Source organism: Neovison vison, chromosome 3 (genome assembly GCF_020171115.1).
Source record: "Neovison vison isolate M4711 chromosome 3, ASM_NN_V1, whole genome shotgun sequence".
NCBI lineage: Eukaryota > Metazoa > Chordata > Mammalia > Carnivora > Mustelidae > Neogale > Neogale vison.
The window spans coordinates 63,515,285-63,587,373 of NC_058093.1; the positions used below are offsets into that span (position 1 = coordinate 63,515,285).

General features: G+C 36.0%; 2 pseudogenes; both read right to left on the reverse strand.

The window, feature by feature from the left end:
* Positions 1-9,943: 9,943 nt before the first annotated feature.
* On the reverse strand, positions 9,944-11,600 carry LOC122903510 (annotated as a pseudogene).
* Positions 11,601-30,171: 18,571 nt separating this feature from the next.
* Positions 30,172-30,634, reverse strand: LOC122903512 (annotated as a pseudogene).
* Between the last annotated feature and the right edge of the window lie 41,455 nt (positions 30,635-72,089).

Below are 72,089 nucleotides of genomic sequence, written 5' to 3' on the forward strand. Positions count from 1 at the left end.
GCAAATAAAGAAAAAAAGAAACAAACAAAATACCAGCTCTTAAATACAGAGAAAAAAAAAACTGGTGGTTACCAGAGGGGAGGTGGGTGGAGTAATGGGTAAAATAGACAAAAGAAATTAATAGTAAACTTTTTTCTTTAAAGATTTATTTATTTATTTGACAGAGAGAGCAAGAACACAAGCAGGGGGAGTGGGAAAGGGAGAAGCAGGCTCCCACTGAGCAGGAAGCCCGATGTGGGGCTCAATCCCAGGACCCTGGGATCCTGACCTGAGCCAAAGGCAGACGCTTAACAACTGAGCCACCCAGGTATCCCACTATCATACACTTATTTTGATGAGCACTGTAAAATGTACAGAATTATTGAATCATTATATGATACACCTGAAACTAAAATAATTCTATAAAATGAAACATAATTTGCATATTTTTAACAGTAAATTTCAATGTTCATAATTCGTCAGTACTCTTGGCTCATCTCTACAGTGATGATTTTAACTCTGTATAAACCCTCTTTCATTTTGAGGACAGATTTTTCAGAGTCAAAAATAAATCCAACACAGTTTCTAGTCTCTTCCAGTCTTCCCAGGAATGCAGCTGCCATCTATCCAACTAGTTAGTCAAGCCAGAAAATTACAAGTCATCTGTCATACCTTTTCCTTGAACCTCACACCTGTTCTGTCATTATTAGTGGAAGTTGCTGATTCACTCTTAAACAGCTTTTAAAAGCATTTAAATCCATACATAAAGCCACCTGTATGATGTCACTACCCCATTCTAGCCACTCAGCTCTCCTCAGTATGAATTCAATGGCCTCCCACTGGTCTGTCCACTGGTCTTTTATTCTAAGCAGTCTTTGAAGAAAAATTCTTTCACTATATAGAACTGATTACATCAGGCCATTTCTCCTAAAGACAAAAGCCAAAATCTTTATTAAGACTCACATGGGAACACACACACACACACACACACACACACACACACAGTCTGACATGTCTTATCCCTCTTCTCCTTTCACTTCAAGCACTCACTGAATGCAGCCCAGCCACACCTCTTCCTTCTTTTCCTAAAACAGGCCAAGCTCCCTCCCTTAATCATCAGTCAGATACCAACAAAAGCTTTGTTGATCACCTGGAGTGAATGATTATAGCAACTGCAACATTAATAATTTAACATTTCTATGTCTGATTATTCAATCATTGTTTGTCATTTCCTTGAACAAAAGCTAAATGCAGACAGAACCTTTCATGACTATCACAGGTACCTAACACAAGATATATGACACATAGTTCTAGCTCCATTAATAATTTGTTGAATGAATTAATGAATGATAAAATGATCTGGCAACCTTAAAAAAAAAACAATTTTAGTTTCTACTGAATCTTCTTAAAATTTCTAAAGCTTTAGTATCTTACTAAGGCATGTTGTTAAAAATCATTTCCTGGGGCACCTGGGTGGCTCAGTGAGTTGAGCCTCTGCCTTCGGCTCCGGTCATGGTCTCAGGGTTCTGGGAGCGAGCCCCATGTTGGGCTCTGCTCAGTGGAGAGCCTGCTTCCCCCCTCTCTCTCTGCCTGCCTCTCTGCCTATTTGTGAGCTCTCTCTGTCAAATAAATAAAATCTTAAAAAAAAAAATCATTTCCCTACTTTTTTTTTCCACTTTCAATAATTCTTACACCTCCTGGCCATCTCCCATTTCTTGTCTTTCCTGTACTCTCTCCCTAGAGAAATCTTGTGCTCCAGCCAAAGCAAATCTTACCACCCTCTCTTCTTCAGCTTTCCTTTTAGTCACTATTAGAATAAGAATGGGGCTCTTTGGTTAGGAGATACTCTTTACAGAAATAAGTGAGGTAAAGGGAAATAATAATGGCTAGCATCTGCAGAGGGCTTTGCAATATGTCAGGCACTGGTTTCAGCACTTTCTGTAGACTGGCTTATTTAAACTACAAAAATCCCAGTAGATAAGGGCTAAATCAACTCTCATTTTAATGAGAAAAATGTGAGGCACAAAGAAGTGAGTAATTTGTCAAGATCAGAAGGATGAGAATGGTTGGGACCCTGTCTGAACCTAGAAAGTCTGAGTCTACTGTCTATGATCGTCATCATTAATCAGTATGCTATTGTCTCCCTAAAGCAACAAAATAATTCTCAGTGGTGGTGAGACTGGAAAAAGTGGGGAAAATGCACGCACTGACATTTTTTTTGTGTGTTTGTCACGCACTCCTTCCTGCACCCAGTTTCTAGCACAAACCCTAGAAAATAGCCAATAAAAACATCAGTAGAATAAATTAGTGAATAAAAGAATTGATGAACGAAACAGTCCATTAGGGGGTAAGACTTAAGGTGCTGAAAAAACAGTGATCATTAGGCAGCATGCGTTAAAGAGAATAATATTTAGATAGATTGCAGGGAACAGCTTTGAAAAGACACTAGTAACTAGATACATCATAATTTACATGTGAAGTGTTGGGGCTTGGACTAGAGTATAATCATTAAGCTGGTCAGATAGATATCTTTCACAAAATTTTCAAATGTGAAGTTCTTTTTCACATCTCTGACTTTCATTTCCATATCTATAGAAGGACAGATAAAGCAAATAGTAGGAAAAGGGAGGCAATTTACATCTATGAATTGTTGAAATATCTCATAAAAACAGATTAAAATAATTACATAATTACTCTCCAAAAAAGGCCAGCTTCTGACTTTACAGAACTTATTTCCCATTTAATGTCCCATAAAAATTACATAGATCTCTTTCATTGTAGTTTTAGTGATAAGGAAAAAAGTTAAACTGTTTCGAAAAGGGCTTTTTTCTTTTTTCATCTCTATTATTGTCTCTTCCCTAAACCACATCAGATTTAGACTCAAGTTCATAAATGCTACTGTAGTAGACAGAATGACATCCTCCCCCGCCCCCTCCACTAAAGACGTCCATGTCCCAATTCTCAACACCTGTCAGTATGTTACCTTACCTGGCAAAAGGGACTTTGTTGATGTGATTAATTTAACGATCTTGTGTTGGGGAGACTACCTCTCTATCTGAGTGGATCCAATGTAATTACATGTGTCCTTAAAAGAAAGAGATGAGGGGTGCCTGGGTGGCTCAGTGGGTTAAAGCCTCTGCCTTCGGCTCAGGTCATGATCCCAGGGTCCTGGAATCAAGCCCCACATCGGGCTCTCTGCTCAGAGGCAGACTGCTTCCTCCTCTCTCTCTGCCTGCTTCTCTGCCTGCTTGTGATCTGTCAAATAAATAAATAAAATCTTAAAAAAAAAAAAGAAGGAGATGAGGTGTCAGAATCAGAGATAGTTTCGAAGACGGAAGAAAGGGCCACGAACCCTGGAATGCAGGAGGACTCCAGATGCCAGAAAAGACAAGGAAACAGATTTTTCTCTAGAGTTGCCAAAAAGAATGCAGCCCCCCCCTCCCGCCCGCCACCAAACACACACACCTTGAGTTTAGGACTTCTGACCTCCATATGATAAGATTGTGAATTAGTGTTGTTTTAAGCCACTATGTTTGTGATGTTTGCTACAACAGCAAAAGAAATTTAATACCCCTATGGTATGACCATAACTTTGTTTCATTTTAAGGTTGGCAAAGGAAAAAAGAACTAGTATTGATTCACCTAAAAGAGTCAATTATTTTGCTATTGCTGAGGACAGAGAATTAAAGCAATTCTTGGAATATTCTAAAGAAATCTAGTTTTGCTTTATTTTGTTTTCTGAGATGCTTTAAGTGGCTTCAATATATCTTAGTTTTTCAAAACTGAATTACCCCTGGAGGAGTAAGAGATTGATAATGGGAGAAGGACAAAGAGGCAATGTAAATGTAAATATACCTGTAGACATTGATTTAGGTATGTGCTTAATTCATGAAGTACCAAATATTTTATGCTGTTGTTTTATTAGAGCGAAAAAAAAAACAATAGCTCCTGAGAGTTAATGTTATAAATCCAAGCATGTAACTGATATACAAACTTCACTACCTAACAGGCATTCTGAAATTATATTGTTTAAATCAAACTTTTCTAGCAAATTAGGGGCAATATTTACATTTTCCCCTGTGTTAATTACTCCCTTTTATCCAGCCCTAAACTGTAATTCACATTTCAAATCGTATGCTTCCTACTAGAATAGTCTTCTATTAATTTACCCATAACCTAAAATTTAATTTCAGTTTCGTATCTAACTAATAGGTGCTTATCCTTTTCATTTTTTGTACATCTAATCTGATGTGGAGAACAAAGACAAAAGAAAAAAAAATTAAATTTCCTTGCATTCTATAGCCCATTGACAAGTCCATGAGACAGGGAGAGTGACCTTCCTCTAGGAACTCAACTGCCCTGATGTTAATAATTTGCTAAGGGCAGGGTGTCTGGAAGGCTCATTCAGCTAAGTGTCTGCCTTTGGCTCAGGCATGACCTTGGGGGCCTGAGGTCAGCCTGGAGTTGGGCTCCCTCCTCAGGTGGGGAGTCTGTTCTCCCTCTCCCTCTGCCCTTTACCCCGCTTCATGTTCTCTCTCTCTCTTTTAAATAAATCAATAAAATCTTTTCTTTTTTTTTTTTTAAGATTTTATTTATTTATTTGACAGACAGAGATCACAAGCAGGCAGAGAGGCAGGCAGAGAGGAGGCTCCCTGTGCAGGGTTGGATCCCGGGACCCTGGGATCATGACTTGAGCGGCTGAGAGGCTTTAACCCACTGAGCCACCCAGGTGCCCCTAAATAAATCAATAAAATCTTAAAAACAACAATAACAACAACTTTGCTAAGGGCAAAAGGTAACCTTAGCTTAACATTAGCCTGACCTCTAGGATCCTGAGGCTCCTTTAAGATACAAAAATTCCTTTGGAAACTTCCTTTATTTCTACCCCCCAAGTTATATGTTGGCAATCATCCTCCAAACATATGGACCACTGATATACATTTAAAGAGTCTCATGACTGAGATTTTACTAGACAGTAGTAAATGAAGTTTTCCCAACAACAGCTAGCCCTTTAAGGTCCTAGAAATCTTGCTTCCAAACTCTTTAGAGACTTACACTATCCCTAAAGCCCTCCCCTTGGAAGTATATAATCAGCTACTCCTCACAACGTCAGTGCAGCTTTTTCTGCCCACAGGTCTTGTCCACATACTTTAATAAAACCACCCTTTTGAAACCAAAGACATTTCAAGAATTCTTTCTTAACCATTTGCTCTGAACCCCAACATTTTCACATCAAAATCCAGCTTTCTACTGGTCAGAACGTTTCCAAGTCTGGTTAAATATATATTTAAATAATAGTGGAAAGGATTCATATCTTGGTATAATTTTATTTTACTTTATTATTTTATTTTTTGGTACATTTTTATATTCAAATACAGCAGACTGGTTTTTTTCCTTTAAAAAGACCTATATTCTTCATATATTATTACTGAATCTATGTAGATAAACCAGGAATAATTCCAAACTATCTTCTGACTATGTGTGTTAAATGTTGTGAGATTAGCAAATCCGAATCCTCAAATTTAAGAAAAAAAAAAACTTTTTATGTGCCAGACATTCCTCTTACCTCTGTTACAATTACCCGGGGAGAATTCTCATATTCCGAAGTTTTGCTTTCTTTGTAGCTGCAGAGTGCAAGCTGACAGGCAGTGATCTCACTAGATGATGCCAAGAGAATCTGTATTTCTGCCTAATTTCATGAAAGCAAAGTTCTGATGATTGTCCCAAGCCACAGGCTTACGCAAGACTTCTAGATTCTAGAATCTAAAAGGAGCAATTTAAAATGTTGTAAACAAATGAGGTTTTTCCTCAGTAATGTATTGGCCTGACACAATATTTTCAAAGAAAGCATCTCTGTGCCTGAATTATATTCTTCTTACATAAGGATGAACATTTGAACTCCAAGAAAACAAAATAATTGATACCTGTTCTTCCTTTAATGCCCTTGTTCTTGCCTTAATCATCACATTGCAGTTGAACTTCATCATATCAAACAGTTCACTAAGTGTTGCTACCATTGATCCTTGTAATTCATTCCACAGTCTTCTGCAATTTCACCTTGTCTCATTAAGTTCAGTTCCAGCCTCTTTCATGATCAGACTATAATTGGTTAGTCTTCCATTAACTTCATTATAGACAATTATTTAAGAAATTCTCTTAAAGAGTTGTCAAATGGAGAGGAATTCAACAGATTTTAGAGTTACTCTGCCTTTGGGTATACTCTAGGCAGATAACATTCCAGAAACAATGTGGACTCTCAAGTAGCCTCAGGCATGCATTATAATTTCTGTGGTTCCTATAGTCAGGAGGTCTGAGTGAGTCTGATTATTCACTCTCTCCATCTTTGGGAACTCACCCAATTAAAGTCAAACAAGGACCCAGTAAGTATTAAAACAGGCTCAGATTTCTTAGCAGTAAAGCTGGATTGAAGAACATAGCAGGGTATTTCTACCTTTATTTTGAGCCTTGAAATTTATTTTGAGCCTCAAGTCTCTGATCTGTTCGTCACATTATATAGGCAGACAGCTGGGCCTAAAAGAAGCCCTGCTTCTTCAGTTTATTTCATGGAATTTATAGCAGCAAGCATTTGCTGTGCTTGGACACAACTCACTCCAAAAGGACAAGAGGGAGTGGGTCCATGCTGCCTAAATTATAAAGCTTGGGTCCTAACCTGATGATTATGTGATTCAGGGAATGGTGCACTCTTAATTGGAATGCTCCCTTCTTCTACCATTACAGAGAACTCAGTGCTGTAGCAAGGTGGGAAGGGAGGGTGGGATGGAGTATTGCTTCCTTGGAAATGGAGTGTAAGTGCCTTCAGAGAAATATGAACATGTAACAATAGCTTCCTGAACCCAGGAAAAACACTGTCATGTGCTGGGAATATGACACAGTGATTCCAAGTATTGCTGTGGAGCTCTTTAGAACTTGGACTCAGCAGACATGACTTTCAATCTCAAACTACCACCTTACAATTAGAGCATTGCTCAAATATCTTAAGTGTCTAAATCTCAGTTTCTCCATCTGGAAAAGGGCAGGGATATCACTACTTACTTCACAGGATTGATGTGGCTATTAGGTGAGAAATTACACTTGATAAAATAAAACACTATTTTAAAAAACCTGTAGAAAGTCCCCACCAAAATGATAGCATAATAGTAATAGTAGTAATTATTTTATTATATATCTTTACTATCATTCTCAAATGGATATGCTCTTTGTTTTGAAGTGAAATTATTTATATATTCATATATAGATCTATGATACCTATCAACGTCAGCAAACACAGCCCATAGGCCAAATTCATCTGCAAATCTTTTTTTTTTTCCTTATAAACAAATCTGTATTGGAACATAGCCATTATTACTCCTTTAGATGTTGTTTATGGCTGCTTTTGAGCAACAATGGGCAGAGTTGGTTAGCTGGGACAGACACCAGACACAATTTGGCTCACAAAACCCAAGGTACTTACATTTGGGCCCTATAGAAAAAAAATTGCGCAATTACTCCTACCTCTGTGTTAGAATACGTGAAACATTAAAATGGGCCCAAGCAGGATGGTAAGAAGCTCTTATGGCAATTCAAAATTAGATGGAGTACTGACACACTTTGAAAGAGGTATTGGTTAAAAATGTTAAATTGCCTATTATTTGTTGTCATGGAAGAGTCAAACTTTGGAAAATTTGCTGGGATGACTTTGAAATAATGCTGTGTTTGACCCCTTCAAGCAGATATAAATAGGCATGTTTTTGTTTTATATTATTGTTTCTTAATAAAACATTTTTAAGCAAATTGGTTTTACATCTTTACTAATTTTCTTTCCTCACTCCAGATTGTCATTCTTTTTCTAATAGCTTAAGATAAATACTAATTCCTTTATTTTTCATCTTTCTTCATGAATAATGGAGTATTGTGAAGGTCAAATTTTTTTTAATCCTGCTTTTTCTCAATCCCCTAGGCTTTGTTATAATGTTATAATTCCTTTTCATTGTTATTTAGTTTATAATTTTATTTTTGTTCCCTTTCATTCAAGAGTTGGGTGTGCTTCTTAATTCCTAAATAATCATGAAACATTTAAAATTTATTTCTAGTTTTATTTTGAGAATGTGATCTACAAACGCATTACTTTTTAGATTTAAGAAATTCATTTTAGTCAAGTGTGTGATTAATTTTTATAAATGTTCTATAGGTATACACTAAAGATTATTCTGTATTTGGTGAATTTAAGTTCTTCCCTCCTCCAAATACAGCCATAGTTATATAATCAAATATATTTATTTTATTAGTCATATGTTCTATGTCTTCATCTGTTTTTTGTCTATTATCTCAATCCAGTTCTAAAATGGTTATATTGAAATATATTGCACTGAAAGGAAAGAAAAGCACAGTATGACCTCATTCTTGCATATGTAAAATTTTCCTTAGATGTGTTGTGAACTTTTTTATTTCCAAGTGTTATTGCCATCCTGACTTCCATCACTGTCTTGTTATTTTCAGCAGATCAGGGTTTCTATCACTTCAAATCTTCCTATTTTTAAAGCCAATATATGAAAGAGCTGTCGTGTGCTGATTGGCCTTGTAAATATCTGGCAAATTCCTTAGATCCAAGAACATTTCTCTTGCATGGATGTTTTTCAGTACAGCAACTAAAAAACACAAAACAACAGGCCTTTGACTGGAGGTCAAAGGGACTAGCCTTATGCTCCTGCTTAATCTGAGTCTTGCCTAAAATGGTGTATTTTCATTTCCAAGATATTAGTCTACCGCAGGACACTAGGTGGAGCTAAAATCTCACTTAATGCTTCTCATAATGCACACTGATCTGATTTCTCCCAAATCAACTCTGATTCAGGTTGTTTTCTACTGTGCCATTTTCACGATCCTCATATACAGACTTCAGTGAAGAGTGGCATTTTTGTCTTCACAATAGAAGTGGAATACTTCTTAAAAATAATTGGCAGAGAAAGGAATGCAAGGCATTTCAATGTGTTGCCTACATTAGTCTGCTCTATGTAAACTAAAAGATTAAAAAAAAGACTATATAACTGCAGAGAAAACAGTGTTTAAAGGAAATGCAAAGGAAGGAAAATTTTCATAAGTCATGGAAATCACTAACCCAATACCTTGTTTCTTAATGTTTTTCAGAAAATAGAATGTAAACCAGAATAATTGCTTTGTTTCGACTGGCTGTAAAACCAGGCAAAAGAAATCTGATACTTCAAAATCTATAGCACAAAATCAAATAAGGAAGAAGCAAAACCTTTAAAATTAAAGTATAATCCAATAAAAGTAATATAATCCAATTAAAGTAATAATCCAATTGTTTCCAAGGGAAGCAGTAAGGAGCTATAATTGCTAGTTGTGAAAGATACACTATTAGATCTTACTATTGTAATATAGTAACCTATATCTTTTGAATGGAAGTTTTTGTAAGTTTAGAGGCCCAGTTTACAATGATTTTTAAAAGTGCAGCCTAATAAAAGTATTGGTAGGCAAAATTAGGAAATAACTGAACACATACTTCTGGTATAATTAAGGGTCAAAGACTTAAAGACAAATGTCTCATTCATCTAGAATAGTCACTCCAGAACTATGGACCTGTATCCATTGGGGTGAGATTAAAATCTCAGGTATACTGCTGCTCACTTACGTCTATCTACAGCAATTGGTAAAGCTGAGTATTCGTATTGGAAATCTTAGAATTATCATTGTATAATATTAAATTTTGCAAAGTTACCTGCAATCCACTTATCCCTCCCATTATTGCTCCTTCCAGGAATCTTGACACTCTCCTTTGGTGTTTGTTCTCAGGAGTATTTTTGACATAATTATTTCTCAAGAAAAGGAAATTTTGCTTTGAGTATTAAGACGCATACATGGTCCTGCCATATTTATGGAATGGCTTTTGAAGTACTTGATTTTTAGATTGAAGATATCCACATTGGTTTGGGGGAAATTGTTACCTTCAGAAATCTTTTTGTAAATCATTCTTCTTGAGAACTTCCCCTTTTCAGGACTTGTCTAGGTTCTCAAGAAACCCTTTGAAAACTTCCACATAGGAAGCTAGAAAGTTCTTATAATCTCTGATTCTATGTTTAATATCAGATTCAGCTTCATTCTCCTCTTTTTCTTCTGCGTTAGTGGAAATGTTACCCAATTCATGGCAGATGGAGATTTGTTTAGAACAGTAAATGGATCAAACTGATCCTCTTTCTGTAAATCAATAGGCACAGAAATGCAGCCTGTTTTAGTATGAATATTAAGAAAGCTCTTCAGTAAAAGATTGATTCCTTCTCTAACATGGACATCCAGCCAGCTGTAGAAAAGTGTCCGAGCGTGGTCTCCCACTCAAGCCTGGGTCCACGTTTGTCATTTTTTTATGTTATTCTGACATCTGCTGGCTACCATCTTGAAATGCTCCCAGCGCCGACGTGAACTGTGATGCTTTTGGAAGATCTGTTGAAGTTCTTCATAAATTGGCTCAAGGGCAAGTTCTCAAATCTTATACCAGCTTTATTTTCAAGAATATATTGATCAACCAAAGCATATTTTTTTGACGTATTTTAAAATTATGTTTATAGATAATTCTGACCGAAGGTGAATTCTTTCACTTAGAAGAACTTAGTTCTTAACATTTTCACCACCCTTTGCAAGACTCACAGTCAAGTATCCCAGAATGTACTGTGGAAGACCGTTTTCTGATTTATCACGGACCCAACAATGAACACCCCTCCTTCCATCCAGATCATACCTGGAGACGATGCTGAAGTCCAGAAAAGCCCTCCTTCAATGTCCAGTCCATGATGCATATGGCCATCATCCTGAGGGGCGGAGACTCAGAACCTATGTCTACACAACGCGGACATCTAACACACTGCCATAGCCTATGATCCCAATGTCAAATAGTTCTTTCTCCTGAGCCGGGGAAGCTCTGGGCTTCACTGTTTCATGCTGTTCAGGTCTGTGGGAATACATCGCGCACTTCCTGCATCTCCTTTTCCACATCACTTTGGGAGTCAAAGGATTCGTAGCAAATGTGGTTGCCATTTTCTAGTATGAATGAAAACTCATCGTGTGAAAGCAATTTTTTTTTTTTTTTTATCACTCCGCAATACTTCCGCCGGCACAGGTAACGCAGCTGAAGCAGCTGGGCAGCTCGGGCAGTCTAACGTCTCGGCCTGCGGCTGCGTGGAGCGCGGGTCTCAGCGCTGCCAAATCACGGCCGGCGGAATTGGCGGGAACTCACAGTGCCGAGCCTGCGCCACAGCGTCGCAGGCCAGCGCCTTCCGCAGGGGCCGCTGGCAATGGTAGCTCCCGCTTGCGGGTTGATCTGGAGGCCCCATAGGCTTCCGCGTTGTTGGCCCTCCTCTGTGGGGTTCACTGCTCAGCTGGACGCAAGGAGGCTGCGCCCTTTCCAGAAAGAGGAGCTTCTGTGGAAAGGTGAGCTTGTGAACAGGCTGAGAATGAACACGCAGAGGAAGAGACACGAAGCATCAGGGCAGGAGAACGGGTGGGGACATGGGGAGAGGTTCCAGGCTCTCTCCAGGCGCGCGTCTGTGCCCGGGTCTCCATGTATTCACCAACCTGGAAGCTCCCAGAGCGATTTTTAATTCGCGGCACATGGTACGCTGCAAAAAAAAAAAAAAAAAAATGTACATCCCTGAGGAAAGGGAGGTTGGAAAGGGGGGAAGTAGCAAGCCTGTTTGCCTGCCCTGCTTAGGTGTAACTGCTGCCGGGAGTCTGAACTCCACAGAGTATGAGTGAACTTTAGATGGAGTTCAAAACTTGCTTAGTAGTCTGCAAATCTTAAGGGTCAAAATGGTTCAGAAACTTGCCAGAATAACACGTTTTCTCTCTGAGTAAAACTTCACTTGATTCTTTCAGAACTAGTCATCTAAATTTTAAAATAGAAAAAGAAAGCAGTCAGTCCTTTGGTACTTGACTCCCCACCCCTTCATTGCCTGTTTAGCACAATGCAAAATGTTAGTATTACCTTTTTTTTTTAAAGAGCATCTGGTTTAAGAATATTTTTCCCTATCCGAAGATCATTAGTATATTCTTCTATATCTTCTTCTTCTTTTTTTTTTTTAAGACTTTATTTATTTATTTATTTATTTGACAGGGATTACAAGTAGGCAGACAGGCAGGCAGAGAGAGAGAGATTGAGGAGGAAGCAGGCTCCCTGCAGAGCAGGGAGCCCGATGTGGGGCCTGATCCCAGGACCCTGAGATCATGACCTGAGCCAAAGGCAGAGGCTTAACCCACTGAGCCACCCAGGTGCCCCTATATCTTCTTTTTTTTTTAAAGTTAAAGTTTATTTTGTCTTTATCAAACTGGAATGCACTTTTTTTTTTTTTTAAAGTCTAGTGAAGAAAAGAACTTGCTGGAGAAGAAGACCATGCAAGGTCTTAGGAACCCCAGGAAGATAGAATGTATTAAAATATTTACCATGATTTTCAGGAAGAGAGAGATGTTGTTAAATTAAAAAAGAAAAAGAGGGGCGCCTGGGTGGCTCAGTGGGTTAAAGCCTCTGCTTTCGGCTCAGGTCATGATCTCTGGGTCCTGGGATCCAGCCCCGCATTGGGCTCTCTGCTCAGCGAGGAGCCTGCTTCCCTCTCTCTCTCTGCCTGCCTCTCTGCCTACTTGTGATCTCTCTCTGTCAAATAAATAAATAAAATCTTTAAAAAAATAAAAAAGAAAAAGGAAGGAAACAATAATAAAGGGTAAGGTAGTGAACAGACCATCCCCCCCAAAAGAAGAAGAAGAACGAATGAATGGATTTAAAATCATCAAAAGAAATTGGATCTGTCAAGTGCAGAGCATGTAAGAAAAATGAAAAACAAAAGTTATTATAAGTAAAGAAATACAATGAAACTTGGAAAAAAATATTTGTATCAATCAGCTCTGGCTGTCAAAACAGAATACCATAGCCTGGGTGCCTTAAACGACATTTCTCACATTTCTGGAGGTTGGTAAGTCTGAGATCAAGATTCAGTTTTTTTGGTAAGGGTTCTCTTCCTGGCTTGAAGAAGGCTGATTTTCACTGCATTCTCACATGGGAGAGGAAGAATGATTTCTGGTGCTTCTCATAAGCACTCTAATCCCATCATGAGGGTTCTACCTTCATGATCTCATTGAAATCTATTGATCTCCCCAAGGCTCTACCTCCATTTGCCATCACATTGGGCATTGGGGCTTCAACATATGAATTCTAGACGGACATAATTCAGTCCATACCATTTCCCTCCAGGCTATACAACATGCATGTCCTCCTCTTATTTACAAAATACATGCATGTCATACCAGTGGCCCTAAAGTCTTAATTCTTTCCAGCAACAATTCTAAAGTTGAAGTCCAAAGTCTTATATAAATACCAAAATCAGACTTGAGTGGGACTCAAGGTATGATTCAACTGAAGCAAAACTTCCTTCCAGCTGTGAAGCTGTATGAAGTTATATTTAAGGGCAGAGATCAAGCACATTAACAATGGGATGAGGGGAATAAGAATAGTGATCATGAAAGATAGGCAAAAATATGAGAAGAAAGAGGACAGGCAGTGATAGTGTGCTTTTTAATTTACAAGTGTAATTAACAATTCTTTCAAACTGAGCTTCAGTAGAAAAACAAAACAGTAAAATGGAAAGAAAGAAAAAAATACCCTCAATATTTGATGTTTACTGGGGCACGTGGGTGGCTCAGTGTTTGGTTAAAGCCTCTACCTTCAGCTCAGGTCATGATCCCACGGTTCTGGGATGGAGCCCCACATCAGGCTCTCTGCTCAGAGGGGAACCTGCTTCCTCCTCTCTCTCTCTCTGCCTGCCTCTCTGCTTACTTGTGATCTCTCTCTGGCAAATAAATAAATAAAATCTTTAAAAAATTTTTTGATGTTTATTATTTGGAGTTCTGAATGTTTTATTTAAAACTTTATTTAAAAAATGAGCATATTAAACATCCTTTTTTTTAATGAACATATTAAACATCGTAATTTATTGGGCCTCCTAGGGAGAAGGAAGCCCCCCCCATATATTTCTTTTTTTTTTTTTTTTAAAGATTTTTTAATTTATTGTCAGAGAGACAGCACAAGCAGGCAGAGTCGCAGGCAGAGGCAGAGAGGGAAAGCAGGCTCCCTGCTGGACAAGGAGCCTGATGCGGGACTCGATTCCAGCACCCTGGGATCATGACCTGAGCAGAAGGCAGCAGTTTAACCGACTGAGCCACCCAGGTGTCCCTGCCCCCCATATATTTCTAAATGTGAAAATCTTTTTCATTACTTATCCATGTACTATTTATCATTAATATTGTTTCTTACTGTAGTACAATGCATTGATATAGTGATTTTTATTTATCTTGCTTGTTCTTTTAAGTGTGTTTTCCAGTTGAAAGAATATTTCTCAGCCTTACCCCTTTGTATTGTTTCTCCCAACACTTCCCCAGTGTCTTTCTCATGCATTCCTATTAGAGAGAAACTAAATCCTCTCACTAAATCTGTCATTTGACATCTATTTCTGAACTTCCTTTTTGTGTTTTCACTCTTTGTCTTACTAGCTTTCCTATGTTTGCTGTGCATTTTTTAAAGATAAAAAATAGTCCTTTCTTTGTGTTCTTTTTTCAACCTAAAAAAAAAAAAGATCTATTAAATTTTTAATTTCAATAATTACATTCTTAATTCCTGATATTTGGAACTAGTTGTTTTTCATATTATCCTGCTCTTTGTTTCATGGCTACCTTTTTCTTAAGTCTTTGATCTGCAACATACTTATTTTAGATATACTATTCTGTACTCTATCTGAAGTGACAATCTTATGAATTTTGGTTTTTTGATCTGTTGCTCTTACCATTTTTTTCCTCCTTGGTTTTGGAATTTTGGTTTGTAGGCCCAGCTATGGTGGCATTTTTCTCCCCTTCCTTCCCTCTCTGTGCTCCTGTCGTCTAGTTTTGAGTGTCTCGATTTGGTCTTTATAATCCTGTGTATACAACCAGATCTTATATTGTCCACTTAGCATTTAACATCTGGGGTTAGTAGGGAAACCTCAGGTTAAGTCATGGCCTAGCAAATGGCTTGGTACCTGTCCTTAATGGGCCGATTTTTCTGTTTTGTTTTGTTTTCCCCCTCATATTTTTAGGTATGCATCTTTATGTAAGTCATTTGCTTGGGAAAAGATTTTTCTTTGCTCCTGATTCATAGGCCTGGATCCAAACTGAACCCAGATTCAGTGTCTACCTCAATGAGGCATTTTTAATCTCTGCTTCCCCTATCTATTGTGCCAGTTGCTGGAGGCAAAGCCCAAAAATCTGAAATCTCAACACTGCTTTCTGTTTTTCACATCTGATTTATCGTTACTGGTTCTATGGATATTTATCTTATATTCAAGGATTACTTTACTTTAAAAAATTTTCCTTTTCCAGACTTTCTCTGTAATTCATATTTGCTTAATGTACAAAGTTGTCCCAGTGAACTGTGTCTGGTGTCTCAGTCTTATTTTTCATTAAAACAAAACAAAACAAAATAACATCTTAAAATAAGACTTAGAGATTATTTTCATCATTTGAAAGAAATTCTTTTCTCAAAGTCTTAAAATGTATAACTATATTTTAGTCTCCATTCTAAAATCTTTCATGAGAATGATATTTCAAAAATTATTTTCCTGAATTTGTACAAATTATTGTTAATATGCTAGTTGTTAGTCAAGATTTTTATAGTTTAAAATGACATAACTTTCAGAAGAGTTAAGTCACTTTTTTGTCTTTTGATGACATACTAGCAAAAACATAATTGCAAGTGATATTGCTTATGAAGAGAGACTTATTTTTAGTAGCTTAAACTTATTTTCATGAGTTTATTTTATAAAAATAAAACTTGAGGGTTGAATGTGTCTGAGTCATTAATTTGGGCTAATCTTTTCACTAGAAAGTACAATGTCACCAATTTTTGTCAAAATATAAAATTTTGAAAGTGCATTAAAAATAATGTAGTACTTATAATTTTGCATGAATGTTTTGGTCACAGATAAATCTACCTACTAGTAGTGTGAGTTTTTATAACAATGCTCTAAAAATATTTATTTCTATGAATCATCTTTTTCAGATATTTGTCATAAAGGTATTTATTTATTCATTCATGTCTAACATGTTTAGAGAATAGGAAGTACATATTTTTAACAAAGAAATTTGCCAACTTTATCTTCATAAAGGTAATACTGTTGGAATTAAAGATAGTGAAAAGGTATTGTTTACTCCCTAAAAGGCACAATCAAAATAAATTCTTTTATTAGACTAAATTGCATTTGGACGATTTTAGGCCTCTTTCAATCTTTAGCAATTAGCTATCTCTGATTTCATGTCTTTTAATTTTCATCACTTAATAAATTTGACAAGCAATAAGTAACAAATAATATAATTACAAATCTTCTAAGCCATTTATAGCAGTCTTTAGCTTAGTGTTTTAATATGCAATTATACTTGAAGAATAATCTAGTCATAAACTAGATACATAGAAACAAAACTGACCAATTTCACATGAATTATATATAAAAAGAACACAGGATCAGACTCAGAGACTTGACTTTGTATTCTGTCTTCACCACTTAATGCCTCTGTGACCTTAGGAAATTTTAAGTCTCAGTTTCATCATCTGTGAAATGCTGGAAATAGCACATAACTCCTAGGTTTGTTGGAGGATAAAATGAGATAATGTAAATTCATTGACCCAATGCTTATCTCAAATCAAGGACTCTCTCAGGGATGGTTATATCAGATATGAGAGTTCTAGATTATCTATTTGATTTCTTGGAACCGGAGTACCTAAGCAAATTGTCTTTGTATGTACTTTAATCAGTATCCCCACCACTTTTTTGGACTACTTACTGTAAGACTTGTATTGTTCTAGTTAGGAAGTACAAATATAAGCTTGAGTTCTATGCTGTGAGGAAGAACATTTATAATTAGAAAAATTTCCTAATTTTTAGTAGAGATCAGATAGGATTTAGTCATGGGAATAAGAACCAAGAACTATAAGATAATCAGACATTAAGAAAGCTATTATCTCTTTTTCTTGCTCTCCGTCTCTCTTTCTGGTTTAATATTTTTTTCTCATCTCTACTTCTCCTTGTGGGTTAGCTTCTTTCTTCCTTCTCTTGGCATACCAAATTCCTTTGATCCAGTTGCTCATGTCAGCCCAGTGACAGCCACATTAGACTCTTTCAGTGCAGAGACTGCGCCTCTAATCTCTCTGGGTAACAGCTCTGCAGTCCTTGGAGACAAATTCCCATTGACCCAGTTTTGACTGACTGTCCACCTACTTCAGTTGGCTGTGGCAGGTGACAGGGTCATGGAGTTGGCTGCTTGTTCAAAAGAAACAGAGAGCATCCAAGGATCTCAGGTTGTGTCTGTACAGGGAGGAATGAGTTAGTTTCTAACTACTAATAAATATTCCAAAGAAGGGGAAATGTATTATTCAGAGAAAGGGATTTTTAAAAAAAAAAAAAAGCTAGAGCATAGGCTGATTGAAATAAGATCAACCATGCTGTATCTGACTTCATCTAAATTTTCCTACATCAAAATATCTTATTATATGCAGTGACGAAAGAGAAATATTTTTGAGTGTTGAATAAGCTATTACATGAATCTAGGAATTCCTTGGCAGAGTTTTGGTGTCTTGATGAAATGTTATAATTGTTCAAAACCTTCTTTAGACACCTTTATAAATGTTATTTTTTTGTGAACTCTTTTGCTTCAGTCATCTTGCTGAATGAACAAAGACACAAAACATTTGACTTCACTCTACTCCAGTGATACAAATTGTTCCTAGAGCCACAGCCAAATAGAAACTATTGGTTTGAAAGATGAACAGGTGAGAGTCTGTGCTTATGTATTTTTTAAGTATATATATATATACATATATATATACATATATATGTATTTTTAAGTATATATATATATGTTTATATGAAAGATGAACAGGTGAGAGTCTGTGCTTATGTATTTTTTAAGTATATATATATATATGTACTTTTTAAGTACATATATATATGTTTATACAACAATATTTGAGGAAGGATTTATGGTAGCTCATTCAATATTGCATTAGAAAATGTTACTTTATAAGGAAAGTATTTCAAACAGCATGTTCTACTAAAAGTGGATAAAGGACATCACTTTACATTACACATACCAAAAAATCAATAGTATTATGTGGAATTTAGATCTAGGAAAAAAGAAGTGACATTCAAGGACAAAGGATAAGTCAGGCGGGTGTAGAAACATAATTTGGATTCTTGACACCAACTAATTCTGTGGTGAGGATGGTGAAACTTAAAACATGGCAGCCAGTTCAATTAAAAGAAAAAACATTTAAGACTGTGTGCCAATCAGGAGAATTAATATATGATTTACATGCTGAAAATCACTTTTTTTTAAAACAAAATTGCCTGTAGCAAAGTTTCAGATCAGCTAATACTGAATGTCTACCATATATTAGATTCTATATTAAGTTATGAGGGAAAAGAATTATTAAAATTTATAATGCCTTCCTCTTAAGGATTTTAAATATTAGTTGAAGAAGACATAAATACACATAATTATTAGTTCACTGTTACTTTCAAAATGATAGGAGTATGTATACAGTGCCAAAAAAATATGAAGAAAGTTATGTTGAAACTAACAGTGTGTACACAGTTTGATTGACTAATCCTATAGGTCCCAGGCTTATGAAGACTGGAGAGTCACCGTAAAACCTGATGTTGCATTGTTGAGGTGTAAAGAATTGATAATGGATTTATTTTCTTTGGAAGATCAAAACTAAGGCCAAATGCTTGAGGTGTTAAATAAAAAATCAGTCAGTGGATAAAGGGGTTTTGTTTTGTTTTATATAGTAGGGCCTTCCCATACATCTGAAATTAACCTTGGTAGACAATTACCTACTTTATACTTTGTGCATGGAAAGGGTTCCCTTTCAACATGACTTGATTTGGGATTCCTGTTTGTGACAGATCTCAGACAAGTTTTCTGACTTTATTTTTGTTTGTTTTTATTTATTTATTTGGTGGAGAGAGACACAGCAAGTGAGGGGACATAGCAGGGGGAGTGGGAGAGGGAGGAGGCTTCCCGCCAAGCAGGAAGCCCCATGCGGGGCTCGATCCCATGATCCTGAGATCATGACCTGAGCCTAAGGCCAACGTTTAACAACTGAGCCACCCAGGCACCCCCATTTCTGGCTTTCTTGTACCTGTTTTTCATTGCATAGTTCCAGTTTATTCTTGCCTATGACGTTGTATGGTTTTCTTCTAATGACGTTATGCTCTAGATGCATTTGAAAGCTATCCCTCATTTGTGGCTCAGGTTGGCATCCATGATTCCCTTTATTTTGTCCTGATGACCTAATCTCTCCCTAAACTTTTTCCAGTAGTTTCATGTCTGTCTGTCTACATTATTATGTATAAATAGTGATATACAATTTTTCATGCCCTGATTTCCTGGCCCAGATTTTGTCCCTTTCTCCTTGAAGCTTCATATAAAAATCTTGGGATTGTATTAGGGATATCTAATAGTTCTCCTGTATTGCTCAAAATCTGATTTTTATTTGGTTATTACAGCAAGGTTTTACAGACTTTAAGCAAAAGCTGTATTTATTTTTATTCTCGCTGTATCTACAGATCCCATCAAACCCAACCCCCTTCTCTTAGTTCCAGTGTGAAGCATGTTGGGGTAAGTCTGTGATTAGAAGCTTAACTTAGATATGTTCAGAAAATACCTCTAACAGTAGTGCAAGTGAATGTTTTGGGAGATGACGGGAGCCATAGGGTAGGTTCCTTAGTACCAGTCTCTTTTCACTGCTATGGCTTGTCTGTGCTTAGATATTTGATTTTAACAAATGCCATTAAAAATACAAGTATTATTTGCTAAGAATTATTTGACAACCTCAATTATGATTACATACATTGGTAATACTTTATTGACATTTCCATGGAGAGCGCATGTAGAACACAGGACACAATATGGACAGATGGGAGGCAGTGTTAGAGGGAAGTGAATGGAAGGATTTTTATGATACCACATATGCTAATTACTGAGACTGGGCAATTAGGAGATCTCTATGCTAATCTTAGATTAGCTGCTGACCATAACTGGTAAACCATTGAATCCATGTCTCCTAAATTTTCTTCTGAATGAAAGAAATTAGGTTTGATACTTTAGAGCCTTTGCTCACCCTGTGCAAATTTTGGACTGGGTGTTAGAGCTTCCTTCTTTGCTTTAGGTTATTTTTTGCTAAAAATAAAAATATTTTTTGTTACTTTAAACATTCCACTAAAATGGTAGCAATTTATAAATTATAAAATGGAAAAAGTAAAATATAGAACATCAAAAATATTGTAAACACTTTTGAGGTGTGGGGGTTACCTACCCGCATTTAAGTATCCTTTTTCATACTGGATATTAGTTAGAAACATAGAGTACAAAAATACAGAATTGGCAATTGTATACATTAGTGGTATCGAACAACCTGAGTGCTTTCATTTGATATTCCTTCCATATTCTTCTAACTTTTGGTTATTCAATTCTCTCACATTCTGGGATTTATAAACCATTTATAATAAGGCATAAATACATGATAGAAGCTGATTTTTTTTACTCTCTCAAGAATGCATGCATTTAAGTTGGGTCAAAGTTTTAAGCCAAATGATTGGTATTAAATGTGGAAATATCAAGAATCAGTCCATGGTTTAAAAGTTTTCTTCTTCTCTTAAATAGCAGAACTTTCCAATGCAACTGAAATCAAGCATTAACAATTATTTCATGCTAAGACAATGCTATTCTTAAATCCATTATCTGTTCTTTTATATTTCAGAAAACATTATATGTGAATTATCCATAGCACAAAATTTGCTTAAATGTTGTATTTTTCATGTCATACTTACAAAGACAGTTAAAAAATAGGACAAAATATAAAATGTATAAAAATGGAAGTAAATTAAATTTGACTTTACTTATGCTATCTGAACCTAACACATAGTAGACAAATCATTTTTTTTTTACTTTTATGCATTTATATGCTAAAGGGGAGAGGAGAAACGTTGCTTTAAATCCAGAGAGACTAAGTATTTTATACAATGAAGTATAGAGGGTTGGACTGCTTTGACCACCATGTCATATTGGCAGTTTTCAAAGGTGGTATGGAAATCTGAGCCTGAAGAAATGATACTGTAGAAATGCTGTAAGCATTGCCCAGAAAAGCAGAAAGTGATGAAAAATAACAGAGCAATGAATGCTGACCATTTTTAATCCCTTCGTTGTGGATTTATTGGTCTTAGATTTTATGACCTGGGAAAATTAATTTTACTGGTATTCTCTGTTATATTTTTCCTTTTACTTCTAGCATATTATTTGCACACAGTAACACAAGATAACAGTTTGCAAATAGGGTGTTAAAAAGCATAGAGAACTTAATTTGATTTACCTTTGAGATTTATTACCTTGAAAAAAGAGGCATAGGAGAGAAATTCAAGAACTTCATTGTACAACAAATTGAATGAGACTGAGAGCTAAGATGTTAGAATATAAATTAGTTGATTAATATGTAATCTGCTTGTAAACAAACATTATGATGCTTATCTATGTTCATCTCTATTAAGGATAATTTCTGCTTGAGAACTATGCCTACAAATTAAAAATACAGTATAAGCATTGTTCTATCTTTTCATAAATATGTATACATGTTGTTCCTACTATTTAAAATAATACTTCACTTACAGAGTCTGAGCTGTAGCTCTGATGGGCAATCGAATTAAACTCCCATCACAAGACAAAAATGATCTTCTATCCAGGGGCACCTGGGTGGCTCAGTGGGTTAAGCCTCTCTGCCTTTGGCTCAGGTTATGGTCTCAGGGTCCTGGGATTGAGCCCGGTGTGGGGTTCTCTGCTTGGCAGGGAGCCTGCTTCCCCCTCCCTCCTCTACCTGCCTCTCTGCCTACTTGTGATCTCTATCAAATAAATAAATAAAAATACTAAAAAAAAGATCTTCCTATACATTGATAACTGTAACACTCAGTATCATTACTCACTATATATAGTGTGGGCTTCTAAGTTAACTTTCTAGAAGCCTGAATTTAAAACAGTTATGTTGGTATATATATGACTTTGTATATTTCATTAAAAATGTATAAATTTGCCAGTATCCCATAATCCAAATTTTAGGCGTAATTCACAAGAGTTAAAACTTAAAATCATGTGTGCAAAGAGGAATGCAAAGGAGTTTTAGGTTATTTTTCAGATTTAAGATAAAGCTTTTTGACCACACTTTGACTTGTGCTCTATTGTTATTTTTAAAGCATCACTGGTATGTATTCTGTTTGAAAATATAAAGACTTTCTGCTAAAAGCTGAAACTACTGAAAGTAACAAAGGCCATGCAGAAAACTGTCTTCTTACTGCTGGACTGCTACCTTAGTTAGGGACTATTAATTTGAAATGATTTAACACAGTGTGAAAACTATTACATTTATAAAGCATCAAGCCTGGTTCCTTTGTAAAAAGTCTCACCGGTCTCAGATTTTAAATATAAATTATTCAATAGCTATTTCTTTTTTGTAGTTTTTAAGTGATTATGCACTATAAATATGGGAGGTTTTAAAATAAAAAATTCACAGGGGACTACAGCTGCCAAGTAAGATGTAGTAGAGTGACACGATTTATACTTTCACATGAAAACAAAGCAACTTTCTCTATATATATTTCAATTATTGGAAACCAGATAACATAGGACAGTGATCTCATCCTAATCCCTCTTGCCTACTTCTAGCTCTGATTTTATCCTAAATTTTGAAGTGGAAAAACTAATTCTACAGGCACCTACTTTATCTGTCAGTCTTCCATGGTTAACACGGTTCCTAAGAATACATAGAGAGCCCAAGAGTAAGGAATTATGGAGAAAATAACATTAATTCTTTGAAATGTAATTCTGCTCAGGCTGTTAAGATGAAGATGTCAGACACAGGTTTGGGTGCTAGTTGGGGGGTCTGAGCTTTGAGCAGATCGCATGGTCAAATGGTTGTTTGGTAGATTTTTCTGGTCATTTTTATCATTTGATATCTGTTCTAAATTATTCTTTGTTTTAAATCTATCATCTTTTATTATGCTCCTTGAGAGTGTCGACAGAAAGCAAAACTTCCTTATGATTTAATAACAATATTTTATTTTGGTAACTGTGACTAGGATACCCAAGCAGCAAAAAAGTAGAGGTAGATGAACTGTATTTTAGTATAGTTGGCCAAAGTCCGAGTGAACTACTACAGTTGCCTAAGGGAAATTGGGCTTAATAAAGAGCTGTTTCAAATTGGTGCTAATTATCATTATTTACATTTTCATAGATAATAACCAAGGACAAAAAGGATACAGTTAAAGATATTTTCATCTCTTTTATGGAGATGAGACTTATAGAAGATTAAATAAATATATAAGTTAAATAGCCAAAGAATAGGAGTTGATTTTCAGAATCTTCAACCTATGATTCAAGAATTATTTGATCCTAGAAAAGACAGTGAATTTGTATGGTGGGGGAATTGATAACTTGATCAAATTTAATTTGATTGATAACTTGATTAAATTCAATGGGATGGATAAGATCATAGGGCTATTTTCAAATGCTAGTATAATTCACATCAATAATACATTTTAAAAATAAAATTTAACAAATTTTAAATTTAATTTACTTAAAAATAAAATTTATTTAAAGATAAATTTATTTAAAAATAAAATTTAGAAAAAAAACTATAAAATTTAGGTGTTCTAAATCCAAAAGATTTAAACTAAGAAAGGGAAAATATCTGTGGTTACAAACAGGGTGTTTTGATATGCTCAGATTTTAAATATTTATTTAAGATGATGTAAGAAGTCTTATATAACCATAATAAAATAAAAAATATCCCATAAGAAATAGAACCTATAAGAATAAAACCTATACATCGTAAAGTAGATGTTAATGAATGCTTTTCAGGCTATTTTCACAACAAGAACAAGAATGAATTCTTATTTGGAATAAACAATGTAAAATTAAAAAGAAGGAGAGAAAGAGACAGAACACAAAATTACTACTTTTGTTTTTGGGGTTTTTTGGCTGTTTGCTTTTTTAGTAGAAAATGTATACAGATTATTACGGTAATTACATTGGAGAACACCAAGAAATATCAGATATTGAAGACAGGAATGTTGCATTGCTGTTGGTAGTTTCTTAGATATAATAGACATTGGACAATACACTAGAAGATTGAATATTCATAGATGTTGATAATGTTTTTAAAAAAAAAAGTTAACTGAAGATCAAGAGTTCAGTCCTTGGCAGTATCTATGAATAACTTACTAAAATTAACCACTTAAAAGTGATTTAAAAGAAAAATTAATCTCTGCCTTTATTAAGAACATTTCTCTGAAAGATGTATTTCCTTTTTTAAAAAAATTCTTACCTGTAAACCAAAACATAGTTTTTTGGTCTCTGCTGCTGTAGACTAACTTTATCAAAATAAGAGTGGTTAAGTGCAAGTTTAATAGGAGCAAAGATAGTATGACTTAACAGTTACATAAAGAATTTCCAGCAGCTTGATTATAGCAGCAACAACAAAAAGAAATCAAATAGAAGAACAAAGATAACAAAAGGAAAACCTCATGGATTACAACTTCATTAGGGTCAGGCAACAGGGGATTTCACTTTCAGTTAGGACGTGAAAAGACCTGCACAGCCTTCACTTCTGTAGTATCACAAATGGAAATCTAGTTAAAATAGAACATACTTATCTATGAGACAACTAAAGAGCAGTGGATGCAAGAAAGTCCTGATGAGCTGACTGCCAGAAAAAGGACCAAGTCATATATGAGTAGTGACCCAGGTGCTAGGTCTGGTTCAGGCAGCAGTAGGAGGAAGTCTGCCCCCAAAATATAATTGAACCCCTGGGGTCAGGCCAGGTAGGCTATTGGTTAAAATAGAGGCAGACAGGAACACTTATAGTTTTGAATGCAGTCAAAATGAGAGAATAGTTTGCTTGGTCCAACAATTGTCTGTATGGTCCAACACCATTACTAGTTTTGCTGAGAAAAGTACAGTGAAGGTAGGGCTGAAAATTCAAGCAAAGCAAAACACAACAATCAATCAGTCTAATGCCAAGTACTTTAATATCAGAGTCCCCGAGGATAGAAACAACAGAACAGGACAGAATATGTTTAAAGAAATGGTGGTTAAATAGTTTCCAAGTTTCATGAGAGACATTAATTCACACATTTAAGATATTTAGCAAATTCCAAACAGGATAATGCAAGAAAATCATACTAAGTTTCATTGTAGTAATACTACTGAAAATACATGATAAATTCCAGAAGCTTTCAGAGAAAAACGTCCCATTATGTACAGAAAAACAGTTAAACATGGTGGCTGACTTCTTATTATGAACAAAGTATGCCAGAAGGTACGGATGATAGTTTTAAAGTCTTTCTTAAAAACAAAGGAACAAAACAAAACAAAAAAACAACAAACAAAACCCCTCCGAAAAACAAACAAAAAAGGCAACTATAAATATATCTTTATAGGCAGCAAAAATAATCTTCTCAAGTAAAGGCTAAATAAAGACCTTTTCCAGTTAAACAGAATGCAATAGAGCTTGTGGTGGCCAAAAGTTCTATATTGTAAGAAATGCTAAAAGCAGGGCATCTGGTTGACTTGGTTAAGAATCTGCTTTCAGCTCAGGCCATTATACCGAGTCCTGGGATTTGGGCCCCAGCACAGGCTCCCTGCTCAGCAGGGAGTCCGCTTCTCCCTCTTCTTCTACAATCTCCCTATCCCCAACTTGTGCATGCTCTCCCTCTCAAATAAATCAATACAATATTTTAAAAAATTCTTAGGACAATTTTTTGGTCTAAAAAAATAAAAAAAGAAATTGGAGGGGTCAGCTGGGTGGCTCAGTTGGTTAAGCAACTGCCTTCACCTCAGGTCATGATCCCAGAGTCCCTGGATCGAGTCCCACATCGGGTTCCCAGCTCCACGGGGAGTCTGCTTCTCCCTCTCATTCTCTCTCTCACTCTCTTTCTCTCAAATAAATAAAATCTTTTAAAAAAAAAGAAAAAATAATAAAAAAAGAAATTGGAAAGGTAAATCTATAGGAAGCACTGAAGAGCAGTATAAATGATAAGTGTTTATTTATTTATTTATTTATTTGACAGAGATCACAAGTAGGCAGAGAGGCAGGCAGAGAGAGAAGGGAAAGTAGGATCCCTGCTGAGCAGAGGGCCAATGCAGGTCTTGATCCCAGGACAACCAGGATCATGACCCGAGCTGAAGGCAGAGGCTTTACCCCACTGAGCCACACAGGGACCCCAAGTAAGTATTTTTAAAAGACTTTTTTCTGTAAGTTGGTGCAGCCACTCTGGAAAACAGTATGGAGGGTCCTCAAAAAATTGAAAATAGAGTTATCTTACAACCCAACAATTGCACTAAATATATAAACTAAACTAAATTGCACTAAATATATAAACTAAAGATATAAATGTAGTGATCCAGAGGGGCACCTGCATTCTAATGTATATAGCAACAATGTCCACAATAGCCAAACTATGGAAAGAGTCCAGATGTCCATCAACAGATGAATGGATAAAGATGATGTGGTATGTGTATATATATCTAGATATCTAGATACATATAGATACAGATACACACACAATGATGTACTACTCAGCCATAAAAAAAAAATTAAATCTTGCCATTTGCAAAGACATGGATGGAACTAGAGGCTATTACACTAAGTGAAATAAGTCAATCAGAGAGAGACAATTATCATATGAGCTCACTGATATGAAGAATTTGAGAAACAAGACAAAGGATCATAGTGGAATGGAGTGAAAAACGAATAAGGCAAAACCAGAGAGGAAGACAAACCATAGGAGATTCTTAATCTCAGGAAACAAACTGAGGGTTGCTGGAGGTGGCTGGTGATGAACACTGGGGAGAGTATGTGCTATGCTGAGTACTATGAATTGTATAAGACTGATGAATCAAAGACCTGTACCCCTGAAACAAATAATACATTATATGTTAATTTTAAAAATTAAAATTAAGGGACGCCTGGGTGGCGCAGTTGGTTAAACGACTGCCTCCTGCTCAGGGCGTGATCCTGGAGTCCCGGGATCGAGTCCCACATCAGGCTCCCAGCTCCATGGGGAGTCTGCTTCGCTCTCTGACCTTCTCCTCGCTCATGCTCTCTCTCACTGTCTCTCTCTCTCAAATAAATAAAATAAAATCTTAAAAAAAAAAATTAAAATTAAAATTAAAAAAGACTTTCTCTTTCTTAATTTCTTTAAAATACAAATTGTGTCTTTAAAGCACAAACAGTAACATTTGTTGTGGGGTTTCTATCATAAATAATGATAAATGGCATCATAACAATTGCATAAAAAGATAGCAGTAGAGTATCGTGGAACATTACTTTTGTAAACATCTTGTTATACCTAAACTGGGATATTTTACATTTTAATTCCAGTATAGTTAATATATAGTTAATATAATATAGCTAATATACAGTGTTATATTAGTTTCAGGTGTACAGTATAGTGATTCAACAATTCTATATATTACTCAGTGCTCATCATGATAAATGTACTTTTAATCCCTATCACCTATTTTACCTATCCCCCTACTCACCTCCCCTCTGGTACCCATGTTTTCTCTCTATAGTTAGGAGTTGCTTTATAGGTTTCCGGCTTGTTTCTTTTTATTTTTTTTCCCTTTGTTCTTGTGTTTTGTTTCTTAAATTCCACACATGAATGAAATAATAAGTTATCTTTTTCTACTGATTTATTTCACTTAACATGATACTCTCTAGCTCTATTCATGTTGTTGCAAATGGCAAGATTTAGTTCTTTTTTATGGCTGAGCAGTATTCCATTATATATATATATCACTTCTTCCTTAGCTGTTCATCTATTAACAGATAATTCCATATTTTGGCTATTTTAAGTAATACTGCAGTAGACATAGGAGTGCGTATATCTTTTCAAATTAGTGTTTTCATATTCTTTGAGTAAATAACTAGTAGTGAAATTATTGGATCTTAAAATAATTTTATTTTTAATTTTCTGAGGAACTTCCTCTGTTTTCCACAGTGACTGCACCAGTTTGCCTTCCCACCAGTGGTGCACAAGGGTTCCTTTTTCTCCACATCCTTGTGAACACTTGTTTCTTTTGTTTTTTACTTTTGCCATTCTAATAGTTGTGAGGTGATATCTCATTGTGGTTTTGATTTGCATTTCCCTGATATTAGGGTGTTGAACATCTTTTCCTGTGTCTGCTGGCTGTCTATATGTCTTCTTTGGAGAAATGTCTGTTTACGTCTTCTGCACATTCTTTAATTGGATTATTTGTTTTTTTTGTGCATTGAGTTGTATGAGTTCTTTATATATTTTGGATACTAACCCTTTATCAGACATGCCAATTTCAAGTATCTTCTCTCATTCAGTAGGCCATCTTTTAATTTTGCTCATTGTTCTCTTTGCTGTGCAGAAGCTATTTACTTTCATGTAGTTCTAATAGTTTATTGTTTTTGTTTCCCTTGCTTCAGGAGACATATCTAGAATAATTTTTCTATGGCTGATATTAGTGAAATGATGGCCTATGCTCCCTTCTAGGATTTTTATGGTTTTAAGTCTTCCATTTAGGTCTTTAATCAATTTTGAGTTTATTTTTATGTATGGTATAGGAAAATGGTCCAGTTTTTCTCTCGCATGTAGCTGTCCAGTATTCCCAACACAACTTTTTGAAGAGACTGTCTTTTCCATTGAATACTCTTGCCTCTTTGTCAAAGATTAATTGACCATATAAGTGTGGGTTTATTTCTGGGCTCTTTGTTCTGTTCCATTGACCTAGGTGTCTATTTTTGTGCCAGTCCCATACTGTTTCGATTAATAGAATTTTGTAGTGTATCTTGCAATTTGGGATTGTGATACCTTCAGTTTTGTTCTTCTTTTTCAAGATTGCTGTGACTATTCAGGGTCTTTTGTGGCTCCATACAAATTTTGGGATTTTTATTTTAGTTCTATGAAAAATGATACTGGTGTTTTGATAGAGATTACATTAAATCTGTAGATTATTTCGGGTAATACGAACATTTTAGCAATATTTGTTCTTCCAGTCCATGAACATGAAATATCTTTCAATTTGTTCTTGTTGTCCTCAATTTCTTTTATCCATGTTTTATAGTTTTTAGAATACAGGTCTTTCACCTCCCAGGCTAAGTTTATTTCTAGTTATATTATTATTTTTGGTTCAGTTGTAAATGGGATTTTTTTGCTGCTACTTCATTATTAGTATATAGAACCAATTTTGTGTAGTGTATAGCAACCAATTTTGTATGCTGTGACCTTATGGAATTCATTTATCTGTTCTAATAGATTGTTGGTAGAGTTTTTATTATTTACGGTTTTCTATGTATAATATCATGTCATCTGCAAATAGTGAATGCTTAACAAAATTCTTCCTTACCACTTTGGAGGCACGTTTAGTCTTTTTCTTGTCTGACTGCTGTTGCTAGGACTTCTAGTACTATGTTGAATAAAAATGGTGAAAGTGGACATCTTTGTATTGTTCCTGATCTGAGGGGGAAGTTCTCAATTTTTCACCATTGTGTATGATATTAGCTGTGGGTTTTTCATATATGGCCTTTATTGTGTTGAAGTATGTTCCTTCTAAACCTATTTTGCTATTTTTTTTAAAAAACCAGTAAAGAAACACCTGCTTTCCTTAACACAATAGCAAGAGAAAGGTTTTCCAAGTTCTCAGAAGGAAAATAACATGAGCAGGCATCACCTGCTACGTGTTACAAGATTCAGTGTCCACGCTGATTGTTCTGAGAGCTACCCCCAACCCAGCAGATGTCTCCTCCATGAGGTCTGCCATCAGGGCTGCTGCCAAGAACAGGTTTCTCACTGTGGTAGCTTCACAGTTAATTCATCAAACAGAAGACTGAGGCAGTATTATTCCTGTTTCAGAAGCTCTTGGTGTCTAAAAAAGGAAGAAGAAGCAGCTCTTGGGGTAGAGAGAACATAGCAATTTGGAATACACACTTGTTTCTTGAATTCAAGAAAAACTATGAGCCAATCTATCCATTTTTCTCTGCTCTGGTCTGCCAAGAGTGTTGTGTAAAGATTCCTTTTCTATCCCTATCACGTGTCAGGGTAAGAGGAGGAAAGGTGGAGAGGGGCCTGTGGAGAAGCTCTCTCCTCCTTCTGCACGGTGGTGATCGCCATCTTTTCTGACAGCTGCAGCATCTGGTGGTGGGTGGGAGAAGAGGCCACCCACCAATCGCCTCTTCTTGAAGCCATACCTTTTGCGTTCATAGAAGAGAAGAGTCATAAAGCTCCCCAAATTGACAATCTTTGGGCAACCATCTCTATCCTTTGCCTGGACGGTGCACTCCTTACAATAATAGGCATCTGAGACCCCAGGGCCTCCCCAGATCACACAGCGCCTGGTAAGAGCCATTGTTACACTCATCACATATGCATACCAGAGTGCACGGACACAGGTAGGAGTCACAGATCACACGTTTGCCATCACATTTTTCACATAGTCTTTCGATGGCAACACCAGCCTGCTTGGGGCAGAAGATCAAATCCAGATGATGTTTAGTCATAATTCCAACACGAGCTTTGCTAATGGTTTTTATCATGAATGGATGTTGTACTTCATCAAATGTTTTTTCTGCATCTATTGAAATAATCAAAGGGCTTTAATCCTAACTCTTGTTGAGATGATGTATCACACCGATTGATTTGCAAATATTAAACCACCCTGGCAACACAGGAATAAATTCTGCTTGATTTTGGTGAATAGCATTTTATAATATGTTGTTGGATTTTGTTTGTTAATATTTTGTTGCAGATTTGTACATAGTGTTCATGAGAAATATTGGCCTGCAGTTTTCTTTTTTTATAGTATTCTTTACCTGGTTTTAGTATCAGGGTAGTACCAGCCTCATTAAATGAATTTGGAAGTTTTCCTTCTTCTATTTTTTGGAATAATTTGAGAAAAGTAAGTTTTAATTTTTCTTTAAATGATTGGTAGAATTCACCTTTGAAGATTTCTGGTCCTGGTCTTTTGTTTGTTGGGACTTTTTTGATTACTGATTCAATTTCATTGCTGGTAATTTGCCTGTTGAAATTTTCTATTTCTTCCTGAATCAGTTTTCAGAGGTTATATGTTTTTAGGAAGTTATCCAGTCCTTCCAGATTGTCTAATTTGTTTGCATGCAGTTTTTCATTATATTCTCTTATAATCCTTGTACTTCTGTACTTCTGTGGTGTTGGTTATTATTTCTCCTGTTTCATTTCTGACTTTATTTATATGAGTCCTCTTTTTTTATATATTAGTTTCTCTTTCTTTTTTCTGTTGTTTTTTTATTTCCATTCCTTTCCTCTTTATTTTCTTTTTTTCTTCCTTGTATTTCTAAAGGCTTACCAATTTTATTGATCTTTTCAAAGAACCAACTCAACTCCTGGTTTCATTGATCTATTTTCTTATGGGTTTTTTGTTGTTGTTTTGGTTTGGTTTTGTTTTTTAGTTTCCTTATTTATTTCTGCTTTAATCCTTCCTCCTACTGGTTTTAGATTTTGTTTATTCTTTTTCTAACTTCTTTAGATATAAGGTTAAGTTGTTTATTTGAGGTTTTTCTTGCTTCTTGAGTTAGGCCTGCATTGTGTGTGTGTGTGTGTGTGTGTGTTTAAGATTTTATTTATTTATTTGACAGACAAAGATCACAAGTAGGCAGGGAAGCAGGCGGAGAGAGAGGAGGAAGCAGGCCATCCTTGGAGCAGAGAGCCAGATGAGGGGCTTGATCCAGGACCCTGGGATCATGACCTGAGCTGAAGGCAGAGGCTTTAACCCACTGAGTTACCCAGGCGCCCGTAGGCCTGCATTGTTATAAACTTCCCTCTTAAAACAGTTTTTGCTGAATCCCAAAGATTTTGGACCATCATGTTTTCATTTTAATTTGTCTACATGTATTTTTTAATCTCTTCTTTGATTTCTTGATTGGAGCATTCATTGTTTATTGGAATGTTATTTAACCTTTGTGTATTTATGTTTTTTCTAGTTGTTTGTTTTGTGGTTGATTTTTAGTTTCATAGCACTGTGGCAGGAAAAGATGCGTGGTATGACTTAAATAATTTGCATTTGTTGAGACTTCTTTTGTGGCCCAATATTTGATCTGTTCTGGAGAATCTTTCATGTGTACTTGAAAAAATGTGTATTCTGCTGTTTTAGAATGGAATGTTTTGAATATATCTGTGAGATCCATCTGGTCCAGTGTGTTATTCAAAGCCACTTTCTCCCTGCTGATTTTCTAAACTGGTGTAATATTAATTCAAGGAAGATTGTGATAAATTAAGAATACTATTTTAGTTCTTAGAACAACTACTGAAACATTAAAACAGAGGTATTCATAAAAAATGACAGAGGGAGTAAAATGAAATGCCAAAAGGATTCTTTTGAAAGAATTCAGTTAATCCAAATAGACAGAAAAAGAGGATAAGAAGAGCAAAGAACAGAAGAAAAAATAGAAAACATTTAATAACCAATCATTTAATTATATTAATTTTTTATTAACACATAATGTTTTATTTGTTTCAGGGGTACAGGTCTGTGATTCATCAGTCTTAAACAATTCACAGCACTCACTGTAGCACGTACCCTCTCCAGTGTCCATCACCCAGCCACCGTCCTCCCCACCACTCCCCCACTCCAGCAACCCTCAGTTTGTTTCCTGAGATTAAGGATTTAAGAGGGGGTGCCTGGGTGGCTCAGTGGATTGAGCCACTGCCTTTGGCTCAGGTCATGATCTCAGGGTCCTGGGATCGAGTCCCCCATCAGGCTCTCTGCTCAGTGGGGAGCCTGCTCTGCCCCTACCCTGCGTGACTCTCTGCCTACTTGTGATCTCTCTCTCTCTGTCAAATAAATAAATAAATAAATAAATAAATAGAATTTAAGAGGATTAAATACTCCAGTGAATAGATAGAGATGGACAGAATAGACTGAAAACAAAATAAAAACACAATTCAATTATTTGATGTTCACAAGAGCTGCATTTTAGTTTTTATTATATTTGCTTTATTTTTTAATTTTGAAATGATTATGAGACTTGTACAGAGAACTCCCAAATATCTAGATTAATTAATTAATTGCCCACACCTTGCCACACAGCAGCTCTGTGAAGAAATAAATCCTCTTGAGTCATCAAGGCTCGGAGAGGTTAAATGATTTCCCTCAGGCTTCACATCTGGTATGCTTGTATTGGTGCTGCAATATAAACCCAGGCAGTCTTAAGTCCAGAACATATGTTCTTAAATATTATTTTTTATTTCTAGCAATGTGTATAAATACAGTTGGTAACTGTTGGTGTCAATATTCAAATGTAAGCCAAGCTGGCTTCATAATATCATTTTGCATCTCAATATAAAATAGTGATCTATAAATAGTTGGTTTAAAGTCCAATGTGATGTTTTCTAGAGGAGTAGCCTCATCATGGGGTTGTTCAAGGTTACAGCTAAATGACAGTATTTCAGGAATTGTATATAGAGGGATCCTGCCTTGGATAGAACATCAAATAAAACGGAAGAAAAGGCCCCTTCAGATTCTGAGAATCTATTATCTGCTATTTTATAGAAATACTCACAATTTCAGTTTTCAAGTTGCTCTTCCTCTCCAGCCCCAAAAGCATACTGTATCTCCTAAGGGTCATCTTTATTTATCAATAGATTTTCATTGTATTCATAATTGCCTTAGGAATTAAGGTACTTTCCAGATATAAAGAAAAATCTTCATAATCTTAAATAGAAGGGAATTATCATATCTTATTAAAACTTAAACTTCATTAAAATTTTCAAGCTCCATTAAACTTGGTTAAGCTTCATTAAATGAGGCTTAGTGTCTTTTGCCTTCTTAAACCAAGCTGGGAATAACTAAACTTTTTGAAATCCTTATTATGCTTTTAGGCTCAAAAGACTAGATAAGACTGGTTAAGCATCAAAAGCTAATTAACCTGGGATCATTTAACATCTTTTCTTCATAGTTGACAGAACACCTAAATTGTTAAATCAATTTGAATTCCATTAAATAGTTTTAAATATTGCTAAAATTTGTTAAGCATCATTAATCCAATTAATCATCATAAAGACAGTAAACACAAACTTTTGTTCAATTTTTGAGAAAAATCCTTGTTTAGTTTGGACAAAATTCATTAAGTCTATGAGTAATTCACATTAATATTTATGTCTTCCTTTAGAAATACTAAGGTACCCCTATTTGGAAATGAAGACACTGAATCAGTGGAATTAAATGTATTTCCTTTATCAACCTATACATTCAATGTCCTAGAGACTCATTTAAAATCTACTGCACTAAAATAAATAAATAAATAAAATCTACTGCACTGTTTATGATTCAGACCTTCTCTATCTCTGTCATTTCTAGCTATCTATCATCTGAATGAATAATGAATGAGTGGGTAAATATTGCCAGACATAATAATTCCATATAGATAATTATTTGTTATTAAAGGGAAGGAAAGGAATAGCAAAGGGCACTTTAAAGAACCCACAGTTATTTTTTGGATCACCATTTGCCCTCTGGTGGGCCATCAAACTATTTCTTTATTTCAGTACCATGTGAGTTAATATTTGAAAATGTCTCTACACTCTTCAGTGAGTTAAATATTCTTAATGATTTCCTTCTAATTTCCTTTTAATTAAAGGAATGTATCAATCAGAATAAGGAAATGTAAAAGGGAATTGAAGTTTGAAAAATGCTTTTAAAAAGGTAACATTTGTTCATTCTTTTAACAAATATTTTCATTTAAGCCTGAGATGCTGCTGCTTATGTACAACTTTATCATTCATTGATCAGATAATACCCAGGTCATGAAGGACAGTTAAATTAAATCAATCACCTGGGGCGCCTGGGTGGCTCAGTGGGTTAAAGCCTCTGTCTTCGGCTCAGGTCATGATCTCAGGGTCCTGGGATCGAGCCCCGCATGGGGCTCTCTGCTCAAGCGGGGAGCCTGGTTCCTCCTCCTCTCTCTCTCTCTGCCTGCCTCTCTGCCTACTTGTGATCTCTGTAAAATAAATAAAATTTAAAAAAAATTTAAAAAAAAATCAATCACCTAATGCCCAGCGTTACAGTTACCAGGTTACAGTAACAATGCTAGAGTGTGCAGAAAAAGACATGTCCTTGGTTCAAAACCCTACTCTGGGTTCCCTTATAACTTGCCAACTGCTGTATGTAGCATCTCCTTTACTGACACTTCCAGTGCTATTGGACATGGCAGGTAATAAGGCCTAAATAGTGGGGGCAACTTGTATGGGTCTGCTTTTTCCATCTAGATCCTATGCTAAACTGACTGGTGAATGGGTTAGAAGAATAGACTTCAATATGGTATGTGTTTATTCCACTTATCCTAAGAATTCAAACAAACATCATACCTCTTTTCTCAGAGGGTATCGTGTAGATTGTCTCTCACTTTAGAAAGGGTATTCCAGCACACCTTTCTTTTCTAGATACTGGGCAGATATGTTGGGCTCCTTAACTTTTGCAAGGTTCATCCCATATCCTCTTGCATGCCCGTGTTTCACTAAGGCAGCTAGAAAGTTTGTCATATCCTGTAGCCAAGTCTAATGAGCATAATGTCATCAATAAAATGAACCAACCTGATAGCTGAGGAATAACAGGACAGTCAAGATCCCTCAGGATTATGTGACGAACAGGAGCAGATAAATTGACATATCCTGTGAAGATAGTCAGGATGTTCTTCTATTTCTGATCATGCTTTGTCTGTTGATAAGAATCTAAAGAAAGCAATATAGGGGTACCTAGGGGGCTCAGTTGGTTAAGTGCCTATCTTCGGCTCAGGTAATGATCCCAAGGTCCTGGGATCGAGCCCCACATTGGGCTCCCTGCTCAGCAGGGAGGCTACTTCTCCCTCTCCCTCTGCCACTCCCCCTGCTTGTGCTCTCTCACTCTCTCTCTTTCTCTCAAATAAATAAAATCTTAAAAAAAATAAGGCAAAATTATGATGTATAAGGAATGTATAAGGATGTATAAGGAATATATTGGTTTTATCCACTAAAATCTCTGTTTTCCCATCACAGTTATGATTGGTAAAATGATCTGATTATGTTTGCAATAGTATCTAATCATTTATTTTGCAAGGCCTGTCTGGCTTTTTTATCAGCCAAAAAGATAAATTAATGGGAGAGACAGTAGGAATCAACACCACTCAGTCTTCCAGGTATTTGAAAATTGCATTGATTTCTGCCCATCTTCTGGGATAGGACATTGCTTTTAATTTACTGTCTTGGTGCAGGTTTGACATAATGACTTCCACATGACATACTTACCTTAATGACCCCCAATTCACAGGAACAAATCTAGGAATTCTTCCGGTTACTAAGTATATATTCTAGAACCAACGAAAGAACCACAGCATGTGGCCATGACTTCAGTGGATATCTTGTGAGATGCCTCAGACCACAACTTCATCTTTAAAGTTTTTTTTTTTTTTTGACATACAGAGACCACAAGCAGGCAGAAAGACAGGCAGAGAGAGAGGAGGAAGCAGGCTCCCTACTGAGCAGAGAGCCCGATGTGGGGCTAGATCCCAGGACCCTGGGACCATGACCTGGGCCGAAGGCAGAGGCTCTAACCCACTGAGCCACCCAGGTGCCCCACAACTTCATCTTTAAACTGACCTCCAATGTCACTTATTCTGGCCATGAATCATAGCAGGGTTTTGGGTCTTTGAGAATTAGTTCAGTTCAGAGCCAACATCTAATATTTCTGGAAGGTCTGAATATTTCCCTTTTCCCCAGACATGCTCACCTTGGTAATATTTACATTAGCAAGTTTCTGCAATTCTTTTGGATAAAAGCTATCTTTTTTTCCAGAGTAGGTCTTTTATTTTTCCATTTGGAGTATGGTAGGCTAAAAATCTTCCATTTGGGACTAGAGGCAATGAGAGGTGGTGAGGTCAGGTGTGAAACAGGCATTCTTTTTTTTTTTTTTTTAAAGATTTTATTTATTTATTTGACAGAGATCACAAGTAGGCAGAGAGGCAGGCAGAGAGAGAGAGGAGGAAGCAGGCTCCCTGCTGAGCAGAGAGCCCGATGCGGGACTCGATCCCAGGACCCTGAGATCATGACCTGAGCCGAAGGCAGTGGCTTAACCCACTGAGCCACCCAGGCGCCCTGAAACAGGCATTCTTGAGGCAGCTGCCCAAAGTGAAAGATCTTATGGACAGTAATGCTGGTAAGGATCGGCTGCTTCTACAATTGAGGAAGGTTTAGGATAATTTAGGGACTCAAATTTCTCGGTCCTCTCTGTTTTATCAAAATGACCCACTATTCTAGGTTCCAGTGTCTTGCACACCATGCCTTAATGCTAGTGAAGAGGCTTGGTAGAGTGCTACATTCAATTGGCACTGAAACCCCATAACCCTTACACTCAAGCTCAGTATTTGTTTTACGACTGTGGAAGATAAGGAAACTTTTAAAGCTTTCATAGAGACTTTCTAATTCCTTTTCTTTATTCCCATGTTCTGAGCTGGGCATTCAAGGACTTACACCTTTTCCCTAAGTAACATCTAAGATTTTCAGGAGCAGCCATTCCATGCCACAATCTTTGTAATCCCTACTGTGGCATAATCATTAATGGAATAGCCACTCAATATTGAAATATCAATATAAACACACAAAATATATATAGCATTTTCCCTCAATTTATACAACGGCTCAGTCTTTCAGAACTGTTTTTATGAATTAGAAGGATCATTAGGGGTCACAAAAATCTATGCTAAATCATCATGGTCAAATAGCAAAGATCTTTCTCTTCCTAGGAGAGCTATCCCTAAGTGAAAACTCTCCTCACTAATTAAGCCTAAGTCTAAATGTGAACTTCACTCAGAAGGGCTAAGTCTAAAATACAGATAATAGACATTTAGTCAACTTCTTGATATATAATCCAAAGAATCTGTGACATCATAACCATAGTAAAATGGTTATGTAATCATGTGACGTGGGCATAAAATGATATGCTAATTCATGACTGATCTAGTATGGTGATGGTTGTCAGTATTTTCTCCAGTTTGTTTGAAGTCCTTTAAGCCCTATGAGGATCTTGAGGCTTGAATCTACTGAATGCACAGGTATGGAAATAAGCAAGGGTAAAAGAGTAGCCATGTGTTCAGTGGAATTTGAGCCTCAGGTCTCTGATTTGTTCTGCTTTTCTCTGAAATGCCTGAACAACTAACTCTGTTTTACTTCTGGCATTTCAGTGCATGAATTCTCTTCATTATTCTCAATAACCCCACTAGCTTTTGACTCTGTGAGAACTCATTACAAAATTAGAATGTCTTGAGATTTTTCTTGTGTAAATTTTTGTAACAGATTCATCCAGACTTCCAACATCTAAATCCTGTTGAGTAATGTTAGATGTGTACATCTTCAGTACACCCACTGTGCTAAAAGAATGCAATCTTGTACAATTACCCAGTTTTTTGCATAATAAATGAAACTATATTTGGTTCCACAATGTATAAGAACAATTCCATGGTGTCCATCTCTCACTCATTTATAGAATCCATCAATCTTTAATATTAACCATTCAAATTTTGCTTTCTAGCTCAGAATATGAGCAATTTAATGATCAGGAATAAAATCTAATATAGGAAACGTGTTCTAATTTATTTCTTTGAAAAAAGGGCAGGTATATTTAAATAGGTAAAATTATGTATTAAAAAGCTTTTTCTTATATAGAAATCCCTTTTTATAACAGCTTCTACTATGCTATATTCTGCTTTGATTTAGACAGTTTCCTCCTCTGGAAGTAGAACTTAGAAAACTTATTTAACTAACAGCTAAGAATGATTTATAATTAGTGTATCAATTATTCAGATGTAAATGTTTCCAGGCTACAAGAAATATGTATACAATTTGTCACATAAACAGAGCAATTTCTTCATAAGATAAATATGCTTAGCAAATTATTTTCTCATAAAGCAAAGGTAAAATTAAACTGAACCCTTACTGAAATATCAAAAATGTGAATTAGTCAGGCTCAAATTAGCTTTTCCTGTAGACTTAAAAACAGTATCTAATAGCTTTACAATCATGTGATATTTAATATCCATATATTTGCATATAATTTACTTTTAAAGATATTTTTAATATTTATATGGCAACACTGCTGAAAAATATAGTGAATGTTAAAAGCAGCAATAAAATTCATCTATTATTTGAAAAAGAGTCTCTCCCAAGACTAAATCAATGACTTCCGTATTAAATTTTCTTAGTTTATGCTTCTCAACAATATTTTTTCTACTGCTGTAATGTCACAAACATAGCAAGCTGACTGCAAATCAAACCATGTTTATTCTGCTTCTAGTCACTAACACTAAAACAAAAATTTTGGAATCCGAATTTACCTGACAATTTTGCAGATGATGTATGAGGCAGATTAGCATACCTCCCTTAATTTTCCTTCACTATTACGGCTTCAATATTGAGAGCAAAACCCAAGCATGTCTGCATTCAAACAAAAAGGATGTGAAAGAATAGTCACCTTACAGCATGAAAAGTGCAGTTGATGGACAATTTAAATTGCATGTCTCCTGATGTTTGGGGCTAGAGCACTTTTAACCATCTGGGAAGAATTGGAACTTTGTGGTGCAAATCCTAGGATTGTGGGTTGAATTATGTTCCCCCTCAAAAAGTTATACTGAAATCTTAACCCCTGGTGCCTGCGAATGTGATTTTATTTGGAAATGGAATGGTTAAAATCAAGTTAGGCAATCAAGTTAAGATAACATAGCAGGGAATTAGGGCAAGCCCTAATTTGGTATGATTAGTGTCCTTATAAGAAGAAGAGAAATGACATAGAAGACACACAGAGAGAATGCCATAGGATGAGGGAAACAGAGTTTAGAATGATAACATCAATAAGCCAAAGAACACCAAAACTTGCTGGTACACCAGAAACTAAAGAACATCGTAGAACATATTCCTTAGCTCCTTCAGAAAGAGTATACAATTTGTCACTGCCAACACCTTCTATCCTCCAGAACTGTGAGAGAATAAATTTCTGTTGTTTTAACCCACCCAACAGTGACAATTTGTTATAACAGCCCTGAAACTAATAAACCTGAAGGGTTTTTTATTTTTTAAAAGAGAAAGAATTAAAAAAAATATTGAAGTATTGTTGACATGCAATGTTATATTAGTTTCAGGTATACAACAGAGTGATTTGATATTTATATACATTATGAAGTGATTACCATGTTACCTTCCATTACCATAGTGTTATCATACAATGTTATTACAGTGTTACTATTTTCCCTAAATTGTACTTTAAGTCCATCCCCATGGCTTATTTATTTTATAACTGGAAGTTTGTACTTCTTAATTCCCTTCACTTCTTTCACCCATACTTCCACCACCTCTACTCTGGTTACTGCTCATTTGTGTTCTGTATTTATGAGTCTGTTTTGTTTCCTTTTTGTTTTGTTTGTTAGAATCCATATGTAAGTAAAATCATGTGGTATTTGTCTTTCTCAGACTTAGTCCACTTAGTGTAATACTCTCTAGGTCTGTCCATGTTGTTGCAAATGGCAAGATTTCATTCTTTTTTATGACTGAATAATATTCCATTAAGTATATATGTACCACAGCTTCTTTACCTATTTATCTGTTGGTGGACACTTAAGTTCCTCTTATATCTTGACTGTTATAATGATGCAATGAATGTAGAATGCATATATCTTTTTGAGCTACTGTTGTTTTTCTTCAGATTAATACTAAGAAGTGAAGTAGCTGGATCATATGGTATTTCAATTTTTAATCGTGAACAAGGTCCATACTGTTTTCCAGAGCAACTGCACCCGTTTACATTCCCACCAGCAGTGTATAAAGGTTCCCTTTTCTACACATCCTCTCCAACACTTGCTATTTCTTGTCTTTTTGATACTAGTCATTCTGACAGGTGTGAGGTGATATTTCATTGTAGTTTTGATTAGCATTTCCCTGATGAAGAGTGCTGCTGAGCACTTTTTCATGTGTCTGTTGGCTATCTATATGTCTTCTTTGCAAAATGCCTATCAGGTGCTCTTACCCTTTTTAAAATCAGATTGTGGTTATTTGGTGTTGAGGTGTGTGAGGTTTTTTGGTTTTGGTTTTGGATATTAATCTCTTATTGGATATATCATTTGCAAATATGTCTTCCCATTCAGTAGGTGGTCTTTTAATTTCATTGATGGTTTCTTTTGCTGTACAAATGTTCTTCAGTTTGTTGCAGTCCCAGTAGTTTATTTTTGCTTTCATTGCCCTTGCCTGTGAAAACAGGTCCAAAAAATATTGCTAAAAGAGTTTACTGCCTATGATTTTTTTCTACGATTCTTATGGTTTCAAGGCCTGCATTTAGGTCTTCAATTTATTTTAGGGTTTTTTTTGTGTGTGTTGGTGTAAGAAAGTGGTCCAGTTTCATTCTTTTGCATGTAGCCTGCCCAGTTCTCCCAATGTGTGAAGAGGCTATCTTGTCCCCTTTGTCATATATTAATTGACTATATATGTACAAGTATATTTCTGGGCTCTCTGTTCTGTCCCATTGAATTATGTGTCTGTTTTTGTGCCACTACCATAGTGTTTTGATTATAGTAGCTATGTAGTATACAGTTAACCCTTGAATAACACAACTTTAAACCATACATGTCCACTTACGCAGATTTCTTTTTCAATAAATACAGTACAGTACTATACTTGTATGTTCTTAATAATATTTTCTTTTCTTTAACTTAATTTGTTGTAAAAACAGAGTATATAATACATATAACATACAAAATATGCGTTAATTGACAATTTATGTTACCAGTAAGGCTTCTAGTCAACAGTGGTTTTTTAGTTAAGTTTTGGGGAATCAAAAGTTATAGAGTGCCTTGGTGTCTCAGTTGGTTAAGCTTCTGCCTTCAGCTCATGGCCTGATCCCAGGGTTCTGGAATTGAGCCCTGCATTGGTCACCCTGCTCAGTGGGGAGTCTGCTTCAAACTGGCACTCCCCCACCCCTGACTCATTCTCTTGTTCTCTCTGTCTTGTCTCTCTCAAATGAATAAATAAAAAATCTTAAAGAAAGTTATACATGAATTTTTGACCATACCAGGAGCATAACCCCCTAACCCCCATGTTGTTCAAGGGCGAACTGTAGTTTGAAATCTAATAGTGTGATACCTCCAGCTTTGTTCTTTTTCAAGATTGCTTTGGCTTTTCCAGGTCTTTTGTGGTTCTATACAAAGTTTAGGATTAATCATTTTATTTTATTTTATTTATTTATTTTTAAAATTTTATTTCTTTATTTGACAGATAGAGATCACAAGTAGGCAGAGAGGCAGGCAGAGAGAAGATAGAGAGGAGGAAGAAGCAGGCTCCCTGCTGAGCAGAGAGTCCGATGTGGGGCTCGATCCCAGGACCCTGGGATCATGACCCGAGCTGAAGGCAGAGGCCCCAACACACTGAGCTACCCAGGCACCCCTAGGATTAATCATTTTAGTTCTGTGAAAATGCCATTGGTATTTTGATAGGCATTGTATTAAATCTGTAGACTGCTTTGGATGGTATGGACATTCTAATATTCTTGTCATCTACGAGTATGATCTATCTTTCTATTTGTTTGTCTTTTTAGTTTCTCTGATTGATGTCTTACAGTTGTCAGAGTACAGGTCTTTTACCTCTTTGGTAACATTTATTCCTAGGCATTTTATTCTTTTTGATATAATTGTAAATAGAATTCTCTTAAATTCTTTTTCTGATAGTTGATTATTAATGAAACCTGAATTTCTATGAGGTACTGCTTTTCATTGAGGCCTTTATTAAAATATGTGTTTTTAAGAAAGACGGTGAGTTACTATATTAAATAAGACAATGAGTTACTATTAAAATATCTCCTGGAAAACAGATTCTTTGAAGAAGTGAGACAAAAACAGATACATTTTTGACAAGGATAAGGAAAGTTACAAAGTTTGGGAATCTATCCACAAAGGAATGATATAGCTGGAGCCTATTTTATTCTCTGCTTATTCACCAGGTAGAGCAAGAACCCATTAACTGGAAAGAGAAAAAAAAATAGCTTTGGGTGGTAAATAGGGTATTGGAAATGTCTATATGAGTTCACACTGTACTGAAAACAAGGGCAGAAGACATCTAAATTCCCTGTGATATTCATATAAAGACCAAGGGTAAGAGGAATAAAGAAATTCATTACATGGAATAGAAAGAGAGGTTTTTAGGCATTATAGTGTTCAATGTTTGCTAGTGTTAAGAAAAAAAAGGCTGGCTTATGAAAATTAATGGAAATAAATTAGTCCAATAAATTATTAGTTAACATGTAATGTAGTGGTAATATCAATTCAAGTGATACCTTTATAAAGAATATTCATATGCTAAGAATGGACCATCAAAAACTGTAATTATCTGGAGTAACTTTTTATCTAATCCTTGCATAAAACTTCATTGAGATCTTATGGCAGATATCATCATTAAAGCAAAAGATTTGATGTTAGATTAATATAGGTAAAAACTACTCTGGAAATGAAACTTTACAATTTGAATATAACAGAACTCATAACTATCTTTTTAATCTGTCTAGCAAAGCTTTTTTTTAGGACATTTATTTGTTTTGTTATCAAAATGATGAAAAAGACCATGTAATCAAGAGAAACTATTATAGCTTTCTAAATATAAGTTTATCTGGCTTTGGAATGGAAATTTTTTATGGTTTAACAAACTAACCATATTATAAAGAAATGTCAGTTTATCCCACCACTAGAGAGTTTCAAATATTATTTTTCTTCTATATAAGTTCTTAAATTCAAGTACTAAGCAGGAGCTAAAGCTGTGAAAATGAAAGATAAGACAGCAGTAAACATACATATAGCTGAGGCCACTGGAAGTAAATTGAAGTCTGATAAAACCTAGAGACTTATTATAGGTAATAGCCAGAAAATTATTTTATCTTGAAATAGCTAAGAAAGATTATTGGCATTCTTTCACTGCTGTGCTCGCTTGACTATCTATTGGCCAGTCAGGCAGTTTTCAACTCTGAAGGGGCAAAAGGTTAACTTGTAGATTTTTGTCTGGAAGAGAAGCAGATAATGTCTGCCCAGTAGAGCAGATAACACTGAAGATTATTGTGTGTGATCATGTTAGATATAGGTAGTTTCATATCTAACACAGAAATCTTATCCTAACATTTGTTTTATTCCAGTGTGTTTTATCCCTCTTTTATTCTTAAAGACTCTATAAGCCAGTCATAATCCTTACTGGTTTCCATATTAACTAATGATTTAAGTAAAAATTTTGATGTTTTTATTTTATACTGAGAAAAACATGAAACCATGTTTTTCAGCTACTGAAAATTGTACTTCATTTTGGAGATCATTCATTGAGATGCCCAAGTGCACTCATGATAGAGCCAAGTGAATGGTATTAAAGGAGACATTCAGGGCACCTGGCTGGCTCAGTCGGTTAAGCGACTGCCTTCGGCTCAGGTCATGATCCCAGCGTCCTGGGATGGAGCCCTGTGTCAGGTTCCCTGCTCAGACTGCCACTCCCTCTGCTTGTATTCCCTTTCTCCCTGTGTCTTTATCAAATAAATAGAATCTTTAAAAAAAGAAAGCTGAGTTAAAATTTTTACTATAAATTCTTATATTAATCTAAGTATTATATTAATGTTTTTCTCTGTTAAAATGTTAAATTAGAGTCTTAATAAAGGACAGTAAAAAGTTGTTCTCTATCTTCTATATAGTGGTGTCCATTATCAGAGGTTTTATCTCTTTTCAGCATAATTGGTTGTTTTCTGTATAGAGTTTATTATGTCCTCAGTTGTTAAAGAAAAATTTTCTTACTTGTAAAATTTTCTTACTTGTAAAAGGCCTGTCTCCTTTTTTTTTTTTTAAACATTTTATTTATTTATTTGACAGAGGGAAGGAGGGAGCACAGACAGGGAGAGTGGCAGGCAGAGGGAGAGAGAAAAGCAAGCTCCCTACCAAGCAGGGAGCCAATGTGGGGCTCCATCCCAGGACCCTGAGATGATAACCTGAGCTAAAGGCAGATGCTTGACCAAAAGAGCCACACAGGTGCCCCAATGTGCTGTTTCCTTAAAATCATAATTGTCCTCTGGGTTTATCTTAAAATATTTTATTGTCCCTTTGGTTACATAGGCAACAGAATATTGTCTCTCTGTCAATCATGATTGGTATTAATCTAGTTACAGATCTTTGAATACTCCTGATTTTTTACTTTCAATTTTCTTTTCTTTTTTTTAATTAAAATGTTATTTATTTATTTGACAGAGAGAGAGTGAGAGAGGGAATACAAGCGCGGGGAGTGGGAGAGGGAGAAGCAGGCTTCCTGTGGGGGCTTGATCCCAGGACTCTGGGATCATGACCTGGGCTGAAGACAGACACAACTGAGCCATCCAGGTGCCTTGACTTTCAAGTTTCAACCCTAAATTTAGAAAATATAAAATAAAAATTTCACAATATTTTTCACAACTGAAATTCTCTATGAAATTTTCTGTAGAACTCATGGGAAATCCATAAATTTGTTTCGTCTTATAAAAAGGGAGATATTAGAAAAATCAGGTTTGATTAATATACTTATATTTCTAATTAGCTTAAATGATTATTGGATCCAATGAGATACATATTCTATGTTAAATAAGGGAGAAATGTCAAATTTGAAGAATTATTCAGCCTTCCTTAGGTTTATATAGATAAAAACAGTTTAAATATATGTTTTATTTATTTATTTATTTAGACTTGCAGTTACTTTATTTTTTTACTTTTTATTTAAATTACAGTCAGTTAACATGACATAAATGTTTCAGAGAGTGTGAACTTCACAGGACATATCCTGAGTTGTCAATGCCCTTGCTTTCTGGATTGTATTCATCTCTGTAAGAGTAGAGGTTAGCTTACAGATATTCTTTCTGCAGAGATACAGATAATTTCCAACTAATAGAACAGATAACCTAAAAGATTATGATTCTTGGATTCTATAGAGTATTAAATAATTTTATATTTTATCCAGAAATCTTTGTTTAACATTTCTTTTTAAATTTTATATGTGTATTTTTTTCTCAAATGCTTTTTGAACCAATCATAACTTTTTACAATTTCTCTTACTAATAAATGAGTTAAGTAAAATTTTTCACATGTAGTTATCTTTATATTTGTATAAACTCATGGTTCTTTTTTAACATACATTTTATTTATTGTGATAAGACACACATAACATTTACCATTTAAACCATTTTATAATGCACAATTCAGTAACATTAAATTTATTGAAAATGTTGTATAACCATTGCCAGTATCTAGTTACAGAACTTTTTCATTACCCCAAATGGAAATCTTTTTTTTTTTAAGATTTTTTAAAAATTTATTTGACAGACAGAGATCACAAGTAGGCAGAGAAGCAGACAGAGAGAGCGGAAGCAGGCTCTCCACTGAGCAGAGATCCCAATGCGGGGCTCAATCCCAGGACCCTGAGATCATGACCTGAGCTGAAGGCAGAGGCTTAACCACTGAGCCACCCAGGTGCCCCCCAAATGGAAATCTTTTTAAAATCATACCTTAATATAAAAATTTTTATTATTTGTTTTGTTTGTTTGTTTGTTTGTTTGTTTTTTGGCCAGGTTTTATTCTAGCTTCTTGGATATAGAAGTGAATTAAACAAACACCCCCCACCCCCGACTGTAATGTGTTTATGTTTTAATAGGGGGGAGGAAAATGCAACTAGAGAATTAAGTAAAATATGTAGTGTTTTAGATAGTGATAAATGTGAAAGAGAGAACTAATATATTGAAAAGGGATATAAAATGTCAGAGTATGGGAAATAACAATGAAAAAGCTTCACCGAGAAAGTGACAATTGAGGAAATATCAAAATCAAAGTAAGGGGATTTGCCATATGAATATTGGGGGTGGAGGGAAACTTCTAGGCAAAGAGGAAATGAGGTATAAGGACCTGGTATGTATGAGGAACACCAGTAGTTTGGTATGAGAGGAATTATCAAGGAGGAGCATTGCAAGAGGAAATTTCAGAATAGAAATTGAACACTTGATTATAAAAATAAATCAACAAGGTCATTTGTTTTTAGTTTGAATTAGACGGAAAGCCATTTAGAAATGGTGTGATGTGACTTATGTTTTGAAATTGTTATCCTGGAAGCTGTGTTGGGAAGGGAAAAAGTGAGGCAAGGACAGAAACGATAGTTCAATTAGAAGAATATTTCAGTAATTTGGGTAGAGACAATGGTGTCACAGATGGAGTGGCAGATAGAAGGTAAAAGATATTGGTTTCTTCTGGATACAGTTTCAGGGTACGTTTCGAGAGGATTTCCTGGGAGATCACTGTATGTTTGTGTAAGAAAAGGTGCTTGGCAATACCTCTATGTTATTTTATTTGATCGATTGAAAAATGGAGTTCCTATACTGAAATGAAGAAAACTGTAAGAGGAGTGGGTTTGAGGGGAAAAGTGAAAGCTCAGATTTGGAAATGTTGAGGTAGAGATGTTTGTTAGACATCCACCTGAAGTTATCATGTGGGTATATGAATATACACGTTCAGAGTTCAGAGAAGTGATTCATTCTGGAGATAGGCATTTGGGAACTATCAAAACGTAGACACTGTTTAATATCATGAAGTTTTGTTAGGTTTTAAGGCACAGAGTGTAGATAGAATAGAATTAAGAACTAAAGACAGAACCCTAGGATGATTCAATATTTAAAAGCTAGGGACATGATGAGGAACCTGTACAGAGGCTTGAAAAACCGGAGAGGCAAGAGCAAAACTGGGCAAATGCTAAAAGACTAGAACTTTGGTAAAGTCAGGGGCTGAAACCAGATTCAGATGTGGAACCAAATTCTCCACCTATGCACAGGAGATGAAATAGTTTCTTTTACATACCTGAAGTTCAAATTACACCTTACCTGGCATTCATTTGGGTAAGGCAGAGCAAGTCCCGAACCGAGCCCACAGTGTGCAAGATATAGGTTCTGGGATAGTCTGTGCTACTCATCACTAATAATGTAAGACCTAATTTGTGCTCTCCTTAAAGTCTCTTCTGAAACCTTCGTGAAACCCTCTAACAGGAAGGGATGAATATGTGAATATGTTGAAAAACAGTGCAGAATGGGCTATCAAATAAAAATAACAAAACAAACGAAAAATCCATTGCCATGAAAAAGAACATACTCATGAGTGGAAAAATCATACCTGAGAAAAAAACACTCAGATCAGTAAAGTAATTTTTTTTTTTACTTGACAGAGAGAGAGATCACAAGTAGGCAGAGAGACAGGGGTAAGCAGGCTCCCCACTGAGAAGAGAGAGCAATGCGAGGCTCAATCCCAGGAACCTGAGATCATGACCTGAGCTGAAGGCAGAGGCTTAACCCACTGAGCCATGAAGGCATCCCATCAGATCACTAAAGTAATTTGAAGAAGTTTTAAAATATGCTTATTTTAAATCTTCAAAGGGCATCCATGTAATGGATAAGAGATTGTAAAACAATGTGAAGAAAACTAAGAACTATTTTTTGGAAATTAACCATTTTGAGAATTTAAAAAAATTAACTTTTAACATTAATTAGCCATTAACTTTAAAAATCAGTACATAAATTCAGTTTGGACATAACTGAAGAAGTGAATTTGGTAATAGGTAGATTTCCACAATTCAACAAAAGATAGGGTCTATGAAAGAGAAGCTATAGCAAGAAGCTGTGATGTGTATCTAATAAACTTTAAAGAATGAGATAAAAAATGCATACCATTAAGAACAATGAACAATATTTAAAACATTTTAAAGTAAAAATAGATTTCCTATGCAGAAAAGACAATCATATTAAAAGTAGGGTTTATCTTAGCAACAATTTATGTCACAGAAGACAATGGAATATCTTCAAGGTGCTGAAGGAAAATATCTTTGAACCTGGATATCTACATCTAAACTATTTTTAAGTTATTACACATACATGCACACACATACATCAAAACAGATCATCGCTATCAAGACAGAAAAAAAAAAGACATTTCAAAAAGGAAACAAAAGTGATAACAAAGTTAGTATCCCTTATACACAGAATCACCTTTAAATGAAAGGAAAACTATGATGGAAATCACTAGGATCTGAAGCATTGTTTATCTAGGCACCATGCTGTGAGTTATTTCCCTTTACTACTAAGAGATACTGGTCATTCAGAATATTTACAACACAGGGTGTTAAGCAGAATCCTGTCTTCTCACTAATCAAGTTGAAATGAGTCTTAAGACAAATTTTTCTGCATGATTGGAAGTAATAATTTTTCTGTGTTATGATATCTTGCCATATAATGTCCATGAAAAGTACTCTCTGCATTTATAAATGTAAATTTTTATGTTTGTTAATATCATGAAATACTTAGAAAAATATGAGTCAAAATGTATGGCTTGCTTTTAATATCACATCAGTTCATTAATTAGATTTATTATAAATTTTTCAGATTTAACTGCATTTTAAATTAAAATCCAAATACTGGAGTTTAAAATATAGGTGTATTGAAATTGTTTTTATCAGAACTATCCTTTTCACCTCACATTATGAAGACTCCAATATGATTTCTATTATTTGCAACAGCAGCTTAGAATTTTTTATTCTCTTTCAGAAGTTTAAAAACAGGCTTAAATGGGACGCCTGGGTGGCTCAGTTGGTTGGACGACTGCCTTCGGCTCAGGGCGTGATCCTGGAGTCCCGGGATCGAGTCCCACATCCGGCTCCCAGCTCCATGGGGAGTCGGCTTCGCTCACTGACCTTCTCCTCGCTCATGCTCTCTCTCACTGTCTCTCTCTCTCAAATAAATAAATAAAATCTTTAAAAAAAAAAAAAAAAACAGGCTTAAATAAAATGAACATGTTTCTGAAGTGTTTGTTCTTCAATCACTCCAAAGTCTGTCACTGATAACATATTATACCAGGAAGAAAAATAACCCCAGGCAGAAGGAGTGGGATTCTAGAAAGAAAGGTGAGCAACATATAAAACACTCTGAAAAAATTAAAGGACACTAAAATAAAATAACAAATACATTCATACTTAATGTGGTTTGGGATACGAAGTGGGAGTTCAAAAAAGTTTGGTAAGATCCTTTTTTTTGTGGGTTGATACACTGATTTACTTTAGAATGTTTTACTAAAATATTACTGTAAGTATGTCTAGTAGTTGTTACTGGTAATCATTAAAAGAACAGAAAAAGGACATGTAACTCCTATACCTTATTTGGGTATTCTTAATAGAAAAAATGAAAATTCTTTATGCAATAATTTAGTATATTGCTCATGTATATACGTATATATTATTTATGTATTGTATGTATGGTAAAGTATAAAATATTGTTAGGAAACATCCACACCAAACTCATGATTTTTGTTATCTTTGATGGAGGGTACTCTCAGAAGGGGATGGGGATATGGCTTAATGTGACTGCTTTCCATTACGCAGCAGAACCTTAGTAAATGTATCATTTGAGAAGCATGGGGTAAAGTACAATGACCTAGCTCCTTTCCCATCTGTGAGTGATTTGGGGAAAGCCAAAAGGAGAAAGAGAGGAGATCAAAAGTCATCAGACTTGGATCTCATGAACTTTGATGTCCAGATTTCATTGTTTTTTGAGGCATAGCATCAAGGAAGGTTAAATTAGTTGAGGGTAGAGTATTCCATTATTCCAGATTGATCTTTTAGTTCCTGGGTTGAAGACTCTCTCAAAAGTTGCCTAGCGGGGTACCTGGGTGGCCCAGTGGGTTAAGCCTCTGCCTTCGGCTCAGGTCATGATCTCAGGGTCCTTGGATAGAGCCCCACATTGAGTTCTCTACTCAGCAGGGAGCCTGCTTCTCCCTCTCTTTCTGCCTGCCTCTCTGCCTACTTGTGATCTGTCAAATAAATAAATAAAAATCTTAAAAAAAAAAAAAAGTTGCCTAGAACCAACTTGAAGCATGACTATGACAAAATGAACTTAAAAGTAGATCTTCTCATACCGCTGAAGCTGACCTTGATGTTTCTCTGAGTCCTTAAGTGTCTCAGTTCCTGTATGGTGTGAACTGTGACTTATGTTCAGCAGAGCTGCTGTAACAAAGGGTCTTCAAAACTGAGGCTGGGGTAGAGGATGAGGCTGCTGGTGGGAAGGTACAATGAGGCAACCAATATGAAAAACAGTTAAGATATTTAAAAAAAACAAAACAAAACAAACTTAAACACATACCTACGATATCACCCAACAAGTATTTACTTAATATAAATGAAAAATACATCCACAAAAATACTTGTATGAGTGTTCATAACAACATTATTTGTCATGATGGCCAAAGCTGAAAACAATCCAAATGTCCTTTAATCAATGAATGGATAAACAAATTGTATTATATTCATACTTAACACAACAAGGAACAAATCATTGGTACATTCAAATACTTGAAAAAATCCCAAAATAATTTTGATGAATAAAAGAAACTAGACAAAAAATGAAGATAATATTATGCAATGTATATAAAATCCTAGAATTGGAAACAAATCTAGAGTGACAGAATGCAAATAATATTCTCCTGGGAAGTGAATGAGGATATATGATGAGGTTTAGATTATGAAAGGGCCAAAAGAAACTGAGAATAATAGAAATGTTTATTTTTTGATTGTGGTAACAATTACTTGGGTTTGTACAAATGTCACAACTTCCCAAATTATACAGCTAAATATGTGCAGTTTATTATACACCTATTATATCTCAGTAAAGCTGTAAAAATATTTAAAACCCTCTGCAAAGGGTAACTGAGGTTTTGTGCTATACATGCACTGTTGAAATAAGGCAGTATACTACCATTCTAGCCTACTGTGAGAAAACGTATTCCCCTGTTCTTTAAAATAGTTTTTTGGGGCGCCTGGGTGGCTCAGTGGGTTAAGCCTCTGCCTTCAGCTCAGGTCATGATCTCAGGGTCCTGGTATCGAGCCCCGCATCAGTCTCTCTGCTGAGCGGGGAGCCTGCTTCCCCCCATCTGCCTGCCTCTCTGCATACGTGTGATCTCTCTCTCTCGCTCTCTCTGTCAAATAAATAAAATCTTTAAAAAGAATAGTTCTTTAAATTGGATGAACATAGATTCCATCACACGATGCATGCTATGTTGTTTTTTTTTTTCCAAGATATCACTTATTTATTTGAGAGAGAGAGCAGAGAGAAAGATAGAGTGCATGAGCAGTAATGAGGTGCAGAAGAAGATGGACAAGCAGACTCCCCACTGAACAGGGAGCCTGATGCGGGGCTTGATCCCAGGACCCTGAGATCATGACTTTAGTGGAAGGCAGACCCTGAACTGACTGAGATACCCAAGTGCCTTCCTTACTGTGTTTTAAAGACAATATAGAATGATTGTGCTGATGACAAAAACTAAAAAAAGACAACTCAGATTTCATCATATATAGATGAATGGCATTAACCAATGTTAAAAAAGTATTTCAAGAAGTGGTTACTCCCATCCAATGCCAGTGGTAGTAACTTACTAGAAAAAAATTATGATAATGTTGATCATAACTCTAATTTTGTAATGGTTGTTGACTGACATTTGAAATTAGACTCATGAAATAATTATGGATGTTCATTGTTATTAAAATACAATATTAACACTGACTCTCTCTCCCCAGGTCATAAAATAAAAAATATTTCAGTTTTTCATTTTGTTCATCTTTATTTGTTAAAATTTGCTGCCATCATCATGCATTAATCTTGGGATAAGTCAGTTTCCCTGACTATCCCAATGAAAATAGTAACTCTCCATGTATAATCGCCATCCCATCGGTCTGCTTTATTTCTCTTTGTGATACTTGTGCCTTCTGACATCCTTTTTGCTTGTCTGTTTCACTATTTGTTTATTCCTATATCTTTCCAGCTAGAATTTAAGCTTCATGAGTGTGAAAATTTTTTATGTTTTTTTATTGCTCTACCGAGAATAGTTCCTGGCACGTAACAGACATCCAATAAATCTTTCTGAATAAGAGAAAAATAGCAATGAGTGCAATTTAAAAATTGATATAATCAGTAGGAAGGCAAACTCTTTTGTATCTTGAATTGATTCAAGACAGAGAATGATTGTGAAATAAATAAGACTATTTTTTCTCTTTCAATTTGCATTTCAAAGTACAATAGCCCCCCTTTTCCATGGTGGTTTTGTTTTCTGTTGTTTCAGTTAACCTTTGTCAACTGAAATCCGGAAGTGGGGAGGTGACCTTCCTCCTGACATACCGTCTAAAGGTCAATAGTTGCCTAATGCTGCATCACCATACTTCCATCATTCACAGCACTTCCTCTCCTCATGTAGACATGTGCATAGAAGGAATAGTAGGTAAAGTATTTCTTCTCTGTCTTCCTAGAAGCAGAGGTAAAAATGCAATTCTGTTTTAATATAACTGTTCTATACAATTTAGTATTTCCCTGCTTTTATAAATGCTGTTTTTTCTTTTTTCGGTATGTAACCAGCCACGCCTCTCTGGCAAAGGGGCAAACTCATCATGCCAGAGCTCAAGAATTTCTATTTTGTTAAATCTTCCTTAACCTCCATTTCTCTGCCTGCTGTCACTTATGCTTTTGCTGCTTTACATCGATCACTGTGTGAGTTCGCCTCCCCTGGTGATTCTAACTCTGTTGAAACTGCTGTCTTTCTTAACTGTCTTTCTTCCCTTAAGGCAAGGATTGTGCCTTGTTCCTAAAGTATGCAAAAAAGGCAGAGTCTGACAACACTATAGAAAAACTGAATGTGTTTTAAGAAAGTGAATGGGGGGCGGCTGGGTGACTCAGTCTGTTAAGCATCTGCCTTTGGCACAGGTCATAATCCCAGGGTCCAGGGATCAAGCCCTTCACTGGGCTCCTTGATCGGTGGGGAGTCTGCTTCTCTCTTTCCCTCTGCCCCTCTCCCTGCTCATGCTCTCTCTCTCTTTCTGTCAAATAAATAAAATCTTTAAAAGTTAAAAAAAAAAATTAGTGAATGGCTATAGGGATGAAGGAATATCAGGTTTTAACTGGACATAAAAACTAGTTATTTCTTGAGGAATATAGGCTTGAAACAATGGTAATACCTTAGTAAGTGTGAAAAGAAGAGACATAAATAAGTAATAATTCAATTTTATTTTATTGCTAATAGGTAGCTTCCCGGAGGATACAATATGAGAGATAGGAGAAAAAATACCTTTTATGTGAAATAAGATGTAATAATTCTAGTCTTCCCACCTCTGTTTTAGTGTTATTATAAAATAATCCATTTACTTGGCATATCCTCTTAAAGATCTTATTATCCTGAGTAAACTGAAAATTTCAGTTTAGAAAGGTTGATATGAGGGGCACCTGGGTGGCTCAGTGGGTTAAGCCTCTGCCTTTGGCTCAGGTCATGATCCCAGTGTCCTGGGACTGAACCCCCAATTGATCTCTCTGCTCAGTAGGGAACCTGCTTCCCCCTCTCTCTCTGCCTGTGTCTCTGGCTACTTGTGATCCCTGTCAAATAAATAAATAAATATATATATATTTTTTAAAAGGAAAGTTGGTATGAGATAACAGGGTATTAATTGCCATGTACCTTTATGATGAGTTTTCATTTGTTTTATAAATTAGGAAATACATAGATATCTATGTTAATCATATATTACTCTACTGTATCTAGCAGAATGTCAGTAGCAGTAGTAAAATATCAGAGTACTATTAATTTAACCAGCTTTTGGTAAATGATAAATGGCAACTTATGCTGATTTTAGAGGAAATGGGGGGTTTGCCAAATGATACATTTCTTTCAAGTCAGCCTAAATATCATTAATGAAAATAAAAGCTCAGGGCTCTGTTTTTTTATGAGTCTCCCAAGTGATGCATCCACGTTTACAGGCCATTGATTTAGACCACATTGTTTATGTTAATATGCTGAGTAGGATAACCTGAGATTATTCCAATGAATATTTCCTTTAATAAAGTCTCTAAAATTTTTTGAGTAAAAGTGTTTATTGAGATAAAATTCACATACCATGCAATCACTGATTTAAATAAATAATTCAGTGGGTTTTAGTATACTTACAGAGTTGTGCAATTATAACCACAGTCTAAATTTGAAACATTTTAATGCTGTCCCAAAGGAACCCCAGACCCACTGGCAGTAATTCCCCATTCCATCTCCACCTGCTCTAGGCAAGCACAAGCCTACTTTCTGCCTCTCTGTATTTGCCTGTTTTGAACAGTCATATACATGAAATTAATACAATATGTATCCTTTTGTGACTGGCTTCTTTTACATGTCATAATCTTTTCAAAACTTATTCATGTTATAGCATTTGTCAGTACTTTATTACTTTTACTGCTGAATAATATTCCATTGTATGGAAATACCACATTTGTTTATCCTTCCATCGGTTGATAGATAGTTGGGTTATTTTACCTTTTGACTGTTATGAATAATGCTGTTATGAACATTCGTGTACAGATTGTTTTGTGGACATAGATTTTCATTTTTCTAAGGAATAAACCTGGGAGTGAAATGTTGGGTCAATGGGAGTTTTTGAGGAATTGCCAGATCATAGTCTAAAAGGCCCGTACCATTTTACATTCTCAACAACAGATATTAAGGTTCTAATATCATCACAACCTGTCAACATTGTTATTATCTGTTTCTTTGATTATAGCCATCCTAGTGTGTATGTAGAGTGATCTCATTATGGTTCGGATTTGCATTTTCTTGACAGCTAATTGTGGAGAGCACAGGCAAGCTGGGGAGGGGCAGAGGGAGAGAGAATCCTGAAACAGACTGCTTCCTGGAGTGTGGAGCCCAATACAGTGCTTAATCCCAGGACCCTGAGATTACGACCTGAGCTAAAACCAAGAACTGGCAGTTTACACAACTGCACCACCCAGGCACCCATGCCTTGTGATTTTTTTTTTTTAACTAGACATTTAAATATCATAATGTAGTGACATTGGAAATCAGATTTTCCACTTTCCCTAGGGTTTGTAGCTTTTTTGACTATTGAAAGTTGACTAGTCCATTTGTTTAGTGACTTACTGGTTTCACAGAGATTTTTATTCCTTAAATTGTGGTCACTGAAGTCTGTTCTTAGCTTGTGTTCAGCTAGTGGTTTTTTGGTTTTTTTTAAATTTATTTTCAGCATAACAGTATTCATTATTTTTGCACCACACCCAGTGCTTCAACTAGTGTTTTGACAGAGATTTCGTTGAGTACCAACACCTAAAGCAAATGAAACCCCTCCCACACCTCCCCTAGTCTTCCCAGACTGCTCTGTGCCAGGGTACTTTATTAACACCTAGCTAGGTAAAAGCTTAGAGTTATCCCAGATATTTCTGAGCATGCGTCTTACATTGGACATGCACATGGCTTTCTGAATTCTCCCATATTAGTGCGTGCTTTTGAATGCCCTGATTTCCCAAAGAAACTCCCTTGCAGCTTAGGAGTTGGGTCTACTCAACTCCTGCCACAGCCAGGGACTAGCATCCCACACTGGAAAAACAAGACTTCCATCTTTCTGACCCTTGCTGAATCAGGGAGGGGGTGCGGCAAGGACAAGTTGTTCCTCCATTTTAGAGTTGCGTTGTCTTGATTTAAAATTTCCTTGGCTGCTATAAACCTTTGTTTTCCAGAGTTCTAACAAAGTTGGTTCTAATAAATTCTGCAATTTTAACTGTTGGGGGGTGGTAGCTTGGAACTTCCTACTCCACTGTTTTGCTAACATCATGTTTCACATTTTAGTTTGCAGTATATGGCCCTGATGATTAAAGATGTTCTTCTAGAAGTTTTGATTTATGTATTACATTTATGTCTTATGATTCATTTGACTTTTGACTTAATTTTAGTATATAGTGCGTATGGGTTGTTTCTGTTGTCCCAGCACCATTTGTTGAAAACCCTGTCCTTTCTCTACTGTGTTTCCCCTACTCCTTTGTCAAAAATCAGCTGTTCATATCTATTTACATGTCTGTATATGTCTGTTTCTTTGTTATGTTTCACTGACCCATTTGTCTGATTTTATGTCAATATCACCAGTCTTGTTGACTGTAACTTTATCATTATACTTGAAATCAAGTAGTTTTAGTAATCAAAATTTCCCTTTTTTAAATAGACTGTATTATTTAGAGCAGTATAAGGTTCACAGCAAAATGAGTACAAAGGGTAGAGATGCCCCATATACCCTCCATCCCGATACATATATATAGCCTTCCCACCTTATTAACACCTCCCACAAGAGTGGTACCTTTATATTAATTGATGACCCTACGCTGACACATCATTATGACCTCGAGTGCATAGTTTACATTAGGTTTCACTCTTAACATTGTACGTTTTATGGGTTTAGACAAATTTACAATGACATGTATATACCATTACAGAGTCATTTTTCTGTCCTAAAAATCCTCTTCTTTTTCAAGGTTTTCTAGTGTAGGTTATTTGCATTTTAATTTTAAAATTGGTTTTTTTTAAACTTTCTACAAAAATATCTGCTGGGATTTTGATTAAGATTCTATTTAATCTGTAGGTCAATTTGGGGAGAATCGATATCTTAATATTGAGTTGTTTTGCTTATAGATATGGCATATCTTCATTTACTTAGGCAGTCCTTAACTTCTCTTAGCAATGCTTGGCAGATTTTAGTGTATAGTCTGTCAGATTGATTCCAGTCTTTCATAATTTTGATGCTACTATAAATGTATTGATTTTACAATTTCAGTTTTCAGTTGTCAGTTACTATTATATATAAATACAAATTGACTTTTATGTATCAATCTTGCGTTCTAAAATCTTGCTAAATTCACTTATTAATTCTAGTAACTTCCTTATAGATTCCATATGATTTGGACAAAAATGATGAGGTCATCTACAAACAAGGGCATTTTTACTTCTTCATTTCTAATCAATCTCTTTCTTTTTTCTTTTTCTTTCTTTGTCTTACTTCCTTCTTCCCTTCCTTTCTCCCTCCACCCCTCCCTCATTTCCTTCCTTCTTTCTTTCTTCTTTTGTTTTTTGATCTTATTGGACCAGAAGTATGGTTTATTTTAACTGAATGGAGAAATCTAACTATATTCCTATGAGAATCAAACATGGATACTCATCTTTATTGGGGTTCCAAAGGAAAAAAAAAACATGGTATATCTTCTAAGAATATCAAAATTGGTAGGAAGAAGGGATTTGAATTGTTACTTTCTAAAGCATTTGTAAATCGCATGTATAATCAAAATAGGAAAACCTTATTTTTCCATATTAATCAATCTTGGGGGCAAGGAATTCTTGTCTTTACCTTCAGAACATTTCCAGAATTGGACTGCTCTCCAGTTTCCATCATTTCTCACAGTCATTTCCTACTTGGACTATTCCATTGGTCTCCTAACAAGGGTTTCCTTGTTTCTGTTCATTACCATTTATAGCTTATTCTCCACAATAGCATTCAGAGAAATCCTTTCAGAATGTCATTGAGACCATGTTACCCTCATTAAAATACTTTAGGAGGTGTCTTTTTTTAGTTATAGTAAAATCCAGTGGCCTTACAATGGTCACTAAAAGGACATATATGAGCTGGTTCCCAGTTATGATTTTTACTATGTCTCCTAACACTTCATTTTACTAATACTCTGTTTCAGTTACAATAGCCTTATTTTTGTTTCTTGAATACAGGATTAACACTTCCAATTTCAGGGTCTTTGCATTTGCTACTCCTTCTCCCTCGAATGCTTTTAACTTGGATATCTACATGATTTGCTCTATCATTAATGTTTTTTCAAATACCACCTCACCTGAGAGACTTTATCTAACTATCCAGTATGAATCATACCATTCTCTATGTTATTTAACCCTGTTTATTTCTTTCTGTTTTCTGCTCTGTACCATTTACTTCCTATTTCGGTTTATTTCAGTTTATTTATTTTATTGTCTGTCTCCCCATCACTAGATTGTAGGTTGTGTGATAGTAAGGATAGTGTTTTGTTTACTGCTATATCCTGGTGCTTAGAATAATGTCCGGCATGGAGAGTGTGTCTAATATGTATTATTGAATAATAATTATTTTTGAATGAGTAAATTATTTTTATCAACCATACTAACCTGCAGATACTGAAGTGCTGGCAAGTGATGAACTAACCACTGTGATTTCCTAAGGAATGAATACATCTTTTTGATACTATGTTTATGAACTTGTCAGCATAAGAACCAAAATCTACTCTAACATATCATGTTTTCATGGTCCCACAAGTTGTGCTAAATTTAATGTTTGGCCTAAAATGATAAGACAGCCTATAGATCTATTCCTTGCCACAGTGAATTATTTAACTTATTTTTGTATGAGTTGCTTCATTTACCTTTATGCTTTCAACCATAAATATGAACTGTTGATTAAAATGAGAATCATGAAACTACTGAATGTTAGGGTACGGAGTCGACCACCCCTCAATTAGACAGCATACACTCTTGACAATGCAAGTCACACAGCGAGGTTTATTTCCAGCTAGCTGGGGTCCAAGTATCTGCCTGGCACAGTGGGTTTCAACAAGGACCCCGAGCACTCAAAGCCAAGGGTTTATATAGCATTTTCAAGGCACTTTTTCATAGCTACATACATATCTTGCGCCCCACTTTGACAGTTTAACTTTGTTTAACTTTTTGCCACCCTGGCGTCACCCTGGTGGTTAAGTGAGATTTAGGTTTAGAAGAAATTTAACTTTATTTACATTTCCTTCTGCCTCAGCCTCCTTCAGTCTTATGGTGGGGAGGGTGACACCAGCCCTCAAGGAACTTCTGGAAATTGGGCTATTGAGAAGACAGCTTCTTTGTTGTAAATCACTAGGACATTTGTAAACCAAGGGAGACTCCTGTCTTGCAGGATTGTGATCTCTGCAAGTTAACTATTTGTTTTTCATTAACATCTGGTCCCTGTGGCACCACCCTCTAACCGCCCTGGGTATATGATTAAGTTGTTTTTTAGGTTTTAGCTAGTTTCTCTTATCTCAAGTCACCCAAGCTGTGGCGGCTGGTTAGGGACGCTCAGTAAAATGGCTTCCCAGCCTTCAGGATGGCCATTCTTATGCTAACCCACTCTTACACTGAATGTAATCAAGATAATAAACTAATTAGAAGAACCACAAACTTTCCAGGTGTATGAAAAGGTTTGACCTCATATGTGAGACTACTTTGACACAAAGAAGGCATCATTTTTCTAACTATAAATAAGAAATCACTAAGAGTAATTATAGAATCTTATTATATCCACAGTTGCTACCTTGTATATCATTTTTGTTCCTGTGAAATTGCAGACAAATCTAAATATCTCTGCCTTTTCTTTGATAAAAACCAGAGCTGTAATTTTATGTAAATATTGCATTTACAACATAAAACATTTCTGAAAGTAAAATCTATAAATTTCTTTGCAAATGGAAAGAAAATTCTTGGCAAGGGGCAATATAATTTAAAGTAAAAATAAAGGAATGAAATCTTGCTTGATGCTTCCTTAAAAATAAGTTTCAAGAGTCACCTTCAAAAGTTGAAGTTCTTGGAATAAGAGAAAATTTAATGAAGCCCTTCTCTGTAATTATAGTTAAATCTCTTTAAAGGCAAAAATGTTGAACAGCTAAAAAAAAGTTTAGCTGATTTTCTGTTTTTCCACAGTTAATTCTGAAGCTTAGAATTATTTATATGTCAAAACCAGAAGGACACTCTACTACTAAACATTCCAATCTGCTAATAATTAAGAGGGACATAAAATGTACTATTATTTCTATTCAAAATATTGAATTTAGCTGCTTCTATACTAAGCCATCCAAAAGCAAACACAAAATGAAACTAAACACAAATAGAAAAACGTTTTTTCCTCTTATTTTGAATTATTTTTATCCACACTTCCTCTGCATCCTTACTAATCTATTATTCCTTTTGTTGGCAAGCAGTGTGTCTTATTCTTATTTATGTATACATGTCCCTATGTATCAACTTCTTTATTTCCCAGGACATGGAAGAGAATTTTGCATTTTAATATTTCAATAGATAGATATTTTATTTTTAAATCCACAATCCACAAATAGATTTCTGTGGTGCATGGATTTGATGTATGATGAAGCCAATAAAGAACTGTCTCAGAATGAACAATATATCAATGGCCTCATGACAGCTAGATAGATTAATTCAAATTAATACCAAAATAGACCACGATGTATTAGTTTTCCAATAGTACTTCATCTTCCTCACTTTTCACATAGTGGAAATAGGAATTCCCACTATGCAGTGTAGATAATATTTAGAAACCTTTGCATTCTCAAATTTGAGTGACTTGTATAAATAAAATCCATGACAACAACTGTAAGAAAAAACAGAATTATATTACCTTTTCTGTGTGTGACAAAAGGACCTGTTTAGGAGACAGCAATGTAAGTGCTAAAAAGCTATTAGAAATTTTCTTAAGCTGAAGTGATAAAACTTCCACTTTCAACTTTTGAGATACAGAAGTCCAAAGTTCAGTTTTCAGGAGAAATTAATTTTTCACATTCTGGCATCAAGAATAGGCCTAGTCTTGATATCTGTCTGTGATTAGAGGGAAAGCCACAAGACAAAGGCAAGGTCTGGAGTAATTTAAAAACCAAGTCTCTGATCTCCCAATACTTGAGAGAGGAAAAAAAAAAAAAAAAGGAGAGAAATATCTATGTGGAAAAGCCTTTCATATTTAGAAAAATTACTTCCACTCAATCATTTAGATGCCTTCAGGAAAAATTAATATAAAACTGTTTTAGGGGCACCTGAGTGGCTCAGGTGGTTAAGCCTCTGCCTTCGGCTCAGGTCATGATCTCAGGGTCCTGGGATTGAGCCCCCCAATGGGCTCTCTGCTCAGCGGGAAGCCTGCCTCCCCCTCTTTCTGCCTGCTGCTCTGCCTGCTTGTGATCCATCAAATAAATAAAATCTTTAAAAAAAAAATACTGTTTTAAACAGTAAACCCGATATCAATTGCTAGCTAAAATGACTAACAGTAAATTCAGTGTCTCTCACTGTTTTCTCTAGCAAATCTTTTGGCTCTGCTTCCTGCCATGTGTTGGTTTCATCAGTGAGGCTGTTATTAAGATCGTGGTATCAGTTCCAGATTTTGGATCAATTTATAACAGTAAAAGAGAAAGGGCAAATAGTCATTTAAAGAATGAATTCCAGAAGACAAAAAGAATAATTGCATCATGGTTTCCTGAAAACCTCTCACACCCCATTGGTCCAAACTGGCTCACATATTCCATTCTTAAGCCAATCACTGATGAGGATGGATGGGGTTACTATCTGTTCACTTGGGCCCAACTTAGGTTTTGAAGGTGAGGTAGTCTTCTTCTGGCACATAGGGAATATATGTGGAAAGAAACGATACCTATACCAAGCAAACAAAAAAGGAACTCTGCTAAAAATGAGATGAAAGGGGAGAAATGAGTAAAATTTCTATTTTTAAGTTTTGAGATATAAAGGTCAAACACATGGTAATGTACACTATAATGACATATATATTATTAATTATTATAAAAATACATCTTTATATTGTTGATGTAAATTGATTAGTAATTTTTTTTTGAGAATTTAGTCTTAAAATTTCAGCTTTTGTATAATATTGGGTTGTTGTTAATAATTTTGTTCCCATTACAGAGTCAGATTGCTATAAAGGTGACAAAATTTTCCATTATTCCAAACAAAAAGAAAAAAATAGCTAAGACATATTTAAGCTGGCCTATAAAATAATTAATTGAAGTGCTATTTCTTACTTTATGTGTTCTTCATATATAATGAAATTCAACCCAGTGCCCCAAATATTAGATGTATATCCATTTGGGTATCCATTCCTAACTCAGCTCCATTTAACCCTGAAGATTAAAGTCCTTCAGCCTGCAGATTTCACTTTTCTCAGTTCCAAATACATTAATAAATTGGAATCCCATCTCTTCTTAACAAGTTAAGAATATTAGGCAACTTCTCCATATAAAGTACATGTTATATTTGCACTCCCATGCTTTCATGGTCAGAGACACACTTGGGTCCTGAAACTTCAACTTTCCCACCTCCCTTTCAGCCACTGTACACTTTGCCATTTGTTAGAAGGGAACACGAGCCTTCTAGCCATATGTTTCCAGGTAAGAATAAAAAAAAATACAGGAATAGTTGTTGTAATCTTGCCTTCTAGTGCCTTCTTTCTCCAGTTGTCAATTCCATGTTTTCCTATAACAAATAAAGAAGGGATTGTAATTAGTTTTTTTAATTGCTTCCTTGATTAATAAAAATAAAATTTTCCAGTGCTAATTCTACCAGAGTTTTGGAAGTCAGGTGATCTCAGACTTTCACTTCTCTTGATGCTCCTTGCAACACATTTCTGGCTGATTTTTTCCTACACTCCATGTTTGAGGTGCAGCAGTCATTTTTGAATGTTCAAATATTTGGCATCTATTTTGGGACTAAATCCACATTTCCATAATTGCTATTCTAGTTGCATTCTCATTTCTAAGAAAAATTTGGACCTGTGAATGCCCACACAGCAATGGCAAAGAAGGAATACTTATGGAGGCAACTAAGAAGTGCCATCTTTACAACTGATATACTTTTATTTCAGTATCACATTATTAAATTAATTGTGAATTTCATTTTTAATTAAATCTTTTTAAAAAGGTTTTATTTATCCATCTGAGAGAGAGGGACAGAGAGAAAATACAAGCAGGGAGAGAAGTGGAGGAGAAACAGACTCCCTGATGAGCTGGGAGCCCCCTACAGGGCTAGATCCCAGGCCCTGAGGATCATTACCTGAGGCATCTGAGCCACCCAGACGCCCCAATGAATTTCCATTTTTATTTAAAAGACAAGTAAGTTGGGGCTATTACTCTTATTTTAGGAGGAGAGGAAATACCCCACATGGCTCTTAGACCAGAGTACTGGACTCCACACTGTTCCTATTTCTGTTTCTTATTGTTTTTCTGCAACGATCTGTGATTTTTGCTCTAAGTCCCACTATTTATTGCCTCTCAACTCCAGTTTCACCTTTTATGGCTTAGAGCTCCATCTGCCTAGCCTTTGTTTGGTTTCTTTTTACTGGGAGACTCTACCTTAGTTCTGAGTCACATGACGTGTTGGCAAACTGTGGGCTTGCTTTCTACGGGATAGATAATAGCATTCCCGTTTCCAGGAATCAAACCCTGTCATCTTGCTTCTTATGCTCTAAAATCCTTCCTTCTGCTCCTACCAATTATAGGACAATTTTGGGATACAGACTTCGTAAAGCAGGGCAACATTTTCTTCATTCTCTTAGATTCTGGGAATTGTACATTTCAAGTTATGCCAGATAAAAGATAGAGTAATACATCTATTCTCAATTCCACTCCTCTCTTTTCATTCCAGAATTTAAGTCACAGAATGTCTTGTGGTCTATGTTATAGTACTTAGAAAAATCCCATGTATTTGCAGATTATTTAAATGTAGAGTCCAGGTCTAACCTATGTAATTAAGGAAGCAGATAAAGACACATTCAGCTCTAAAAATTACTATATATTTTTTGGTTCAAACATAAATGTGATCTTTTTAGTTTCTTAATGTCAGACAGGAGCTTAAATATTACTTCCATTCTGGTGTATTGGCTAGGGTGTTGCCAGCTGCTATCCAAATAAACCCTAAAATGTAGTAGTTTAGCACTCTAGAAGTTTTTTATTTATGCTATATCCCTTAATATGTGTTCAGTGGGCAGGCTTGCATGAAGCAATTCAAAGATCCTGGCTCCTTCCATGTTATGGTACTTCCATCACATAGGTCATAAATACATTCTTTTACAGTTGGAGAAGGAAAGAATTCATAACATCTTCCTGTTTCATCCACATTTTAGCCAAATGTGACACAAGTCACCTCTGCATACATTCTTTGGGTCCCAGGAGAAATGGAGACTTGAAAAGGGTGGGACAGTCCCTTTCCAGAAATCAGTCTTTTCTGTGAAAGGAGAACACAAATTGTTAGAGGACCAACAGCTACTGGTCAAAAACAGTGATATTACTAACCAGGGATGTTGTCTTCAGAATCATTCTAGAAAAACACAAACACACACTCATCTTGGAAAATATTTCATAACCCTGAAGAAGTGAGATTTGGAGATCTAAGCCCTTGGACACTTGAGTTTCTACTGCAAACCAAAGAAAAAAAGATGCTGAGAAACTCTATTTTACTTGAATATCTACTTTTTAATGAAAATCCAGACTTCTAGTTATGCTGGACGTGTGAAGTAGTCCAGGGAAACCCACGAATAATGGTTACAAAAATTGAAAAAAAATTTAGGGGTGCCTGGGTGGCTCAGTGGGTTAAGCCGCTGCCTTCGGCTCAGGTCATGATCTCAGGGTCCTGGGATCAAGTCCCGCATCGTGCTCTCTGCTCGGCAGGGAGCCTGCTTCCCTCTACCTCTCTCTCTGCCTGCCTCTCTGTCTACTTGTGATCTCTCTCTGTCAAATAAATAAATAAAATCTTTAAAAAAAAAAAAAAAAGAAAAAGAAAAAAAATTTAAACAAATCTGGCGTTTTGAAATAATGAAACATTAGACAAAGTAAGCAGAAGCAACAGGAGGGGTTGCCTTTGAAAGATAAAGGTGATAAGAATTACAAGTATGTGACTTTTCTTTTTTGTCTGAGCATACTTTCTCTCCTTCCCCCTACTGCTCAGCTCTTGTAGCAGAAAAGCATAGCCTTACTCCCTCAAGTAAGAGTGGACCACATTTGAAGTTAATACAGTATCTGGAAGCCATGGAGCCACATATGGGGTAACTTCTCAGATCTTAATATAATTTAAACTACATATGTTTGGGAACTTTGCCAGTTATCCACTTATTGTTTCTCAGCTCCAAATTCATGTTTTTATTGTTTACAACAATGGATGTGAGTCCTGTGAATAAATATTTTGTTTTCCAGCTGACAGTAACATTGTTGGTAGAGGGCACTGGATAGGTGTTGGAGGAGGGAAGAGTTGTACTTCCTGGTCCTGAGGTGCTTCCAGTCAGCCTCTTGGCTCACTTTCAGTACAGCTTCCCAGGTTCACTCTAGGTCCTACAATGTGGGTGACATATCTGGTGCTCTATTCCTACAGTGTGTAGCACTGAAAGCCAGCATTTACCTTAGCACCTCTCTCAGGCAGATACCTTGCGGTGAAGCACCTCCCCCTGTGGAGCTTTCCCTGACATTCTAGAGGGTGGATTTCTGGCAAACTCTGCCTACACAGTGCTACAGTGGCTTTCTCTATCACCCAAAGCACCACAGCTGTGCCTCTCTAGCAAGATCTTCATCTCAGCCCCGAGACCTCTTCCTTGGACTTAAGATGTTAAGATATGATTTCTTGTCAAAACTCGCCTTTTCCTGCACAAAAAACTTGTAACATTTTTACACATGCTCTCTATAGGAAAGTGAGACAGAGGCTGGAGAAATTCACACAAAGCTGCTGCGGAGGAGTTTGTAAGTGTGTTTTCAGGAGGTCTTTGAAAAGTTACACTGCTATGAGATTTTTGAAAAGAAGACATGTAGGTCAAGCTGCAGACTTTTAGTTAAAATTGAAAAAATTTTAGAACAAGCAATCTGAAAGGGGGCTGAGGTTATGTTCATAATTTTCCTCTTTTTAAAAATAATGTTTTATGGGAGGCATCTAAAATAAAATTTTGGAATTTAATACTTTAAGAAATGAAAGATGAAAGAAATGCTATATCTTCTGTTTCAACTATTAAGGTTATTATGATACTTGATTAGTCGTTCAACTTGTTTAGACCAACTGCCTTTAGTAAAATCCATTAAGAAGTGCTCACTTCGTCTCAGACACAATGAGGTAGTGTCACCGGAGCTCAGCTAGTATTGGGGGTAGGAATGGACATGGGAGTAGGGTACGGCTGGGTATTGGTCAAATCCAGTTTTCCTTAGTAGGTGAGATTCCTGTGTAGTGTTTGAGTCTCTAGAGACCTTGATGAAAATTTGCCTGTGTAGCAGAAAAACCAAGAGGGAAGAAACCTGATTGTTTAGTCACTTATGACTGATAAGTGTCTTGGGAGTGTTCTTAGGCAGTGGAATAAAATTACTTATTTTACTCAAATGTGCCTTTTTTCTTTTTCTTTTTTTCTTTTTATTTTCTCCATAGCCAAGAGGTGTAGAAAATTTTGGGATAGGAGGTTGGCCATTCTGAATGGAATTTGTATTTTTTCCTTATAGCTATTAAAGTCACTTAATGGAAAACTACACATACACACACAAGAATACTGTTTGGGGATCCTTAAATAGTTTTAAGATCAAACTATAATTTTATTTTTATTTAACTTTAAAAATTATAATTCTTTTATCAAATTAGCAATGATCTTGTACTTTTTTTTTTAAAAGATGTTGTCTTCGATTCTGAGAGGTTTTGTAATAATAAGGTAAGTTCTATTTCAGAAGGGAAAAAAATTGTATACTGGAATTGAGGAAGTAAGTAAACAAGGTGGATAGCAATAGCCAAGTTTCCTATTCTAGGAAAGGGAAAGCCACAGGCTAGAATAAGCTGTATGGAACTGGACTAGAGGTAGAGACATCAGTATAAACTCATGTTTAACCTCATATAGATGAATGGATACAGAAATAGAGATACATGTATAGACATTTCCTAGTTCAGTCTGCTCAGAGGGCCAATAACCAGTGACAGCATAGTGGTAGGGAGCACACCAAGTACCTAGATCATAGTTTCTTTTGGCAAAAAGAATCAGGGCTCCTTGGAGAAATGACCCATTCTAGGGGTGAAGGAGGTAAATTCTCAGTGCCAGAAATTAAGAAAGTCTTCAAAAGTGGGGGGCATGTCAAAGGAACTCAGGAGCTAACCTGTGAGCAACAAAATAAGTACTCTAGTGTCACATCATAATCCCACTTATAAAATAAGTATCAGTGAATACATGGTGATATAACTACATGATTGAAAAAGTAAATGAGTGGAGAAGAGACAGATCTTCCTTATAGGACCATTTAAAGAATCTGTATAGGTACTTCCTCTTCTAGGACACAGAGCTCAATCACCTCCTCTGATCCTGCATTTGCACTTAGTGACTTGGTTCCAGAGAACAGAACATGGAAAGGCAAGGAAGTAACTTCACTTTGGGGAAATATGACAAACTCTACCTTGGCCAGGTGCAAGGTTACATCATCAGTGATAAGTCAGGTTGATGTATCTTTCAAGTGATATGGTGAGAATGGTTATTTCACCTTTGTGGTCTTCCCTCCAAACACCAGTATTCCCAGACTAACCATGAGGAAAGCATTTGCCAAACTCACTTAAGGAACTTTATACAAAACAACCTCAAAACTGTAAAGGATTTATAAAACAAGGAAAGTCTGAAACATGGTTATAGACCAGATGAGATGAAGGACACATGATAAGTAAACAGTCTGGCATGATAATGAATAGGATCCTAGAACAGAAGAAGGACATTCTCAGGAAAAAAAACTATTGAAATCCAAATAAGAGTAGACTTTAGTTAATAGTGACGGACAAATGTTGGCTTCTGAGTTGTGACAAATGGTAATGTAATTTTTAACAATAGAGGAAACTGGATGAAGGGCATCTGAGGAACACTCTATATTATTATTATAATTTTTCTATAAAGATAAAACTATCCTAAAACAGAAGAGCCTCTTTACCTCTTTACGTATATTTTTTTAAAAAATTAAACCTGTATAATCTCAATCTGACATTTTACCTCATAGAGCAATAAAAATTATGCCATCTGCCTATAAATTCCAGAAACTAAATCCATGAGGTCTCAAACAGGTATTCAGGTGAACTGAGCAACAATTATAGATACCATGAGGAAAATGAGGAGAGAAAAGAAATTGTGCATATAATTCTTTTAAAATTAAATTAATATTAAATTTTTTAAAAAAGAAAAAAATTCTAACATAAAATATATTGCATGGAGCCAAGTTTAGAATCTTTCAGAGACACTGATCAGCAGATCTGGAGGATACAAAGGATACAGTAATTCATTATAAAGTACTATTTTAGAATTTCAAGGTCATTCAACCCCACACAAATATATATGTATATGTAATTTGATTACTATTTCTATAATATATAGAAATCAAATAGTGCTTTTAGTACCCCAAGATAAGTTGCACTATTAAATCTGCTATTAAAGAGATTGGATTATTTCCCAATTCCTCAATATCTTCATTCATTGTGCTCTTTTTATATCGTATATAACCGCCATGATTTAGCTAGGATATCTTCCTAGAAGAGCCCTTGAACAATTTTTGCGATGTAAGTGTTTTCTGGAAAAGAACTGTTAGAATAAGTTTAATAAGATTTATTATGTTTCTTCTAAAATTTCTGGGTAAGAATACTTTAGAATGAAAAGAATTTAAAACAGAGCATTCTAAGCCTTTGGAAGGTGGCTGATTCAATTTAAGACCAATTAGATTCATATTTCAAAATGATACAGGAAGAACTTTGCTGAGGTCAAAGTCTTGGGGAAGTTTTATTTTTTTGTAAAAGTCTGTTTCTACCATTTGTGGGCTTAAAGGCGGATTGAATAGCCAACAGGTTTTAGAGTCAGAGGTAGGATTAAATCTTCATGCACCATCTATGTGAACTTTTGGCAAATAAGCTTCTTAAAAAATCTCTGATTTTTCATAGAAAATGAGAAGGTAAGAGGCCCTGGGTGGTATAGTCAGTTAAACATCTGACTCTTGGTTTCAGCTCAGGTCGTGAGATAGAGACCCGCATCAAGCTCCATGCTCCGTGCAGAGTCTGCATAAGACTCTCTCTCCCCCTCTCTCTTACCCTAACTCCCAGCTCTAGCTCTCTCTCTCTCTGTCAAATAAATTCTTAGAAGTAAAAAAGGAAAATAATGGTAATTGCATTCCATGCTAATGAATGAATCAAAGGAAGTAATTTGTCAGAACAATGCTTAGCACATAATAAACAATTCAAAATATAAAGCCTCTAATTACTAAATATCTATGATTCCTTTTCCCCAAACTCCAACACTTAGCCTAGTCTCATAATTTCATTGTTTTGCATATTAGTACGTGGAGTTATATGCTGCTACACACCGCGCCATTCATTGTCTAAGGGGGAACGGACGAGGAATGTAAACTCCCAGGAACCTACCTATGGCTGACAGCAGAGCTGTATCTGTACCCTGAGGGTACCCATTAAAGTGTAGGGGCTTCCCTGGGAGTTGGCCAAGGAGTTTCAGTGCACAGGTCAGTCCCTTCTCAGCCTTTAGGAATTAGTCAATTACGACCTAAGTGTTCCTCCAAGTTATGGCTCTGGCTGGCAAACTGACCTCAGCTGTTGTTTTTTATAGTTACCTATCTCTCCCAGTGTTTAAAGGCAGCATTTTGCTCTGTGACCTCAGTTCCTGGATGGATCTAAGAAGAGTTGTTGGCTTTCAGATTGCGCGGTGATGACTTCCGAGCTCTTTACGTGTCAGAACTAAAATTGTAAGTCCTGATTTTTTTTATTATTTTGCAATGTGGCTGTCCTGACAGCATTACCGCTATCCATTCACAGTATAAATGCAGCTTGTTCTTACAAATTCTTGACATTGTTTTCTTGCTTTATGTCCAAGATAAGTGTTCTTTTTTAAGCTTCTCTGAGAAAGGGACAGGCAGGGCTACATAGGGAGAGATAGATGGCGGGGGGCGGGGGTGGTTCTGTGATCAGGTTCACAGAAACCCCCCAAATGTGGAGGTGTGAGGAAACCAGAGGTAAAGAAACACTCCAGGCTACCCTGCCCTAGATGTCTGAGGTGGGAGTCTTATTTATGACGATCTCACGTGGTCAACAAAAAATAAACAGACCCCAGAGGGGAGGAGTCAAGATGGCGGAGAAGTAGCAGGCTGAGACTACTTCAGCTAGCAGAAGATCAGCTAGATAGCTTATCTAAAGATTGCAAACACCTGCAAATCCATCGGCAGATTGAAGAGAAGAACAGCAATTCTAGAAACAGAAAAACAACCACTTTCTGAAAGGTAGGACTGGCGGAGAAGTGAATCCAAAGCGACGGGAAGATAGACCCCGGGGGGAGGGGCCAGCTCCCGGCAAGCGGTGGAGCAACGGAGCACAAAATCGGGAATTTTAAAAGTCTGTTCCGCTGAGGGACATCGCTCCAGAGGCTAAATTGGGGCGAAGCCCACGCGGGGTCAGCATGGCCTCAGGTCCCGCAGGGTCACAGAAGGATCGGGGGTGTCTAAGTGTCGCAGAGCTTGCGGATATTGGAACGGGAAAGCGGGCTACAGTGACAGAGCCGACAGTAAGCTCGCAGCTCGGGGTTACCTTGAACCTGTCTCAGGTTCGGGGAGCTCGGAGTGCGGCCGGAGGTCAGGCAGACGGGAGTTACTGGGCGCTGTTCTCTGAGGGTACACTGAGGAGTGGGGCCCCGGGCTCTCGGCTCCTCCTGGCCGGAGACCAGGAGGCCGCCATTTGTATTCCCGTCTTCCGGAACTCTATGGAAAGCGCTCTGGGAACAAAAGCTCCTGAAAGCAAACCTAAGCTGATTACTCAGCCCGGCCCCTGGTAAGGGAGGTGCAATTCCACCTGGGGCAAAGACACTTGAGAATCACTACACCAGGCCCCTCCCCCAGAAGATCAACAAGAAATCCAGCCAAGACCAAGTTCACCCACCAAGGAGTGCAGTTTCAATACCAAGGAGAGCAGCAGAATTACAGAGGAGGAGAAAGAAAAGCACGGAACTCATGGCTTTCTCCCTGTGATTTTTTAGTCTTGCAGTTAAAGTAATTTTTTTCTTTTTCATTTTTATTTTCTCTTCTTTTGCTAAAAATTTTTTTTTAATTTTACCCTTTTTCTTTTTAATGTTTTTTAACTAGTTTATCTAATATATATATATATATATATTTTCTTTCTTTTTATTTTTCTTTATTCGTTTTCTTTTTTTAATTCTTTTCTTTTTTTTTTTTTCCTTTCTTTCTTTTTGAACCTCTTTTTTATCCCCTTTCTCCCCCCTCACGATTTAGGATCTCTT